This window comes from Halichoeres trimaculatus, unplaced genomic scaffold (assembly GCF_033239565.1).
Source record: "Halichoeres trimaculatus isolate MK-OKI-2021-1 unplaced genomic scaffold, fHalTri1.1 fHalTri1_scaffold_34, whole genome shotgun sequence".
Taxonomy (NCBI): domain Eukaryota; kingdom Metazoa; phylum Chordata; class Actinopteri; order Labriformes; family Labridae; genus Halichoeres; species Halichoeres trimaculatus.
This window is the reverse complement of record NW_027437212.1, coordinates 59015-121679: the sequence shown is the minus strand read 5'-3', so window position 1 is coordinate 121679 and position 62665 is coordinate 59015. Positions and strand designations below refer to the sequence as shown.

Sequence of the window (62665 nt, the reverse complement as noted above, 5' to 3'; positions counted from 1 at the left end):
GCTGATGGCAGAGCCCAGACTTTCGGAAATCCACAATCATTTCCTTTGTTTTTGAGGTGTTCAGTAGGAGACAATTTCTATGACTCCAGTCACAGAAAGCTTTTATCAGATCCCTGTATTCAGATTCCTGTCCATTTTGGATACACGCCACAATAGCAGTGTCATCTGAGTATTTTTGGATGTGGCAGGACTCAGAATTTGAAGTCTGCAGTATAAAGTGTGAATAGGAATGGAGCCAGAACAGTTCCTTGTGGAGCCCCCGTGCTGCTCATGACCGTCCCAGAGACGCAGTTTCCCAACCTGACAAACTGTGGCCTCTCTGTGAGATAGTCTGTGATCCAGGAGACAAAGGATGGGTTCACTCCTATGTCTTTGAGCTTATCTCTCAATAACATGGGCTTGATGGTGTTAAATGCACTTGAAAAATCAAAGAACATAATTCTTACATAGGTGCCAGGTTCTTCTAGATAGCACAGGGCACGGTGGAGCATGTATATAACTGCATCATCCACTCCAATATGATTTCTATATGCAAACTGCAGAGGTTCTAGTGTGTCTTTGACCTCAAGTCTCAACAGACGTAAAAGCAGCCTCTCAAAGGTTTTCATAACATGTGAGGTGAGGGCAACTGGTCTGTAGTCGTTAAGTTCAGCTGGGCATTTGAGTTTTGGTACCGGCACAATACAAGATGTTTTCCACAGAGCCGGGACCTGACCCAACTGTAGACTCAGGTTGAAGTTCCTCTGAAGGGGTTCACACAATTGGGCAGCACAGTCCTTAAGCAGTCTTGGACACACACCATCTGGACCAGCAGCCTTCCCTGAGCACAGTCTTCCTAACTCTAACCTCACTCCTAAAGCTGTGACAGACGGTGACGGTGGAAGAGGCACAGGTGTAAGAGGGGATGTAGCAGGAGTGGTGGAGAGACACAGATGTGTAGAAGGAGCAGCAGTAGAAGAGGAAGTGGTCGCTGTGTCAAACTTGTTGAAGAACTGGTTGAATTCATTAGCACGTTCAACATCACCCACAATTGGCTGCCTTGTCTTTGTGTTATAGCCAGAGATGTTGTTGATTCCTCTCCACACCTCCCGCATGTTATTATTTTGTAGTTTTCTCTCAATGTTCTTTTTATATTTCACCTTAGCCTCCCTTAATCTCCTCTTCAGCACTTTTTGCACCAGTTTGAGCCGTTCTTTGTCGCCATCTCTAAAGGCTTCCTTTTTCTGATTGAGGATATCCTTGATGTCACTTGTGATCCAGGGTTTGTTATTGGGGAAACGGAGTACAGTCTTTGATGGTATGATATTGTCTTTACAGAAGTTGATGTATTCAGTAAAACAGTCAACCTGTTTATCAATATCTATACTATTTTCATCTGTTTCTAACAATACATTCCAGTCTGTGCACTCAAAGCAGTCTCTCAGAGCCTCACTGGCCTCAGGTGTCCATTTTGTTACAGTAGTTGCATGCTGCCTCAATAAGCAGGGTCTGTAACAAGACTGAAGTAAAACCAGATTGTGATCCGACCTGCCCAGTGGTGGTAATGCAGTGGCACTGTATGCATCTTTGACGTTGGCATATAGAAGATCAAGTGTTCTGTTCACTCTGGTTGGGCAATTAACAAACTGTTTAAATCCAGTGAGATAAGAGGAGAGGCTAACATGGTTAAAGTCTCCAGATATTATTATGAGAGCCTCAGGATGTTGAGTCTGTAGCCTGGCAACAGTTTCTTGGATAACATCACATGGAACTTCAGCAGTTGCTTTGGGTGGAATGTACACGAGGATTGTTATTATATGACTGAATTCTCTGGGAAGGTAATATGGCCTCATCCCAACTGCCAACAGTTCAATGTCCGGACAACACATCTTCACCTTGACTGTAGTATGATCAGGATTACACCATCTCTGATTGATGTATAAAACCAGTCCTCCACCTTTTGACTTGCCACTAGCTTTGGTGTCTCTGTCCAGACGTATCAGCGTGAAGCCAGGGATATCCACACAAGAATCAGAGATGTTTTGACTCAACCTCAGTAAAGCACATGAGGCTGCACTCACGGTATACATTTTGTGTCTTCACCAGTATCTCTAGTTCATCCTTTTTGTTGGGCAGAGAGTTGACATTCCCAATGATGACTGAAGGAAGAAAGGGCTTGTATCTCCATCTCCTGGCCTTTAACTTTGCACCACCACACACAATCTAGAATCCATATTCATCTCTTTAGATGCAGAAAAAGCATTTGACAGAGTCAACTGGAAGTTCTTATTTGCAACATTGAACAAATTTGGATTCGGCCCATCCTTTACTGATTGGTTGAAGATTTTATATAATGACCCAAATGCATGCGTCAGGACAAACGATCAAACTTCCCCAAGCTTCAATCTGCAAAGGGGTACTAGACAGGGCTGCCCACTCTCTCCCTCACTTTTTGCTATCTTTATTGAACCTTTAGCAGCTAGTATCAGACAAAACAAAGACATTAAAGGTATTCACGGTAAAAGAATAGAACACAAGACAAGTCTTTATGCTGATGATGTATTACTTTTCCTCCAGAACTCACAAACGTCTCTTGCTCATACAATCACACTCATTAAGAAATTTTCATCAATTTCTGATTACTCCATAAATTGGTCAAAAACTACTGTTCTCCCCATCAACTGTACTTTCCAGAATAATCAGGATATTGATCTAAATTTGGGGAATATTAAATACTTAGGAATAAACATTTCCCCCTGTCTTTCTGAACTAATAAAACTAAATCATGTCCAGCTTCTTAAAACAATAGAGGATGACCTCATACGGTGGACATCCTTACCCATATCACTCATGGGGAGAGTTGCCACCATAAAAATGATGGTTCTACCTAGAGTCAACTATCTGTTCTCAATGATCCCCATCAAACCCCTTTCCGCCTGGTTTAAATCGTTAGACTCAGTCATCAATAAGTTCCTCTGGAAAGCCAAACCTCCACGTATCAGCTTAAGAACTCTACAAAAGACTAAAAACAACGGTGGCTTGGATTTGCCCGATTTTCATCTCTATTTCCTAGCAAACAGATTGCAATATATCTCAAAATGGCTGAATCCCAGCCAACTAGATGAACCATGGCTTGATGTAGAGCAAGCACTATGTGATGACCTAATAATTTCTAATCTGCCATTTATCAGCTCAACCGTTAGACATCATAAATGTTACAAAAAAATCAACATTAATTCCACTCTTACAGCCTGGTGGGAGTTCCTTAAATTAACCAAGTCTTCAATCATTCCGTGTAAGTTTACACCCATCTGGAACAACCCTGACATCCTACAAAATAAGAAAATGATCAACTTTACCCAGTGGAATATTAAAGGTATTAAACATTTTGAACATATCATTCAAAACAGAAACTTCATATCATTTGACATACTCACTAAACAATATGAAATCAGTAGCGCCAAATTCCTAGAGTACCAACAAATGAAATCCATAATTAGCAAGAAATATAATTCTGACCAGCTGGATTTACAACTTCCTGTTGGGGTTGCTGAATTTATTAATCTTAGTGCCCCAAAACTGTTATCAAAGATATACAGACAACTAGTCAAGATAGAGGATTCCATCTCACTCCCAACAATAAGGTGGGAAACAGATTTATCTGCTAGTCTCAGTAATGACAGCTGGTCGCAAATATGTTCAAACACATTTAAAATGACTAAAAACTCAAGTTTACAACTTATACAATACAAAATTATCCACAGAATCCATTACACAGGACACAGGATGTTCAAGATGGGTCTAACAAAATCAAACATTTGCTCACACTGCACCAGTAACGCACCTGATGATTATTTACATGCTGTATGGTCCTGTACACCTGTTCAGAACTTTTGGCTCCGGGTGTGTGAAGACCTTTCCACATGGTTTAAGTGTAATATCCCTGTATGCCCCAGACTATGCCTTCTTGGGGACCTGGATGACACCTTTCTGAACTATAACTCTGCATATTTGGTCCTCACTGCCCTATGCATCGCAAAGAAAACAATCCTCTTGAATTGGAAAAGCAAAAAAAATCTGTCCACCAATCAGTTTAAGAACCTTCTATTAGACTACATCAGCAATGAAATAATGTCTGCCTCCTCCTCTAACCACAAATCGGAAGATGTTTACACTCTCTGGTCCCCTGTGATTAGCTCCATCACTTAGGCAGGTGATAGGCAGGGATTCCGCGTCTACTGGTGGTTGGACAGGTGCTGGGAGGGCTGGGATTCCCCGGGCTTCTGGTGGTCCCATGGGGTGCCGGGCTGGGCTGTCTGTCGTGGGGGCAGCGGTGGGTCTGGCTGGGGGGGGGTGGTGGGTGGGGGTGGCCGGGGGGGTTGGGAGGGTTGGGGCTGTCCTGGCAGCGGTGAGTGGGGGCTGACGGTGGGCCTTGGACGCGGGCTGCCGGCACCAGGCTGGACAGCTGGGTTACCCCTGACGTGTGCTGGGAGGTGGGCTGTGGGCCCTGGTGCCTGAGGGCTGCTCTCTGTCCTGGGGAGGGGGGCGGCCCGGGCCAGGGGGGCATGGGCCTGCCCGGGCTCGCCTCCATGGGGACGGGTCGGGGCTTGCCTCTGGCGTCCGGTCCCTGCTCTAGAGACCATGGAGGCCTAAGTGGGAGGGGTGAGGGGGTTAACAGGCCAGAGGGTTAACCAGCCCCCACTGTGTGTGTGTGTGTGTATGTGTGTGTGTGTGTGTGTGTGTACTGTGTGTGTGTGTGTGTGTGTGTGTGTGTGTGTGTGTGTGTGTGTTGTGTGTGCTTGTGGGCAGATGGGGGTACGTTCAGATGTGTGTGTGTGCAGGTCTGTGTTTATGTACGTGTGTGAATTTTTCTAAACAATGGAATAATATTATTATTATTATTGTTATTATTATTGTTATTATTATTACCATAATTATTTCTATTATTATTATTTCTATTATTATTTATATATTACTATATAATAGTATATATCTCTCTAATATACAATGGGCCAGGGTGGTCCGGGGTGTCCTTGACCCTCTGGCTGCCGCGGCCCGGTGCTCTGAGTCTGGCGGATCCTGGGACCTCCCTGCCCCGGTGGGCCCCGGGGAACAGGGGTGCCTATTGCTGCCAATAGGGCGGCTCACCCTCCAGAGGGGAGCTTTCTCCTCTCTGGTCTTACTTTGCCCCACAGCCCTCACTCCCCCGCTCATCTAGAGCATCCACACACTTAGGACCTTGAGGTGCACGTTCGTCAGGTGCGGTGGTAGAGGTCCTTAGGGACCACTTCTGCTACACCCTGATAAGACTTGCGCCTCAGTTTTACTTACACTTAGACATCCCTACATGATACCAACTACTCTACACAACACACACAGAGACCCTTGGGGTGGGCCAAGTGGTATATGGTAGGCAGGGCACTTTGAGCTAACCACCTGAAGGGCACTGCCCCATGAGCTACGAGGCCGTCCACTCCCCAATTTTAACTTTTCTTTTTAACTGCATTAGGATCACAAACATCCACACACTACAGAGCGGGGGAGGTAGGGCAGGGGGCTCTTCTCACACCCCTGTTTCTACCATGCCCCCTGGGGCATGGGGTAAAAAGGGGATCCGCTGCCTTGGGTTCTGGGCGAGTGGCACAGCAGGGGTCCCGCGGCGCCCCGGAGGATGCCCATGGCTTTATATCTACTTATTTACTTATTTACTTATTTATTTATTTATTTAATCCTCTTTTTAAAATTATTTATATATGTATGAATATATATATGTATGTGTATGTGTGTGTGTATATGTATGTGTGTATGTATGTATATGTGTGTGTGTATATATATATATATGTGTGTATGTATATGTATATATATATATATATATATATATATATATATATATATATATATATATATATATATATATATATATATATATATATATATATGCCGTGTTGTGATATTGTTGTGTGGTCGTCTTGTGGTGCTGTGGTGTTGTTGTGCTGTTGTGTGAACGTATGGGTATGGATGGACAGAATGTTTATGTGCGGGTGTCAGGGTCCACGGTGGAGGGCTGGTGAGCTGTGATAAAGATGAGAGGGGGATAGGGGTGGGTTGGGACAGTAGGCTGTGTACGGGGGATACTGGGTTTCTGGGGAGAGGACTTCTGTGGTCTCTGGTGTCTGACCGGGTGCGCTGGGGGCCGGCACCGACTCGTGATAGGTGGTGGCCTGGGCTGGGTCCGTCCTCCCGGGTGCCTGGCCGAACCCCCCATCCTCGGGGGTGAGTGGCCCTTGGGCACAGGTGACCCCTGGTCTTACCCCCTGCACTCGATCGGGGGCCCTGCGTCTAGCGGGGCCTGCAGACCTCAGTCCCTGGCCCCTGGGGTCCTCCCTCTGCAGTGTCGGGGGCCTGCCTCTAGCCTTCCCGGGACGCTCCCCCCTTGCCTCCTCCTGGATTGGCGTGCTGCTGTCTCCATGGTGGTCTGTCTGGGACCTGTGCTCTGTTGTGGCTGCGGGACGCCCGGGGATGAGGGCTATCTCAGTGCATGTCTGGCCTCTGGGAGCAGCGGGGCCACATCTGCATGATCACTCCTTGGCATGATCACCTGACCCAAATCAAACCCAATTTTCCATACTGCCACCTGTAGCCCTATATGTGTAGGTGAGTATATGCGTCTGTGTATAGATCTATATACGTATATGTACCTCTTTGCAATTGTCATTGTTGTGCTCACTGCTACTCATGATTTCTCCAGTTCATCTCTCCAGGTTCTTCTTGTGATTATGACTTCAAAGACCCCAGGATACTGTCTCCTTTCAGGCTCAGTAGCTGGTTATTTGTTTCTCCTGTCTGTAGTCATCTGTTCAGTTGTTGTGGTTGTTCTCTACTGTTGTTTTGTTGTCTCTCTCTCCCCCCCCTGTCTAGTCTCTTCTCTACAATCTTTTCCTTTTTCACTGTTTCTTTCCTGATATCACCTTGTTCTGGTTAAGCAGTAATCTTCAAACTTGGCAATATACGGGAGGGAAACTGTATGGATACATGTATGCGTATGTATATATATGTGCATACATACGTATGTGTGTGTGTATGTATATATATGTATGTGTATTTATGTATAAAATATAAATATATAATTTAAAAAAAAAAAAAACAACAAACACTAATAAAGAGTACCATTTTAACACTCAAGGGCAGCTCTATACATTAACGGCTCCCTTTGGAAAAGCAAATGTGTTCTGCACAATACGGCAGCCAGACCATAATTCTGTTGTCGTGACGCTGAACAGGACAAGGGAAAAAAGAAAAAAAAAAAAAAAAAAAAAAAGAACTTTGCACCAGCACGACATCCTCGGAAAGGCTTCTTTATCTCTGCATGCATCTCTTCTTTACTGCATGTTTGTTGCAATTGTAGGTGTTTGAGGTTTGTTTTAGTGTCTGAGGAAAAGAAAAAGCATTAAAACCAATGCCTGTTCACTATAGTATTCAGTATTTGTTGAAGATTTTGTCATAGTTGTTTACCAACCATCCCAGGGCAGAGTTGGCTACTTGTTTTAAAATACTCTTGAGTCCACAAATCCTTTAGAAAAGTGATGGAATTTGTATTGCAGTAGTAACATTTGTACTGTAATTGCTCAGTTCACCAGAGTGAACATGTTTTCATGTTTGCATGTTTCACCGCTCCAAAATGTTTCAAAACAATGGAACAATAATTACATTTGTTGTAAAATAATTTTGACAGTATTCTTTATTTTTTCAAAATATGTTTTAAGCATTTTTAAAATTTCATTTCTGCATATGCTATACTGTAAAAAAGTTTATATTTATTAATTTAGGGCAATTTAATATAATTGATTTGCTTTAATGTTTATTTACATTCAAATGTAACCATTTTAGGTTACCCTGAACAGAATATTTACATTGAATCAATGAAGACATTCGTTTTTAATTTAGGTCAACTCAACATAATTAGTTTGCCTCACTGTCAGAAAACAGTTTGCTTGGATTAAAAGAAATTGGATTAAACTGAACACATTATTTTACATTGAGTCAACCAAAGAATATTGGATGTGAATGATTACCTCAATTTTTTTTACGTTCAACCAATGGTTTTTTTTCAGTGAGGTTAGAATATTCTGGGAAAAGTTAATTATTGTAAAGTTATGATGTCACACCAGAATCAGCTTAAGGTAGGATTTCAAGATGGCGGCAGGCAGGACAGGTGTTCTTGCACCTCTTCTTTTATACGTATTTTTAACAGGTATGCTAAAGCATCATGACACCAGACAGGTTTTTAAGAGATCAATTTTGTTTGGAGATGCTCTGAACCCAAACTGTGCAGCTGAGGAGCAAACCCTCCTCACAAACCAAATAAACAAACATTTCGGCTTCGGGAGACACGTCTTTGTTGTCTCATTCATCTATCCGTCTCTCTACAACCGGGCGTCAAAACGCACCAAAGCCATGTACAAACTGCAACGAAGCCACACTTTGATTATCATCATCTGCCTCTTGCTATCCGGAGATATTCATCAGTGTCCTGGCCCGGAAAACAACCCAGCACAGGATGAATCCCGCACTGTGTACACAGCCCGGTGGAGCAATACTACCTTCTCTCAGGTACACACGATGTATGCCGACATGCCAAATTACACCGAGGAACCGCACTCTGACCTGGCTGATCGTGTCGCCTCTCCGAGCGGCACCATAGACACGGGGTTCGTGGGAGATGTGCCGGTCAGCACGTTGGGTGGGATTGGCATGCTTCCATGGCCTGGACCGGGTGTGCTTCCCTCGGTGCGGGAGGACGAGTCACCATCGCGGGGATGTCCGGATTGTCTGGATGGCGGTCCCCTGCCAAGGAGCGCCGCGAGGACACCACACCAACAGAGACACACGGCCGCAGCAAACATCAAAGGTGACATTCCACACGCACGATCATCATTAAAAACTGTTATCCGGAATGAAGGTCACGTTAATCTACATGCGGGTGTAACTAATCCAACCCGGGAAAAAATAATCAATAAAGCGATCGCAAAAAACAGGAAGTGGAGAGTTTTTCAAACTGTCAATCACTCCAGAATGATATGGGACTCAAGAGTAAAACCTAAGGGACTATTCGGTGGACATTTAAACATAAGAAGTCTGGTATCTAAAAGTGAGGAAATTCATCATCTACTTCTTGATTCGAATTTAGATTTCCTCTGTTTGTCAGAGACTTGGCTGCAAAAATATTCACCATCTTCATCAATCGAAGTGCCAGGCTATCAAATCTTTAGAAGAGACAGAGTGACATCAAAGGGGGGCGGAGTTATGGTTTACGTAAAAGACTGTATACAATGTCACGAATTGACTTGGGTAAACCGTGAACTTGAATGTATTGGTTTGAATATCACTCTATCACCACAAATGTCTTTTATTCTCATTGTTATTTACCGTCCACCCTCCGCTAACAATGATTTTTATGAAAAACTCCAAAACATGCTTAAAGAATGCAATTTTAAAAAAGAGGTGATAGTAATGGGAGATCTAAATGTTAACTGGGAAGACAAGTTAAAAAGAAAAAACCTCAAAAAAATAACTGATGGTTATGACCTCTCACAGCTGATTATGGGTCCAACAAGAATAACTCAATCGACCAGAACTCAGATTGACCTGGTATTCAGTAACAGGCCTGAGAGAATCACAAAATCTCTCAATATGATTACTGGACTCTCTGATCATTATCTTGTACTGGTGGCCAGAAAATTAACAAATAGGAGATTCAGCCCCTCTCATGTCCCAGAACATGAATCTGTCAGGATCCCCAGGTGCAAAGAGGACCATTTTAAAAGAGCAGTTCAGGATTTTAACTGGACTGAGCTACTTTCTGAAAAGGACTTAAAAGAGGGCAGTTTTGTATTTATGAACAAAATGCAGCTGATCATCAAAGAATTTTCCCGAAAGATTAAGTGTAGAGGTAAAAAAAACAGCCTTCCTTGGATAAACTCTGACATTTTGAAATTAATGAAAGAACGGGATCTTGCTTTGAAAAAAGCTATCAGAACCAAACTGTTTCATGATAAATACCAATTTTCCAAGTTAAGAAATAAAGTAACTAGGGGAATGAGGAAAGCCAGGGCGGATTTTTTCATTTCTGTCATTAGTGAGGCAAAGGGTAATCCTAAGATAATATGGAACCAGCTAAAAAAGCTCCTCGGACAACATCACAATACAGGCAAATCAATCGAACTTAATCTTAATGGAAACTTGGTAAAGGACCCAGCCCAGGTAGCTGGAGCTCTTAATCAGTACTTTGTTGATTCAGTGACATCTATTGCAGATGGATTCTCTACAAACCCTGAAGGTGGGCATACAGTAAACACAATGGAGCCACCTTTCAGTTTTAAAAATGCTGATAATTTAAAAATCTCAGAAATCATTACATCTCTAAAACCATCAAGAGCAAAAGATGTTTTTGGAATGGACACCACCATGTTAAAAAATCTTTGTCCAACACTTGTCAAACATGTCACAAGTATTGTTAACCTCTCAATATCTGAAAGAGAATTTCCAACAGTATGGAAATCAGCAGTTGTCACACCAATTTACAAATCCGGTGATCCCCATTCCCCCTGTAATTATAGACCTATCAGTATTTTACCAGTAATTTCCAAAGTTGCAGAGAAATGGGCAGCTGAGCAAATTATACACTACTTGAACAACAGTTCTTTTCATCTGCATCCAATGCAGTTTGGCTTCAGATCTAACCACTCAACCGAGACTGCAAATTGCTTCCTTATCGAAAAAATCAAGTCACTACTAGATGGTCGGGGCTTTGTAGGTGCTGTTTTTCTGGACCTCAGGAAAGCCTTTGACACTGTCAATCATGGGGTTCTTTTATCTAAGTTATCCACATTTAATTTTTCTTCTGATGCCCTTAAATGGGTAGAGTCATATCTTCATAATCGATATCAAACTGTGCGAATATATAACCATCAATCTGAAGCCCTTTACTTGTCAACTGGTGTTCCGCAGGGATCCATATTGGGCCCACTCCTATTCTGTTTGTATGTCAATGACTTGCCATCTGTGTGTCCTGAGGTTTATATCCAAATGTATGCTGATGACACTGTTTTGTATGTACATGGCTTGACCAAAGCAGAAGTAGCTCTAAAACTGACCAATGCAATGGCTAAAATCACAGCATGGCTCAATCAGTGCTGTCTCCAACTAAATTTATCTAAAACAGTTGGAATGTTCTTCTCTAAAACAGGTGACTCTGAAGACCCTGATATTATTGTATCAGGTGAAAAGCTACAGATTGTAAAAGAATTTAAATACCTGGGTGTTATTCTTGATTCTAATCTAAAATTCAGGGAACATGTAAAAAAAGTCTGTAAACAGGTGAAGTTTAACCTTGCAAATTTCAGAGTTATCAGGAACTCCATGTCCACCGAAGCAGCCAAGATGTACATGCATTCAATGATATTTTGTCACATGACCTACTGTCTAACTAGCTGGTCCCAGGCTGGTCAAACAACCTTGAAACCACTTCAGTCTTTGTATAAGCAAACACTTAAAGTCTTTGACAAACAACAAAAACAATTTCATCATTGTGAGATTCTGAAAAAGCATAAGCTTCTAAGCTGGGAAAACTTGGTAAAACACATAAATGCATGTCTCGTCTATAAAATCACACGCGATATGGCTCCCCCACCGCTTTCTGATTTTGTCAGTCTTAGAACAAATTCCCATCACACAAGAGGAGTCACAAGAGGAGACTGCATTATCCCTCTTCGAAAAAGCACTTTTAGTCATTTTCATTTCATTTCATTTTCCTTTATTTGTTTCGGAGGGACACTGCACATTAATAAACATTTCATTAAAAAAAAAAAATGTAAATGCACCCGAGTTAGCCAAAAGGCTAGTTTACATCGGCTGTCCCCCCTGCCAGAGCAGTATAGGCTAATACCTGGTAAGGAATAAATTATATTTAGTCAGTCAGTTTTCTCTGTCCAAGCCTCTCGAGAATGGAATAACATACCATCTACTGTCAGAGAGCTCAACACATATCAGTCATTCAGGTCTTACTTAAAACAGTGGCTTATAAAAAGTCAAAACTGCCAGCACTAAAACCATTACCCCTGTCCCTGCTACCTCATGTCTGCCTTCTGCAAAATTGTCTTGTGCATGCAAGAGCCAACTGTATATGTTTTTTTCTGTGCTATGTTGCATTTTTGGTTTTGTTTCTCTTTCCTCTGCTGCTCAACCCAGTCATGCATGCTTTATTTTAATAATCATATGCTTTTATATAGATCTGTCCTGTGTTAACAGTACCTTGGTATACCTTATGTCTTACTTGCATGGCCTTGTATTTTGTGTTCTCTGTTGATTCTTTATATGCTTTGCATGATTTGGAAACCTACCTTATGCAGCTGCCTCTCTTTTTCATATATGTGGTTATTTACCCTTATGTATTATAATTATTATTTTATTTCTCTTTCTCTCTTTCTGTCTCTCTCTTCTTCTCTCTCAGATCCTAGTACTGTTTAACTTTAGGGTGTGATTTTATTGATTTATTTTCTTTTCTTTTTTTTTTTTTTTTTTTTTTTTTTTTTTCAATAACGAACTCTGCATTCTCTCATTCTGCTCTGTTTTATTTCATCTTGTGCTTTTTAGGTTGACCATTTTAACATCTGGCCAGGGACTACAGATGAAAATTAGCCTTTTGGCTAACTCTGGCATATTTACTGTAAATGTCTATTAATATGCATTGTCCCTGTAAATCAAATAAATTAAAAAAAAAATTAAAAAATTAATAAACTCCAAACTCCTGCAAAAGTTTGCTGAGCCTGTAAATGGTCTTTCAGTTGGGCCACTGTGGTACACCTAAATATGTGTAACCACATTTAGTATGGTTATTGTTTTTGTTGATGCATGGATCAACCTTTGTTTGTTGCCTCACTCTTTATAAATATGCTTCGTCAATAAGAAGAGTTTTACTTAGAATTTTGAGATGCATCACTGTGAACATATGTATCAATAAGGGATAGAAACAGAAAGCGGAACCTTGTCACTGTAGTCGCGCACCCCGGTTGCCTACTGTGGACGAACACCCCGCCTTCCCCTCAGGGGGTGGATCCGAATAGTCCTTCCTAAGGCCTTTCCTATCCACTTTACCTTAACCCCGATAAAAAACGTCACAGGGTCAAGGGAAGGAGGGGAAAAGATGAGAGGAAAGGAGAACTGCGGCCAAAGAGGAATTCGACTACACTTTCACTTTGATGTCATATTTATGTGACGACAATTACTTGTGACGAAGTCACGACGAACTACAATGTTTGAAAAATGAACTACAAGAAGCGCATTTGTCCTGTGCCTTATCTCACATTGTTTCTTGTCTTCACCGGCTAACATCAATAATCCATGATCAGCGGAGATGTGATGGTGTTTTGTCTTTGGTCATACAGTGTGTGTTTCCTGCTCACAGCTGTGAGGTTCGTGAGAGCATCTATAAATGTTGACAATCTGCCTAATAACACAAGAGGACTGTCTTGGATAATACAGCAGACTGTCAGAAACACTACACCCCCTGTTTCATTCACATATATCATTATGAACATTGTTTGAATTTATTATATTTGGAGTATTGTAATATTCCTCATTTGTCCTTCTTTTATTTATTTTAATAAACATTATTACTTCTATCACTAGTGATCCATTGCTTCAGTTCGGAATTGCAACCAAACGTTTCGGGTTATAAATCTTTTTGAGGTTCATACATCGTGAACACAATAAACACATTCAGGCAGACACATGATGGTAAATGTTAGAAAAGCAACAGTCTCGCACATAATTTCTGTCCCTTCTCCATCATAAGTTTCCATAAACTTTCGGCAGGAGCCGTATTTATACACGTCACTTGCCGCAAGGCATTATGGGGCGTTTTCTTCTCCTTTCCTTTTGAAAAGGATGGTCCGGTGTTTCCTAAGCTAAAGGAGATATTAAAGGAAGCAACGACCCTCCTTTCCTTAACTTTTGGAGAATTCGAACGGCACTTATCATGGCCGACGCGTAAATGCTTCCGGGTCATTTCTTCAGTTAGGAAGGTTCCTTATCAAAAAAGGACTATTCGGATGCACCCAGGGCCTTTTTCAAACCGCCCCCTACACACTCTCCCTACCAGCTTACCCCTCCGTTTGCGCGTTCTCGCGGAGTGTCCGCCACATTAAGGGCCATTTCCAAACTGATCCGTGGGGAGGGGTAGTGGGCTATAAAACCCTCCACGTCTCTCACTTCCACACTTCCACACACTTCTACCTCGAATGCTCGAATGGTTTTTATATTTTCACTGCAATTACATCGCCGCTCTCACCACGCTGTGTTGAAAGTGTTCAGTTCTTGAATTGAAATTTAATATGTGGTAATTCTAAAGTAGTGTGACATTTTAAATGTTATTAAGCCTCATTTCCCTCGGAGACCGATGGTGGCGCATGAAACGCACTCGATGACAAATCAGCAGGATTACACAGAAGAAGAAGAGATGCTGCAGGAACCAATCACATGGGCTGGGGGCGTGGATTTCCCGATTTCATCCTAGGGAAAAAAATCTCACTCCCCTCAGACGCAATCTGGAGAAAGATCCGAGTGCTCCTGTTGTCCTGACTCTGAGCCTCTACCTTTATTCTGCAGGTCAGTAGATGGTTAAGGTTTTGTATTGTATTGTCTCATTAACATCTGTGTAGGGTTTTGTACTCACATAATGCTCCCACTCATGTGAAACGGTTCCTGATGTGACTCTTAGTGTTTTAACATTTCCTAGTTGTGTATTTGTTTTGTAATTCAGAGAAAGTCATGTTCAGTTAGAAATGTACAGTTTAAGTGCAATGTCTATATATGAAAAAGCTGTAGCACTTACATAAGAGTGTGGATGAGTAATCTTAAATGTGTTTTGTCACTTTGTTATTAAAGATGTTTAGTAAAACTTAAGTCACTTTAAAGTGTTTGAAAGCACAGAAATATGCAGTTTATAGCTGTTGTGAATAGAACTGTTACACATAAACCAGATTTGGTTGTTTTTAGGAGGATATTTTTCCTTAGGACAAAGAAAATGCACTATGTCTTTTGTACACAAGTTAGTCAGAATTAAAGAGACGCAATCTGGAGAAAGATACGAGTGCTCCTGTCGTTCTGACTCTGAGACTCTACCTTTATTCTGCAGATTGATTTCTTTTTGTTATTGTGGTCACCGTGCCCGGGACCTGTAACACCACAACATTCTGTACATACAGAATGGCACCCTCCATTCTGTATGTACATTTTGTGCATACAGAAAAAATTGCATACCTAACAATGGACTCCCTGTTGGAGATAGATAGTATAAACAGTATATCCACAGTTTAGGATTTCATCCGCTAGATCAGGCAGTTCAAAGCTCAACCTGAAAATAAAATGACCACGGCAAAAAAAAAAAAAAAAAAAAAAAAAAAAAAAAAATATATATATATATATATATATATATATATATATATATATATATATATATATATATATATATATATATTTTAACAGTATTTCTTGACACAATATGCTCTATATCCTCTTATAGCTCATCATTTCCAGCACATCAAGGTTATACCTGGTCAATTAACCCTCGAAACTGGTCATCTGCTACTGCATCACTGTTGAGAATTATTGGATTTATATGGCCACTACCGAGGTAACTGTAGGTCCCAGGGCTGAAAAAGGCTGGGGTCGGGGCACCTTGAGCCAAACTTGCAGCTAAAATCTCTCCTACGGTCCTTTTCACAAAATGATTGCACAGTTGTATCACTTAAGTTAGAATACCTTACAAAATGATCAGCATAAAAATATAAACACACCTGTAGAGACCACAATCAAAATCAGTCAGAGAATATTGTGGGCTTTTGTGATGTCGAGGTCCCTCAAAGAATCGACCTTCAATTCCAGTCACCATTTCAACATAAAAACAAAACAAAACAAAGCATTTACTGTGGTGCTCAAACAAAATAATTTGCACGTTTTTTATATTTCTTCTAATTTGTAACAGCAGTAGATAAGACTTTAGACAGGAAAAGACAGAAGAGAACAGAAACAAAGTTTGCAGCGTAACATACTTCTCAAGAATAGAAATCCTTAAGTAAGTGCATATCTTTTTTAATAGATGAAAGTTTAACATAGGATGTCCTTTTCTTTATTTTTATTTTTTAAACTCTCATTCAGTAGCTTAAAGGTCATAAAATTGAACCCCTTTAAGACGCGTGGTTCTTAGGAGAATCATGGAATTCTCCTAAGAACCATAAATCAGGGACACAGTTTTGTTAGAAAAGCCAAAACAATATGACTAAATAGTTGAATCAACATCTAAGTCTCGATCTAATTTTCTGCTTGCTCTGTAAGAGTCTGTGTAAGACTGAAAAAGTGAGACTTTTTTGTCGGAGGGCACCTGTGTCCACCCCTGTGTCTCCAAAGAAGGTGACTGCCAGTGTAGCAGTGGGAGAATTTTTCTGCTGGCGTTACCACTACAGAAGGCCTCTCTCAAGGATGTTTGTTGAGATCTGGATACGGAACTGCTTTTCAACATCAACTCTTCGACAAATGGTTTCCAAGATATCATCAACACTGTCAAACAGTAAGCATAATCAGTAGAAGTAAACCACTTGTGTTGAAAACAAATGCACAAGGATAACTTCATGTATTTAAACACTAGATTTACTTTTTGATGACTTCTTCTCTATTATCCTGGCTCAAGGCATTTGCCTTACCCGTCTCAAGATCGTCTATTCATCTACAAAAGTACAATAAGAATCTTGGTTGAAAAGAATAGCAAAAACGGGTAATGTAAGTTGCATCTTCATGTAAAATAACCCCATATTATATGTAATATCTTCAGATATTTATGAAGAGAAGCACGCATTTACTTATTATTCGACTTGACTTTGAATTTGGGGGGAACTTACAACAGGTTTTCTATCATAGCAACTCACACTCTTCTTCTGGTTATACCCCTGTATAAACAACTCACTAGCAACCTCTATTGGTAGTAGGTCGTAATAGCATCTCACTATATAATGTTATCTATTTTACCTTTCCCCACACGTGCTTGCATGAAGTTGTAAGAACTCTGGGGTGAATTTGATGAAACAGATATGGCATCAAAACTTCTGATGGAGATTAATAAATGAGTAACCCTGAAGATCTCAGGCCGACTGGCATGTACAAACAGTTTGTCCTATTCATAAGCTGTAAAAAGTGGCGTTATCCTCAGATTCTCAAGTTTCCGAGGGTACCTTGATGTATTACACGCGATGTCAGCAACATGCCGAGGAAATGCCGGAAAGAACGATGGTTTTGTGAAACTGCCATCGACATCGTTTGCAGTGTTTATTCACACGCCCTTTTTGTAAATCTGCAGAAAATGAACCATTTGCCCTAGCTCAATTCTGCACAAAAACAAGTAATTCTACACTCTGTACAAGCCCTCGATATATGTCCTGTATTTACATCTAAATAATTCTTGAGAACTGCCTTCCATCTGCTTTGTGTCATGTTTCAGCTTGGGGCTGCTCTGCACCAATCAGCAACAGTTTGTGTGTTCAGAGCTTTTAGATACTTAACAACTTGTTTTTTCTTTGATCCAAGACTTGAATTAAGTGTTCTGTACATAGGTATTCACAGTTTTCATTGATTTAAAGTAAATATTCAGAAAACTTCAATGTCCGCTTTTCTTTATTGAACACTTTCTTGTATTCTGGTTATGCTATATTAATGAGAGGTTGTTGAGTTACATCTGGCTTCAGCCCTGGTTCGTCTGACCTCATAGAAGTGTATAAATTATTATTGCAGTGAAAAATAAGTCCACAGTGAGTAAAAATGTGACAGAAGCAAAAATGGCCTAAAAATTCCAATCAACTTATCTTAGGTCTCAGAATTTGTAGATTCTGTAAGGGTAGGGCCACACCACTTTTTCCTGTGTTCTTGATGCTTGAGGGAACCTAAAAGTGTGTTGTGTATACTCCCAACTTATTTCCAGATTTTTTTTAAATCAGAAAAATTCAATTTTTGTTCCTTGCTTGGGATCCTAAGGGTTAAATACTGCCCCTCATCCTTTACATTGCAGGCATCTCAAAAGGTCATATAGTAATTAACTATAAGTACTGCAACTATTCAATTAAATGTCTCTGTGTCATGCCACAGAGGAGAGGCTGTCATCTGCAGGAACCATCTGGACCTCACTTTGACATGTCTATAATATGACCCACAAATATCTGTGTTACAACAAAACTGAAGAACAGTTAGAATATAAAATTAGTGTCACATTCACAAAGCAAAATCAAGTATACCAGAGCTACATTTACCACATTATCTTCTGCTGCAGATTGAGACTCCATGCACTCCTGAACATGAAGAGCCAAAATCTGCAAAGGAAGACTTACTTTGCACAATGGGCATTCCGCTATTGGCATGCTTCGAAATTCAATTGCATCTGGTGGTAGTGGAGGTCAAACTCACGTTGGATGCACAATAAAGAGAGTGTTCTTCCCTGACACCGTGACACTTTAGATTAGGTCCCAGTACATCCACTTGTCAAATAATGGATCAGAGACTCAAATGCAGGACAACAGGGAGACACAGCAGACCAGAAAATTTGCAGTAAAGAGTTTATTTATATAACCAAAGTCAAGTCAAGTCAAGTCAAACTTTATTTATATAGCACATTTTAAAACAACCCCAGTTGGCCAAAGTGCTGTACAGGCTTAAAATCAGGATCAATAAAAACACATTGGATAAAAACACAATCAATTAAAACACTCGTTAATAAGAATAATTCAAAACAGCGGAAAGGTAAAAGACACCATATATAGTAGAGGAAAAAAAAGAACACATGGTAAACAAACACTGGCTGGAGAAGAATACTAACTAAAGAAGTCAGGCAAAATAAGGAGCTACACAGGAGGCTACAAAACGAAGGCTATGCTGAAATTAACTCAAGGAAGATAAACAGAAAACACTATCTCAGACTAAATGAGCCTGAGCTAGGAAACACACAACCTTCATGACAAAGGACACAACTAAACGGACTAAAACCAAACAGACCCAACCACACTACAGAGCTCGCACTAGAGAGTTAGCTGACCCAGAGAGAGAGGGGAAACCTTAGACAGCCAAAGAGAGGGGAGAGCTTTAAGGAAGGCAGGCTGAGGAGGTGTGCAAGCGAGCCGGGGGAGGCTTCAGAGTTGGATAATCAAGAAAATACAGGTGAGTCAGGCAGAGTGGGTCCAGGATCTGAGGAAACAGGGTGTTAAAATCCAGAGCATTATGAAAGAAAAGACTGAGTTTAAGCTTACTACTGACAGTGGTATGCAAAGATCCAGCTCACAGTAGCGGCTGCAGTCTGGTTTTATGGCAGAGGAAGGTGACTGCTGGTGAACCAGTCTGGTGATTACCAATCGCCTGCACCTGCCTGCACTCCGCGCACCTGCCTGCACTCCGCACACCTTACTCATGCCCACCTGGGAAAAGGAAAAGAGGGAAGGAGGGGGGAAGGGAGAGGCTGCTACGAAGCAGAGCTGGAGGCCCTGGGTGCATCTCAAAGCGATAAAGATGCGAAGAAATAAAGAGAGGAGAGAGGATGGAGGAGATTCCTTTTTAGAGCAATGGGACATCCTCTCCTCCAGAGCGTCACATGAAGTGACGTGTTTCACTGATGACGGCATCAGCTGATCACCTCTGGATCATCTGTCAGTCAGCTCTAACAGCTGTTTGTGTGTCGGCACATAACATAAACAGTAAACAGAGCTTTGTTCCTTGAACCAGTTTAAGAAACACATTGCCATGAAAAAAACCTGCACTCAGTTTATTCTGTGTGCAGTTAAGAAGCTCGAGGATCACTTTACCGGTAAAATGCGTAATTGTTAGATTTATGAATACTTTAGCCTTTATCTACATCGTGAACTCTGAAACTTATTAATTTAACCTAGTTTGTTGAGTTTCAGAAAGATACTATTTATTAGATTTCAGTAAAAATCCTCCATTATATTGATTTGATGATGGTTGTGTTCAGTGTTTTGCGCTTTAAACTCACAGCAAACACTTAATAATCGATTTATGATCAGTTTCTGCACAATCCTCTGTACCTGTCCTCAGCTCGCCTTTTCTCTCTCATCAGACTCTGTTGTGTCTGTGAAGTTTCATGTAGAGAAGTCTGAGCCGCTGCAGCGTCCAATCAGAGAGTGATATTCCATATGGGGAGCGTGTCAGTCAGTGAAAAGACCTCTGCAAAGCCAGCTCTCGTGTTTCCTCGATCATAGCTCCTCCGATCAGTCTCCTACATGCTCTCTCCTCTCTCCCCTAAGTACAGTTACTGCTTAGGGACAGTCTTCAAAATGGCGACTAAAAGTATTGCCGGTGCTGCGGAGGAGATAGAGTGGGTAGGGGCACAAAATTAGCGCATTGAGACGCACCCCTTGACACCACTAGAATCAGGTGGAATCGTGATTGGTCTTCTTTCGCACTGACCACCTGGAAATATGACATATATTGTATAATTAAAGTAACGGTTGTTTCCAACATTTTAATCCAATTGGTGTTGCATTACCTGCAGACTTGCAGGGTAGCCATCCATGTTAGCCCCTTTATCTTGTGATGTTTGGTAAAACATGCACTTTTATTTTGAAATGCCTGCCAGTGGTAACTGGAAGTGCAGAATGGATGTTTGAAACTTGGCACAAGTGGGTGTAGGTGAATCTGAGAGTGGCCAGCTAACTGTATTATTATACAGTTAGCTGGTGGCTTCCAACTCCTGAATCACTGCGTGGGCCTGGATTCATTCATTAGACAAGCAGTCACAACACATCTTAGGATAGTCATCTTGCAGTAGCACACATAACTGACAAAAAGTTCTAGATTGACCATATTTTTATGCCTAAAGAAGCTCAGGTTTGGTTAAATGGCATTAGGGATACACAGTTATATTGGATGATATCAATATTGGATGCTTATGTCAGTATTTACAACTGATATGTTGTCGAGAAAAATCTGCATCGATGAGCTGCATATTTTGGTCATATAAGCAAAAAAGTTAATATAGTTGTAGGGTGGGGCAACAGACCTATGATGTAATTCTTTGCACATTAGGTCTGTTTTAAGAACAGAAATTTGCATATTCCTTCATCAAAAAATCTTAAACAAATTGAAACTCCCGGTAACAAGAAGTACCAAAATAAAAGCTCACAGAGGTACCATTGTGGTGTTCAACATGTTATCATGCAGTGTCAGAAATAAACGGCTGCTATCACAGCTGATAGAGAGAATCCGATTTATTTAATTGTGGTGTTTTAGCTGAATTAATTAAAAAGACATATATCGCACAAAATGTGGAGGGAGACTGGTATGGCTGAGAGCATAGGAAGAGCTATTCTGGCAGCCATAAGACAATTTGTTTCGGCATCAGCTACATCGCCTGCTGCAGAGCAACTGCAGCTGTTCCTGTTGGGCGTTCCCACCTGGAACTCAGAAATTCTGACTTCCGAATACAAATGGAATGCAGCATGAAATTGAAATGACGAGAATAAAATTGAAATTTCAAGATCAAAGTGGAAATGACCAGAATAAAGTTGAAAAACAAATTTAAGATTAAAGTCGAAATGACGGGAATAAAGTTGAAATGTCAAGAATACAGTCAAAAAATAATTTGAGATCAAAGTCGAAAGGACGAGAAAAAAAAGTCAAAATAACCTGCTCTGATGTTTACCGGCAGTACGCCGGGTGCAGTCAGCTCCTCAAAAGTCACAGACATGACTGACAGTAGTAACAGCTGCCATACAGGAGCCTAAACGACAATCTTCAGAATCTGTGTATGTGTGACAGGGTTGGTCTTTCACATTTTTATTGCATGCTGTGTTTTATGAAGTGTGTGGGTAGGTAATGACTTTTCTGACTGGCCCTGAAGTATCCCCCCTAAAACCAGCTCATTGGGGACCGTTGGGCAAGACTTCAGTACAGACACCTAAAAAGAGCAACAGATAGCAGAGAGGGACGACAGCAGGGCCGCAGCAAAGCACGAGAAGCAACCCTGAAAAGACCCGATTGCTCAGGAAGAAGAAGCAGCAGCAGGTTGTGGGCCTTTACGGTTGGGTGGAGGCTGATGTTGGGTAGTCACCGTGGAGTTGCCAAGGGGACCGTTGCTGTGAGGCACTGGCATTGGCTTTGAGGGGAAGCAACGTTGGATGCACCCCTCTCTGAGTTAAGTACCCTCACAGGACCTTTTTATATTGAACCTCGGTTTTAATTGGGTCAAGGAGCTTTTTAAACACTAAACACCAGTGTTATTTTTCTCTCTCTGTGGGTTTTAAGTGTTTTAAGGGGTTTTAAGGATCTTTAGGGAGAGTGGGAAAGAAAGAAGAAAGATCTTGGGAAAGTGAGGGAATTGATTTTTCACGAATGACGGATCTAAAAAATAAGTGAGATTAAAGTAGAGATTTTTTTTTGATAGTTCTGCAAATGAAGGGAAAACACCCAGGATATAAAAGTCATCAAGAATTTGCAGACCTTTATTTGACCAGGATTCAAAAGCTAAGTTGGAGCAGGATGGAAGAAAAAAAAGGCTTCGATAAACTGGAGCAAGTTTCGATGAGGAATGTAGGCCAAATTGTTTCCTTAATTGACTCCAAATTTTCAAGGTCTCAGAAATAATGGCGTTCTGTGCTATTCGCTTGATTGGTGAACTTAACTGTGAACAAATCACTGACCATAACGCAACGGGTGAGGAGGCTGGTTCCATGCAGGCCCATAGAGGGTGATTATTAGGAGCGACCTTAACATTCCAATAAAGGATTTGCTGATATTGCTAGCCCAGTAGTATGGCAAAAATCAGGTGAGGCCAGACCCCAGAGAGATTTAGGAATTTGGAGAGTTGATCTTTATTCTAGCTTATTTATTGCACCTTAAAAAAAGGAATTACTCAGCTGGCCAAGTGAAGAAAAAAAGATTTTCAGATGAGCACTGGAACATGTTGAAAGATATAAAGAAAGCAGGGAAGTACCATCATTTTGATCAGGTTGATACAACCTGGTAATGATAAAGGGATAGTGGACCACCTAGTCGGATCGTTAGTTACGTATTGTAACTCCAGATTCTATGAGTATAGGCGCAGCACTTTAAGGCTATCGCTAGTGGGTTTACCCTCGCGCGTCAGCGCAGCACTGAAAAAACTTAGTCCACGCCCACACGTGATGGGCCGCCCGCGCTACCTGCCTATAAATAGCCATGGGTTCATACAATCTGCTCCCGATAACAGCCTTTTTCTTCAGCTGATAAGGGAACCAGTGAGGCACATGGCTTAAAGGGCTGCACCTATACCCATAGAATCTGGAGTTACAATACGTAACTAACGTTATATTTCGTATAGGCTTCGCTCTTTAAGGCTTTCGCTTGTGGGTTAAAGGCAAAGCAGGATGTAGTCAATGCCTCACTGGGTCCTCATCCGAAAGAGCCCAGCATCAAAGCTTCCAAGAATTAACTCAGGCCCGCACACACACCCATTCACATAATTCTGCATCATGTGAACTCCTGTGCCCTGAATGCGCATACGTGCGCAAAACCAACTGCCTGATGATGTGTTTCCTAATCAGCTTCCAGATAATGAATACTCACGATCCATAAGGGCTGACTCTGCGACTCTGTTGCTGAAAAGCAGAGAAGACGACCGTTACGCATTGTAACAGTCAAACAATGAACAGAACAGACTCAATAACACATCTGTCTCATCCAAAAAACAAAATGAATTCATTCATGTCCTAACTATCACTCTGATAGGATTCCTTACACAGAGTGGGACATAGAGAAGAGAGAGACATCCCTCAAATAAAACCGAACAAAAGAACATGGGGAAGACCAAGATGCTGCAGCGCAAATATCTTCCACTGACATCCCACCGTGCAAAGCCACAGAGGAAGAAATTCCTCTCGTAGAATGTGCTCTGATGTGCTCCGGAGGAACACAACCAGCTGACACATAAGCCTGTGAAATAGCCTCACACAGCCAATGTGACAGGCGCTGAGCAGAGAGAGGGCGCCCCTGCGAGTGCTCTCTATGATGCACAAATAAGCGCTGAGGGTGATGCAGTGTGGCCGTGCGCTCCACATAACATGACAGAGCGCGCACAGGCCAAAGGTGTGATGTAGTCTCCTCCCCAGAGACATGTGGAGGAGGGAAAAATCCCTCCAACTTGATAACTCTTCATTTAAAAGAGCTATTAATATTCTTAGGCATGTAGGAAGGATTAGGGCGTAGAACAGCCGAGCTGCAATCTCCCTGAATGCGCAGGCAAGATGGAGCAACCGAGAGAGCTGACATATCTCTCACTCTCTTAGCTGACGTAAGAGCTAAAAGTAGAGCTGTCTTTAGTGATAAGAACTTTTGTGAGATTTGAGACAGGGGTTCAAACGGAGCCTTGCTCAACGCCCGTAAAACCAGCAATAAATCCCACCGAGGAGCAAAAGAACGAGAAATCAGTCTGTCTCTCCTCACGCCTTTGAGCAAGCGTTTCATCAGCGGGTGACTAAACACAGTTCTGTCACCAAACCCTTCATGACAAGCTGAAATCGCAGCTGCATAAGTTTTAACCGTTCTAAAACCAATCCTCTGTCCATTAGGAGCTGGAGGAAAGACAGCACGCGAGGCAGGGGACAAGTCACTGGGTCCCAGCCTGACTCCATGCACCAGCGCTGAAAAGCTGCTCTCGTGGATGCAGCTTTTGCGCTCTGGATTGTGCGCACAACCCCGGGCGAGAGTCCGAGCCTCTCTAAGCGCTCCCTTTCAGCAGCCAGGCCCACAGACGCTGACCTATCACTGGGAAACTCCTGATCATTCCCCTGCTTGGGAGAGAGCATCCCCCCGCCACTGGATCATCCATTGCAGACCCACTAGCAGGCGCTGTAACCATGGAAACCATGACGCTCCCGTGCGTTCCGGAGCTATGAGGACAGCTGACAGCTGCTCCTCCTGAATCCTCCTCAGAAACCGAGCAATCCGAGGGACGGGCGGAAAAGCATAAAGAAGCTTTTGGGGCCAGGGGCGGTGTGAGAACGCATCCACCCCCAGAGGGGGGTTGTCTCGTGCGCTCAGAGAGAACCACAGGGCACACTGAGTGTTTTCTCGCGCTGCGAACACGTCCACCTCTGCCTTACCGAACATAGACCAAATCTGAAACACCAGCTCGGAGTGCAGGCTCCAGTCTCTCGCCTGAGGACCTCCCCTCGACATGATGTCCGCCCCCCTGTTTAGCACACCAGGAATGTTCACCGCTCTGATCGAGAGGAGATGTCTGTGCGCCCAACATAACAACTTTCTGGCTATGTCTAGCAGCTGCGCCGAGCGCACACCGCCCTGACGGTTTATATAAGCCGCTGTTACTTGGTTGTCTGTGTGGATCAGAACATGCTGCTTCTGTAAAACAGGAGCGAAATGCTGGACCACTTTCCACACTGTTAGAAGCTCCAACGCATTTATGTGGAGAGACATGTGAGCTGGCCACTGCCCCCCCTCTACCTGAGAGAGACACGTGCTCCCCCACCCCAAGAGAGAAGCATCCGTGAACACAGAAACGTGACATGATGCCTTCCCTAACGGGACTGGGTCCCTGGCTGACGCACCGGGTCGATGCACAGACGGATGAACCACCTCTGTAGCCGCCTCATGTGAAGCAGTCCCAACGGTACTATCACGTGAGCTGCTGACATTGTGCCATGCAGCCGCATAATAGAGACTGCTGTCACCACTCTGCCGGGGACAACTCGTCTGAGGAGGGCTGTCAGAGTCTGCGACCTCTCCTGAGATAGCCGCGCGCTCATTGTGGCTGAATTCAGCTCCACTTCCAGATAAACTATCTGCTGAGACGGAAAAAGTGAGCTCTTAATAGCGAAGCCCAGCTTTGACAGGTGAGACACCAACACCGGGTCTGTGCTGCAGCCTCCTCCCTGGATCGAGCCAGCAAAAGCAGGTCGTCCAGGTAAAAGAGAACTCTCATCCCTCTCCTGTGTAGTGGCTGCAGAGCTGCCTCCACACACTTGGAGAACATGCGGGGAGCAAGAGAATAACCGAAGGGGAGACAATTATACTGGTATTGGACCCATTGAAATGAGAAACGAAGGAATTTCCCGTGTTTCTGAATAATAGAGACGTGGAAGTATGCGTCTTTCAGGTCCCCCGAAGTGAAATAATCGTTTTCGTGGATACATTCCAGTACTTCTTTTGTCATCAGCATGTGAAACAGACGCTGCATTATCACTTTGTTGAACAGTGACAGGTACAGAATGGGTCTCATCCCTCCCGTTTTCTTGGGAACCAGGAAATAGCGGGAGTAAAACCCCTGATTCTCCTCTCCCCGTGGGACTCTGGAGATTACATTTTTAGCAGAAGCTCCTGCACCTCCTTCTGGAGGAACACACACTGGTCCTGTGAGGACAGGTGTGTCTCCAGAATCCCGCTGAACGGTGGAGGAGTCGAAGCAAACTGCCCCTAGCAATCAGCCTGTCCATCCACCTGTCCAGCGAACATACGCGCCGGCACTTTGAGCAACGCTCTGAGAGTGGGCGCACATGTTGCTGTGGCTACTCCTCCGAGAGAGAGGTGAGCCAGCTTAGAGCCCCTGCCGCCGCTGCTTGCGTCAGAGAAAGCTGCGCTGCAGCCCATAGGGGGGCTCGGACCGAAAGGGCTGATCAGGCTCGTTTTCCACTGTCTGTGAAGAGAGGGAAAAAGGTGTAGCCAACCTGTCCACACGGGGCAGAGAATCTCTGTCCGTGGGCTCATGAAAATTTAATTTGGCATCAGCCGGAGCAAACTGGGAGCGTTTCGTGTGTGAAGGAGCGGTGTGCTGCTTTGATGACTCGCGGCTGCGCTGCTCGTTAACCGAAGAGTTACACACATGTACACACATTTATCACAGTTACATGTAAAAAGTTCACTCTGGGAATACTGTAAACAAACCAAATCATTCTTAATAAATGAAACTTATGCCCCAGTGTGACTTATAGCCTATCTGCTGTTTTCGTCTTCATGACGTTTTTTTTCTTCTTTTGTTTGATACGACTTTAAAAAATGTATAATTATACTACTAAGTGACATAGCCCAGAAAGTATGGTACTTAGTTTATTACTGAAAAATTACTGTTGTAAATAAATATCTAAGCAAACATTTTTTCTTGCTAGTTTTTCAGTTTATTTTTTATCTTTTCAATTAACCTTCAAGTATAACAAATTTCAGTCAATGCAATAATAAACTCCTCCTTTAATTACTTTGTCTTAATTGTCTGCAAATTTTCATATGAAAGGAGCACAACCATTTTAGAACTAAATTCCTGATAATGGGGTTAAACATTTATGTAGTCTTGATTTAAGTGTAAACAGAGGTCATTCACATTTAAAAAGGTTTTAGATCTAGTTCAAGTAAACTTTAGCATGTTTTTGTCTGCTTTCATCATATTAGACTTAATTATCCAACAACAAAATTGTGGCTAGTGAAAATGATGAGTGGCTAGTAACTCTGAAAAACCACTAGCCACAGTGGCTGGTGGGCAAAAATGTTAATGTCAAGCCCTGGTTGCGTGGTATCGAAAATCGTATCGAAAATTTATATTTTTCAAAATATTGTATCGAAGTTAGAAATCCAGTATCGTGACAAGCCTACTGCTACCGAAGTTCTCCTAGTGATGCTCATGACTGCTGAAGAAAAAGAGGAAGCAGATTGTATGAACCTGTGGCTATTTATAGGCAGGTAGCGCGGGAGGCCCATCACGTGGGTGGGCGTGGACCAAGTTTTTTCAGTGCTGCGCTGACGCACTAGGGTAAACCAACTAGCGATAGCCTTAAAGGGTGAAGCCTATACGAAATAGAACTGATCTCCAGTGCTCAAGTAAAGGTTGAAAGTTTTTTGCAAAAAATTCAGAGAATGGTTTTGTTACAAGAACACCAAGATATTTTAATCCTTGGGTCGCTTTCCTAAAAGGGAAGAGTTGCTAGAGGGACGTTCTCTGCAGTGGAGTTAATTGGAAAGCACTGGCTTTTATGTAGGTTAATTTTATAGCCAGATAATTTCCTAAATTGTTCTAGAATATCCAAGATAACAGGAAGTGATGAAGTTGGATTGGTGATGTAAAGCAGAAGGTCATCTGCATAAAGAGATAAGCCAAATCGAGAAAATCCCTTCAAATTTATCTTCATAACGAAGCCATACGGCTTAGGGCTTGACCGCTAGAGCAAACAGAGATGGGGAATAGATAGAATATGGAACAAGTAGCTCCACTCCACCCGATCAAAAGCCTTTTCGGCGTCTAGAGATAGGATGATTTCAGCCGGGATGGAGTCTGAGGGCTCTAATTTCGTGGCGCAGTGCAGGGGGCGCGAGCCTGCGCAGTGCTAATTTCGTGCAGCGCACCGCCGTGCGCTGCCAATTTGACAATTTGGTAGACCACTGCGCAGAGATGGGTGTGACGGCGCGCCAGGGGGAGTTGACGGCGCACCAGGGGGAGGTGTCAGCAGATTCATGTTGGCGCAGTGACAATTCTGTGCCAAAAAAGTGCGCTGAAAGCTCGCCAGCTCCAACCTGGTCTATCCTCGGCACAAGGCGGAGCGCACCCCACGCAGCTGTAATCAGCTGTAGATCAGTCAGACCAATCAGACGCTGCGCCTCGCAGGGCATTTAAAGGTGAGGAGAGGCGCTCATTTAATTGGTGAATACAGCGCTCGGCTGTGTTAAACCCACTCACGGCTTTTCTCCTCCCTCACTGCCATTTGCGCGGAGGGAGGCGTGGACGCGCAGCTCTGCGCTCATCTGTGCCTGGACTGCGCCATTCTTGGCACTGCAGGAAACTTGCAAAGTGCGCCGGTCACGCCCTGTGCGCACAGCGAAGGCCGGCGCAGGGCAGGTGCACCTGCACCTGCGCCTGGTGTACGAATTTAGAGCCCTGAATGTTTATTAACCTTCTAGTATTACTGAAAGTAGAGGTGTCCCAGTTTGATATTGATATCGGATATCGGTCCGATATCAGCAAAAAAAAAAAAAAAGTATCGGTATCATATCGGAATCCAATTAAAATCTCTGATATAAGCACTCCGACATAAGCAGTTTCTGTTACCCATTGGTTAATAATAAATGGGTCAGTTTTTCCTCATACCTTCTGTTACTTACTATTGTTCTTTGATTAAATAATATCACATAATCAAGCCTTTTCTAAATTCACCTGAGCTGCTGCACATGGCTCTTTAATATTCACGTGAGTACTCGTCTATGATTGGCTGATCAGGGAAGGCGTTTTAATATTAATGAGTAAAAGTGGTCTGTGATTCGTCCTTTGCGATCATGTGCATATCATGTGGACGTGATTTCTCACGGTGAGCCAATCAGAAAATGAATATCAAAGAGCCGTAGCCACAGGAGCTTGTGTCTGAATTGTTCATCATGACTGCTGACCAAAATAGGTGTTCTGAGCGTTTTCATCCAACACGGAAAAATTGTTAACGGTGATCAACAACACATTTTCTGCTTTCTTTATCCTCCCTAGCTGTTTTCTGCAAACCCTATCATATTTGACACAAAATACATGAGTTACATCAAATTTGCTTAGGAAACATTCCAAATGTGTTTATCAAAGCTTAAAAGCACGGTTTTGAATAATTCTTCATGATTAGTTTCTTTTTCGCTCTACAAGGTTTTTTTTCGTTTACTAAACACGAATCTGTAATGCAGGTTCATCTGAATTGCCATCCTCACTACTTTGTGACTTAATCACTGCTATGTGTCTTTGTCATACAAATTCCATCTTAATCACTGCTGTGCGTTTTTAGTTATGTTTTGGCATCCGGCATAGTATTGTTGTGGTTACTGTCATCATTTCAAATTTCTGCTATCTCTGCCCTCCCAAGGCTTTTTCTTGTGTTGCATTCAAATCCAGGAGAAAACAATCGAAAAAGATGTGTTTAAGTGTGATTTTGGAATGATTTTTCATTTTTTGCAAAGCGTTTTTGGCACAAACACGACGTACAAGACGCTGCAGGTTCATGTGGAACTCTGCCATCCTTGGTATTATGTGACAAAAAAATCACTGTTCATGCTGTGGTTAGTGTTACTGTTTATGACACATTTTGGCTTTCTCTGTCGTCCATATGAAGGTATATTTGGTGCAAAACGACTTCAAAGTCACAGAGAAAGATGACCATAAATTTGAGTATGTGTAACTATAAATCTGCATTCACAAATAAAAGTGCTTTAGGAGTTGTGTAGTTGAATTGTATTGTAGTTGTATTTTTTTGCATACCTGAAGATATTTTTGTTTTGCAAATACGTTTCAACAGTTACAGGTCTTCAGATTTATTTTTTGCAAGTGCACAAATCCACTGTTGCGAGTGCTCAAATCGCAATTTCTGCACTCTCACTTTTGCTCCTGTTTTTCTGAGATCTTTGGTGCAAAACAAATCTGAAGTCTCAGTAAAAGATACCCAGAAATTTGCGTATGTGTAACAAAAAAAATTGCATTCACAAATAAAAGTGCTTTAAGAGTTGTGTAGTTGAAGAATTTTTTTTTGCATACCTGAAGATATTTTTTTTCTGCAAATACATTTCAACAATTACAGGTCTTCAGATTTATTTTTTTGCAAGTGCACAAATCCACTGTTGCGAGTGCTCATACAGCAATTTCTGCACTCTCACTTTTGCTCCGGTTTGTCTGAGATCTTTGATGCAAAAGTAATTTGAGCACTTGCAGGATACAGAGGCGGGGTCTGTTGGAGAATGGCTGCTACTATGACCAATCAGAGCACGGCCCACCTTGGCCAATCAGAGCGGGGCCACCCTGGCAGGTCAGAGCGCTTGCGCGTGGACATGGAGTGAATCTACCAACAAGACCCTTCGCCGCCAGCATCAAGTGATTTAAGGTATTGCAAACCATAGTACTTTTAACTTACAGGATAAGTATGCACACTGGTCGCTCAGTGAGCAATGTAAATAGCTAAACATGACCGCCTTGAAAGGATTAGCTTCTTGTGTTTGCTATAAACTTAGCAAGCTAACAAACAAGTTCATATAAATTAGCCTCCCGTTCCCGTTAAAAACACCCCTGGACATATTGAGCCTCTTTGCTAGCATGAACCATGCCTCACATTTTTTTTTCTATTTTACCATGTAGAAAATGACAGCAGGGTGGGTCCTCTCAGGTGAGTACATTATCATGGCCAATGTTCTGAGACGATAATAGCTAAAGGTTTTGTTAGCCAGTCATATCGAAGTATCTCAGGACTTATCTGGGCATAATCAACAGATTTTTAAGACCAACTGACCTGTCACTAAAAATAAAAATGCCATACCATAATTAAAGCTCATAAGAAACCCACAACCACGAGAAAACTCAAAACCCAAACAACCACATTATGAGTTATGCAAGTTAAATGTACTGTACATTGTAATATTAAGTATCAAATAATATACAAAACCCTTATCTTTCTAGAGTACCACTGAAATTGAGGCTGCAGTACGTGCACTTCTGAGCACAATTAACAGTGCACAAGCTCAGCCCTTCACCTCTGGGCTTGTCACTCCCAGGACTGGAAGACCAACCAGTGTCCATCAGGAGATGTAACGGCAAGTGTCCACTATATTTAAATCATGTTATTGTTGTTTTATCTTAAGCTGTGAAGAAATTCTCAGATACACACTTTTATTAGGGGAGATTGGGGACAGTTGCAACAAGGGACGGTTGCAACAAGCCTTATTTCTCTAATCAGAAACATGCTAGAGTGATGACACTCACACTGCACATGCTCAGTTAGACCCTCTACCCACCAAGAAGAGAGAGGCCATATTGAGCATCTGGTCCTGCTTTTCTCAAGTAAAGTTGTTTTGGAGGTATGAAAATAGCTTTTTTCATGAGCTGTTTAGTCATACTGTCCTGACCTTATGTATGAATGAATCCAAACCTATCTAGTTTGAATCACTGTTTGTTGACTATTAAATGACATGGTGAGCATGTGTCAATGTCAATGTGGCTAGCTAGCACATGGTGTTTTGTCATGACTGGTACCATGGGGACAGTTGCAACTGTTGCAACTGTCCCCATGCTATTAGGTTAGTCATATTAGAAAAGACCACACAACCATATTTTTTTTAACATTTTTAGTTCAAAATAGGCAAAATTAATATATTTTATTGCTCATGATGAACAGAACAGGCGATCATATGAAGAAAGTAACACTAATGATAAACATAATAATTTCCCAAATAACTTGTAAAGCAAAAATTAGCACTTAGTTATTGTTGTATGTTGTATGTGTCATATAAACTTGTCATAGAGTGAATGAATCATCTAAATAGAGAAATTGTATTCTGTTTATTTTCAGTATGCAAAGAGTGAGGAAGAGAGTCACTAACAGAGGGGTTCCCCTCAGTATTTTGGAACAAGCCTTAGATATTATTACAGTTGAGGGCAAATCAGTGAGGGCAGTGACCAAGGCCTTTGACATATGCCACACCACATTGTTCAGGTTCCACAAGAAAAAAAAGAATCTTGCAAGCACGGCATCAAAACATAATATTGCAAGTTATTCCATTCTTTTTGTCCCAAAAATGCAATATTGAGTTTTTATAGCTTCAGTAATATCTGCACATTGACTCAAGGTAGGCCCATGTTTTAAACAAAACAAAACAAATTAAATACCTTAAAGCTGTACAAAAAAGAAAATTGAATTTGAGCCCACATTAGTATTTGTCCTATTTAGACAAAACCCTGAGGATAATTAGTGAAAAGTTAATGTTTTTTTATATGTTGCAACCGTCCCTGATCTGTGTTGCAACTGTCCCCAGGTTTGGGGTCAGTTGCAACGTCTGAATTCCTCTATTCAAATAAATATTCTGATTAATATGTTATAAGTAGCCATCTTTAAATGGTATGGCCATTTGGCAGACAGATGTAGGTTTAATATGTAAAGATTTGGTGAGACTAGTCCAAATATTCTCTGAGTAACTGAGAGTAATGTAAAAAGTGTTGCAACTGTCCCCAGTCTCCCCTATTAGATCAAAATTGCTGTGATGAATAAGTTTACATAATTAACTCCTTATAACTGTGTCTGTGAAATAAATTGGGGGAAAAAGTCCACAGGTTGAATGTATCCATGCCTCAAGTTTTTGCCTACTAGTGTTCAAGGCTAAGTGCTATTGAACATCTGTATGTCAGTGGAGGATGCTTATTAATTACTTCCTATGGAGATAATATGGTTATTAAGAGCTGGACAGGGCATAACAAAGCCTTAACACAGAATTTTACAAATACAACAATATGGTGCAATGCATCTTAAAATTACATTTATTGAAGAAATCAATCATTTTATTTTTCAAATTTCACTTATTGATTATTGTCAAACTTTTACTCAAGATGTTTCCCAGCAATGTATTCAAGGGGACAAAAACGCAAAAAAAGACCAGCAGATGTGCAGACGAGGGTGGTGAATGGAGCTGCAGTTCTACCTGCAGCCTGCCAACACAGACAGAACACCCCATGACGAAACAGTGCTTCTCCAGGCAGGTCTTGGAAGAAGGACTATAAATATTGCAGATGATGCAGATCACACAGAGGTGAGCCTCAAAGACTGACAAATAACAAGATCATACGGCACTGAAAAGATGGTTGTGCAGATATTTCATGAGGAGAGACAAAGATGGGCTGATTGTATTCTGATGTACAAACATATTCCTACTGTAAATTTTTTAATCATGCGTTATCCACTTTTTATATAGTGCATAGGGGCATAAACAGCCAGGCTGAATTTCCTATCAGCCAAGTTACTTTACTTTATATGTTCAGCCACAATATCTTATTCCAGATATGCAGGGTGCTGCTAGAAGAATATCCCAAAATGTGAGATTTGCGTGTTGGCTGGCTGCTTGAAAAAGCTCTTAGTGAGTTTCTCCTGTCACTTATGTAGAGTTTTAGTTTATATTATGTGACTAGTACTCATAATAACAATAATATTGATAATGCATTGTATTTTTGTAAAACCTTTCTCTTTTACTGAATACATTATTCATTCACTCTCACATTATCACAGTGGTGTTGGTAAGCTATACATTTGTTGCTACAGCTGCTCTGAGGCTGCCATACTGGGTCTATGGTCTCTCCAATCACTGCCAGACATTCAGTCACATTTGTACACAGGCAACATGGGTGAAGTGTCTTGCAACTTATACTTGTCTTGTCTTGTCTTGTCTTGTCTTGTCTAATCTAATCTATAGGAGGTAGTGGTCAAAGAAAAAAACACTCCATTGCCTCAGGGGTCTGAGGGGTATACTGCTAAAATTCTGAAGAGCTCATCAAACAATGGAAAGAACATCCTTTACATTGTCCCACTGCAAGACAAACTAACAACCAGTCTACTGCCATTCGATGCAGCTGAGTTTCAGAGGATGCCAAAAAATACTCGTATCACCTGTGGAATGTTGATTCCCCTTCCACTTATTCCAGTTCACATTCAGTCCTGTCAGGAACATGTAAGTTGGATTATGAATGATTTATATAGGGTTCCCGCGGATCCTTGAAAAGTCTTAAAAGGCATTAAACTCATTATTTTAAAAGTAAAGCCTTAATTGGCATTAAAATGTCTTAAATCCAATTTTCAAAAGTCTTAAAATTTTGAACACATCAGTAAGATTTATGTTGGATTGAACTAAAAAATATTTACTAACATTTATCTATTTTTCAAAAATAATTCACCGGTTTACTCTCACAGCAACATCGCATGATCACAATAGCAGAACTAACAAAACGGTGATGTGGTTGCACCAGGATCTTTTAGAGCAGACGCATGTATTGGTTCTACCTACAGTGCCAGGAGATAGAAATAAATGGGGAAAAATTGACAAAAAAAATCCAAAAGTGGCCTGAGAAAATTGACTGTGGCAGCAGTATTGGGAATTAAATTTTTTTAATTAAATTTCAAAAACCATGTAAAAATTGCAAAAATGGCTCTGACAGTGGCCAAAAAAGATGAATTGCTGCAAAATAGGCATAAAGTTCTAAAATTGGGTTTAAAAAATGTAAAACAATGGTCCAAAAGTGGGAAAAAAGTGTTTATATTGAGGTTAATAGGCATGAAATTGTAAAAAATGGGTAAAAATGGTATGAAAGTAGAAAAAGGTTAATAAATAGATGCAAAGTAGGTATAAAATCGCAAAAAATGGCAAAATTGGTCCAAAAGTGGCTTAGGAAAAATGATTATGGCAGCAAAATTGGGAATTAAATTTGATATTAAATTTCAAAAGACATGTGAAAATAGGCATACATTTGTAAACATGGGGTTAAAAAGAAGGTAAAAAGTGATGTTTTATTAAAAAACAAACATTGGGTTAAAATTGCCAGGTAATTCATGTGATGTTTTTATTTGTTTTCTTTGTTTCAATTGTTGTTCGTTGTTGACTTGGTCTTAAATTTTATTTCAAACAACCTTAAAAAAGTCTTACGAAGTCTTGAATTTAACCTGGGTTGAGCTGTAGGAACCCTGTTATAACTAAATTAGCTAATCTACCCTGGCACATTTGTTAATTTTTTAACCATCACAGGATTGAATACTGTACCTTGGTTGACAATGTAACTGCCGGAAAAGTATTTTTTTTTCATATTTTTTATATTCTACTAACAAGAGGAGTGATGCCACTGAGGACCAAACACCAGAGCAGGATGCTGGTTTGGTAAGATGCCACTCATATGCCACTTTAAGGCAAAATCAGTGACAAATTACCAAAACTGATATTAAAAACAAAGTTTTATTTCATTCTTTGTAAGTTCTTTGTAGTTCAATAACCACTGTGTGTGTATCCCCGTATAAGGATGTGCCCTTAGGACTCCTGTCCAATATGAGTAATTCCCAGCTGAGAGCCTGGCATTCCATGCAAGTTCATGTGGGGAAAGGCATAGACATATATACATAGACACTTCATTACGTACTGAACCGCGTAGCGTGTCGCCGCCATATTGGATGGGTCTCCTCACTACATTCCAGCAGCAGACACAAATGGATTGAGCGCAAAGTGATTAATTATGCCGGTATTTTGTGCCACCTACGGTTGCTATAACCAGCGCAATTTTGAGAGTAGATCATGTGGGATTACCATTCACAAGTAAGACTTCACAATAATTTTGTTTTATTGACCATTTATCGTTTTATGTCAGTATAACTAACGTTTTCATGTGAAAATCGGGTAAAAATTCGCTGAGTTATGCTCATAATAGTTGTGCATTCTACACCTTTCTCAGTATAATGAACGTGCTGGGGCAGTGTGTGAGACCCATCCAAGATGGCGGCCAGCAGCTATGTCAGCTCCAATAGGCATCGCCAGTCAATGAGGCGTCTATGTGTATAATGTCTATGGGGAAAGGTATAGCAGACATAAATTGGATACCTATGAGTGTGCAGTTGCCATGGGGGTCCTGCAAAAACTTATTGGTAGTAGGAATACTTGTTGTTTCAAATATCAAAATGAGGTGTATATTTTTGCTTGTCCTTGTGTGTTTTCGTTTATTTATTTGAATTTTTTTAATGTTTAGATTTCCTGGGATTATCTGCAATTCTTCACAAGCGGATAACCCACTGGAGCCCACTCCCATGGAATGTAATGTTCAAGGTAGTTGGAATTATAGTATAATGAAATGAAAGATTTGCATTGTTAGGAATGTTCTCTTAAATCATAGATCTGCACCTTAAAAATTGCTATAAAGACTCTAATATTTGGTTTGTTCAGTATTTACTACAGTGCATAGAGTATGCAAGGTATACTGCCCACTTTGTTTCAGGTACCTTGTAAACTACTTTTGAATTTTCAGCATGGGAAGCGATTGCTGATCCAGAACTAGCAGCGGACCATTACAAAAGGACATTAATTCAGAGCAGTGAAGATGAGCCCACCCTCAAGATCAAGATAGACATAGGGGAAGACCTAGAGGAGCAAGAAGGGAGAATTTTGAGCTTTTACAAAGCTCCCAGGATTGACTGGGCAAGACCCTTTCAAGCAAAGCTACAAGGTACTGATACCTGACCAAAAAAGATGTACTGTGTTGTTTTAAAAGTCTGTAAGCATGTTGGTTTTTCACTTTCTTTCTCTCTTCTATCTTAAGACCAGAGAAGCATACTTTCGGGTTAATTTGGAGCTTGAAATGTATATAAACAATGCTTTTTATTTAAATATCATTTGCATATGAAACAGCTTCTGGATGTACGTTATGCCCAATACTGAATCACAAACTGCCCTTCACTTTTCCATTAATCCTTTGATGAGAAAGTTCTGATTTGTTGAAGGTGGTTGGATGAGATATTCATCCTGTCCTTATCCATTATTGTTGGCTGTTGGCACACCCCCAGTTTAGAAAAGAAGCACACAGAAATTCCAGTACAGCAGCTGACATATTATTGTAATAGTGTTTTCATCCATCATCTTACTCACTTATCTCTGATGGGGAAGTGAGAGGCCAGGGCTGATCCCAGCTGACTTTTGATGAGTGACCTTGACAGGTCTCCATTTTGTCATAGAGGGCAAACTCAGAGACGAACAACCACTCACTCTCACACCCACTCTCAGGACAGTAGATCCATTGATTCTTTGGTGGGACTTCTATTTACTTCTCAAAACCTTGATTTGAACACCTCTATCCACTGCATGTGGTACACTGACTATGCATTGGTACCTCACACAATAAAGTGGATAGAAAAAGAACAGTCAAGTTTGGTACAATACAGGAGGTCACTCTTTGCATTTATGTACTATTACTTGTGTCTCCAGGAGATGTGGCTATTGGAGATGGTGTAAATCGTCACTTCTTCAGTATGGTAATGCACAAATTGCATCATGGTTTCCAAGTTGATCTAGGTAAGTCCTCAAGACAAATGTGTTGTACAAAGTGATATAAGAAAAAGAACACGTTTGCTTAATGCAACTCCTGGACCATGGATTTTTACACAAGTTGAGACAACATTCTTAATGTTTTTCAAAGCTCTTAAAGAAATGGTTTTTTTCCCAATCTAAACATTAATAGTTCTGGGAAAAAAACTTTTTATTTTAAGAGATGAGAATAATTCAAATGAATTATTCAAATGAATTATTCTCAAACAAATATTTTTTTTTCAGTCTGTAGAATGTGATGTAGGCCTGTACAATTTGGCAGCACCAATGTAGTTTCCTCTTTTTTACAGTGGTATGTGAATCTATTATGGGCGTTGACATAAAATTTGTAAATTGCTGTAGGCCACATTTTGACTTTGCATGACTTGTTGAGTTTTCTCTCAACCTAGACTCATAGTATATCCTCAAGAAATAAACCAACAAAACCAAATCCTGTGTAAATGCACAATACACGTGAACTTTTTATGTAGTATTTTGTGTATTTCGGATGGCGCAACAGTTAGTGCTGCAGCCTCACAGCAAGAAGGTTGCGGGTTTGATTTCCAGCTTGGCAGGTGGGCCTTTCTGTGTGGTTTGCATGTTCTTCCTGTGCATGCGTAGGTTCTCTCTGGGCACTGCTGCTTCCTCCCACAGTCCAAATACATGCTCATCAGGGTTAATTGAACACTAAATTGTAGAGAAAAACTTGTAGGTGCGAGTGTGTGTGTGTGAAAGGCTGTGTACCTGTCTGTGTCAGTCCTGTGATTGACTGGCGAACAGTCCAGGGTGTACCCTGCTTGCCCAATGAAAGCTGGGATAGACTCCAGCCTCCTGAGACCCTGAACAGGATAAGCGGTTCAGAAAATGAATGAATTTTGTGTATTTCTTTATTATCTGCTGAACTGTCTGACAGATGTAATAACTGAAATGTCATTTTTGTAACACCCTTAATGCTCAATATTTACCTTCATAGGAAATGCAACTGGGGCTCTGCTGTTTGAGGGCCAAGCTGACCATCTAATCCCATCAACCTCTCAAGTGCTGGTTTAGAGTGAAATGTTTGTTGTGGCAGGAAGGATGATTGGTCATTCTCTTCTACACGGTGGCTCTCGTCTGCCTGGGTTCAGTCCAGCAGTGCTTCATGTGCTGTTAGGTGATGATCCACAGACGGCTACAATTACCCTTGAAGATGTGGCAGACATGGATGTCAGGGAGACTCTAAAACCTGTAAGTCTATACAGGAGAAATTCATACTTTTGGTGGTACAGTTTTCTTTGTTCTTACCACTTTTTGATTAATGTTAAATGTTAAAGTTCTTTTTCACATCCTGATAGACAACAGAGTTGTGTTTAAGCTTAGTGTTATGTTGAAAAATGTTTACAAGGTAATTTAGCACAAGTATGTAAATGTCCCCAAATCAAAGTATATACCACATTGCTCTGATTTTTGAAATCAAAATTATATTAAGTGTGATGCTTCCAATACACAAGCTAACATTTGCATTTTTGATAATACTTGACTACACTATAGTTCTATCTAATACATCTTAACTTACTATTTGAGAGTGATCTTGCTTTTTCTTGTCTTTCTTCAAAAGCTCTATGAGGATCAAGGCTCAGACAAGAAAGGAGGAGAATGCAGCAAACACAGTACACTCACAGAGGATCAGAGAGCAGCCATAATTGACTTAGCACTGGCATGGGATCTTCCTGTGTTGACAGAAACCAACAAGCACACTAACATTAACAAGAATGGCTGCAAGTGATGACACACCTTTTGTAAAGTTACCACGATCGCTCTGTTTTCTTCCTTAGATCTTTCTTGACCATATCAGATGGCCAGAGGATGCAGAGTTGGGGGATGACACAGATGATGGGTAGCCACTTGATTGCAAACATAGAACAATTGGGTACCTGCATTAATTTGTGAGAACAGGTATGCTGCATTCAAAACCCATCTGCTTTGAAGTGTGCCTTTTAAATAGTTTTTTTTTATTGATTTTAAGGACAGAGTTGAGCTCTTCTGATGAGATGTAAATAAGGGACTTCAGCTTGCCCACTGTTTAGTGAAATAGTGCAAAGTGTATGCAGGGTGGAGCATAGTGCTGCATTGAATAGTTGCACGTCTTACAAATACAAAGACCACCTTTCTCCCTCCTTCTCCAGGTGCAAGGCACAAGCACCTTATACAACTGACATCAGAAGAGCCATACTATCCCCTAAAGCTGTAGCTTAATTTTTATTGTTCTATTGATTGTCTCAGTTTCCGATCTTATCTGACATATCTGTGTTGTGCTTTGCTTCTGTGTACTTTCAGCATCCCAAGAAAAAATGAAGCAGATTTTTAAGTTCTAGGTTGGATGGGAAATACCCATGATTGACATGAAGGTGGAGGTTGTCCGAGGACAGCATCCAACTTCATCCACATGCTTCCGCACCCTCAGGTTGCCTGGTCATATCTGCTCTTATGGAGATCTTTTTTTTCAGTTGGAGAGCTGCATCTCAACAAATGACAGTGGTTTTGGACTTTTGTAGGCAAGCTGTGTTAAAGGGTTCATTTGACTCAACAACGACAGGATTCTGAGGTCATTATTAAAAAGTCACGATTTCAGTTGACCTCTTCTGGAGTGTCGTCTCTTCTTTCTAATTTCAAAATTAATGATGATTAATTTTTTTTACAGTTAAAGAACAATGTGATCCTGTGTTATGTTATGTCAACACTAATCACTTTCACTTGAAATGCTAGGGTTAAATAGCTGCCTGTTACCATTTTCACTGAAATTAACATTCTAGTTATTACAATCAAGACAACCCTAAACAAGGCAGACAAAATCATATCCTCAGTGAAACAAACAAGAACTTTGAAACCTTGTTTTGGCGGAAAAGCACCATTTTCTTTGTTTGACCCTTGTGGACTGTTGGGGTTGAAAACAGCCACTTTGAGTAAAATTTTCTGTTATTTGGGGTGCTGGTTTGGCTGAGTGGTGTAGCGTGAATTGGTGTCAAATAATGACCAGTGGAGGCCCGGGGAATAGAATAGAAGAAAGAATAGAAATAGAAAAATACTTTATTTATCCCCGAGGGGAAATTCAGGAGTCACCGCAGCATTTAAGAAAACATAAGTAAGAAAGAGTATAGAAAGTGCAAAAATGTCCATAAGAAATTAGATGACGACATCCCGTCCACCACTCGTCCACCACTCGTCCACCACTCTCCAGCCCAGCCAGTCTCCACCTCCACAGGGTCCAGGACTGAGCCTCCCCAGCAGTCTGTTCAGTCTCTGTCTCCTGGATCCTGTCTGCTCACAGCAGGCGAAGCTCCTCCGATGTGTCGCGGTGTCCGATGTCTGCTCCGTCAGCCACGTCCGTGAACAGCATGATGCCGCTGGATTGGCACAGCTAGCTCATCCACCCCCCGGAGCGAGATTCCACGTTCCCAACAACGATGGATGGAAGGACAGGTCCACGTCGTCACCTCCCAGCTCACATCCGAGAACCAGCATTTCGTCCTCACCGCCTCCTCCTCAGCTCGAGGGAAATCATCAAGCCCTACACTAGTTAGCATTGACATGCTACAGGCTGCTAACCAGTGGCAGTTTTTCACGGAGGCCAAGGGAAGCCTGGCTTCCCCAAAAAATATAACAAGAAAGAAAAAAAATAGCCTATAAACAAGCTTAACCACAATGTATTTTATATTGTCATTTCCTTGTCAAAACACTACATTGGCGCACCTCTGCTTTGGCTTAGCGTGAGAAGCAAAACAGCGCCCTCCTGTCAAGCTCTCATTGTGTATTACACTACGTGTCTCATGCCCTCTGCCCTGTCAGTCAGCACGGAGGCCCGCTTCACTTTGCCTCCCTTAGAAAAAAAAACAGCCTGTATTAGCCAATCAGGTTGAAGCAAGGCTCATCGCTTACTGGTTGATGCATCATTAAAAAAGATATGAGGGAGGCCAGATCGAATCTGGCTTCCAGCCAATAACACACCGTTACGAAAAAATAAACACACTGATTCAACTGTGCCGGCGCCAGTGTGAGTGTCAGTGTTAGCCCACACAGAAAGTTCAGCTATGGATGGTGACAAAGATCTTGATTTTTTTGTAAAAAATGACTTCAAAAAACTTCCTTTTGAGGTTCAACTAAAGGTCAAGCGGGACGGTAGGCCGACTCCAATGCTCCACTTAACGAAGGGCAGAGCCAATGGAAAAGTCCGCTCTTTTTGTGAAGCTAACTATGCTAGAAACGAGTGGCTAACAGGGAGTGCCAGGCTTAACCGGCTTTTCTGCTGGCCATGTCTGCTGTTTGACAGATCAGGCTCCTTGAACAACCCCTGGAGCACCACAGGATTCGTGGATCTGGCCAACCTCGCGAGGGCCATGGAGAGGCATTTAAAGTCCAGAGGCCATATAACATCTGAGCTCAAACTTAAACTTTTCGGACGAGTACGGATTGATGAAGCACTGGATCAAGCGGCTGCAATAAGCGTAACGAGGCACAACCAACAGGTGGAGAAAAACCGTGCCATTTTGAAGAGGTTGATTGCTGCTGTATTATATCTCGGAGGCCAGGAGCAGGCATTCCGGGGCCACAGTGAATCGACCAGCAGCTCCGGCAACAGGGGAAACTTCATGGAGCTTGTGCAGACTTTTGCTGAATTTGACACCACCATGGCAGAGCATTTATCATCAGCAACCGCATTTACCGGCACATCAAAGACAATTCAGAATGACATCATCAAAAGCACTGCTCATGTCATCCAGGAAGAAATTGATAAAGAAATAAATGCTGCTCCATTCATAGCCATTGAGGTGGATGATACCACTGACATATCGTGCAGGTGCCACCTGACAGTCATAGTCCGCTATGTAAACGAGAGCGGCATCATATGTGAGAGGTTTCTTGGTTTCCATGATATTAGTCTGGAGAGAGATGCTGAAACCATTGCTGCAGTGGTGATGAAAACAATTGGCAGCTACAATCCCGAGACAAAGCTGATTTGTCAAACTTATGATGGCGCCAGCTGTATGAGTGGCCAGAGAGGAGGCGTTCAGGCGCTCGTAAAAGTAAAATGTCGGCACGCATTGTTTGTTCATTGCTATGCACACAAACTTAATTTAGTTTTGGCTCAGGGGACAAGCAATATTCGGGAATCAAGACTGTTTTTTGCTTCTCTCGACTCCTTCCACAACTTCTTCAGCCGCTCACCTAAGCGCACAGCACTGCTCAAAGAAGTGGACAGCATCCGCGTGCCCGGCGGCAGCACCACTCGGTGGAACTTTAAAAGCCGCGCAGTGCACGCAGTGCATGAGGGCCGAGGATCACTGATCACTGCATTGGATCGGATCACAGCTGAACCTGGTTGGGACAAGGATGCAATAGCACAGAGCTCGGCATTGAGACAGAAGCTGGATGACTTTGATTTCATGTTCATGCTTGGGGTTTTCAAGACGATTTTTGGTCTGACTGAGCCCCTTTTCCAGGTGCTTCAGAGCAGAGCGTTGGACATTAGAAAATGTGAGGAAAGAGTCAATGGCACTTTGACTGCTTTAAAAGCAACCCGGAGCACCGAAACCTTCAATCAGCTGTACGAGGAGACAGTACAGGCTGTTGGGATGCCAAACCAGCTGCGACGCAAGCAGCGCTGCCGGGCCTGGGCAGATTTTGAGCTGGGAGTCACTCCGGATGGGGAACATGAGGACACAGGGCCTGTGGATGCCTACCGACGCCTCTTTTTCCAGCTGCTTGATGGTATTGTGCAGCACATGACACACAGGTTTGAGGACATGAAGTGTCTAAGTTTTTTTTGTGTCCTGGATAATGCGTCATTTAAGACGTATTCCCAGCCTGCAGGATTCCCGGGGGTTGAGATCTCTCAGTTGGTTAAAACCTACCCAGTTTTTGATGAACTGAGACTGAGAAATGAGCTGCAAGTCATCTATGCAGATACCCTCTTTCACAAGCCACCAGCTGAGCTCCTGAAGATGCTCATTAAAGATGAACTGACCTCTGCCTTGCCCGAAGTTTGCAAACTACTGAGGCTGATGCTCACCATACCTGTGTCAAGCACGTCTGCAGAGAGGTCCTTTTCCTGCTTGAAAAGGATCAAAACCTACTTGAGAAACAGCTGTGGACAAGACAGACTGGGACATTTGGCCAAGATCTCCATGGAGTCTTCTGTCACACAAGACCTCAAGTCCCGCGGGGAGCTATATGACAGAATCACTACTCGGTTTGCCACGATGAAGGATAGAAGAATGCCATTGCTCTTCAAGTAGCGGTGAGTTACATTAAAAAAATGTATGCATCTTGTGACAAATGGGCTGCCATGCCCCTGTACCTGTCCAGCTTCAGCACCGTGGACAGCACCATGGCCCGCCGTGGCCTTTTTGATGACAGAGTTGTCACATTTTTTCTTATGCATAATGTACCGTATTTTCCGCACTACAAGGCGCTTCGGAAATAGGGCGCACCTTCGATGACTGGCCTATTTGACAACTGTTTTCATATATTGGGCGCACCGCATTATAGGGCGCATAGATTAGAAGCTATAGTAGTGGCTGGGGTTGCGTTATGCATACACTAGATGGAGCTGCGCTAAAGGGAATGTCAACAAAACAGTCAATAAGTCAGTCAAACTCAGGCTACATCCACACGAAGCCGCACATTTTCCTGTCCAACTATTTTCTGTGCCGTTTTCAAGAAAAGTGCGCTGTAAAGACGAAGTCGTTTCTGCCGCCAACAAAAGCCGTTTCCAGAGATCAGTTCGGTTCAGGTATTCTCCAGAACGTCCGCCCCCGCAGGCTTACTGTCTCTCACACATGCTGTCCTCTTTTTTTTCACTGGAATGAATGAGAAGTGGGTAGAATAAAAGTACTGTAACAGTAGGCTACATTATTTGCATGGAAATAACAGGTGAATACTGAATTAAATTCGTTGTCCAAGCTGGCTTCCTCAGTAATTTTTATCACGGGCCGCCACTGCTGCTAACAGCTAATTGCGCATGTAAACAATGCAGCCATGGTTACATGTAGGATCTCCAGACAAACACAGGAGAAAAGTAGTAAAAAATACCGCCGAAGCCACAAAAAGTTTGGTGTCCGTGACCGACAATGAACCATACAAAGTGATGATCCACTCCAAATACAAAGATGACGAAAAAGAGACGAAAAAATTACAAGAAACGGACAAAGACGAGAGAGCTGCTGCAACAGGCAGCTACTCGGGTAGCGCCTAGCAACCGTAAAAGCCATGGGAAGCCATGCTTCATCACTTTTTTCAGACTGTAGCTGTGTTTTAATGAAAATACTCCTTTATAACAGTTTCGATAATTCTTCTGTGTTTCGTCACTGTCATCTCCTCCTTATTTCTCTCCTCTACTTATTGAGCATTTTACAATGTGTAAAACAGCCCCCTCCTAAATGTTATGCTGTGAATAAGTGGTGAAAATATGATACTGCACACTGTTGCCTGCAAGGAAGCCAAGCAGAGTTGGCGTCCCTTGGTGAAAAAAATAAAATAAATAACCAATCAGATGAGGCTGCGGTCATGACACTACTCACCTGTGATTGGCCAAGACCGTGTCAAGGGAAGCCACCCTGTCTTTGGCCTCAAACCAATCAAATGACAGAATCATCATCATCATCATCAAGCCACTGAATGAAATCAGCGAGGTTAGCACATTAGCAGTGTGCATGAAGCGGCCGGTTGTGCGTTTGAGTGGGCGGTTGAGTAAATTAATAATACATTTAAGCTAAGTCAAGAGGACAATGTACGCGTGTGAATGAGTGACTGAGGGTGGGGGAGTGAAAGATGTGTGTCGGTGTTCAAAGTAAGTAAAATGAGCGCTCTCTGGGCGCTCTAACAGGTCATTCCATTACATGAAAAAGCGATATACAAGCTGCAACAAAGTATTTTATGTACCCCACTCCCTAAAAATCATACATATTAGAGGCTTTGTCTCACTTGGCTTCCTCAAAAAAAAAAAATCCCCACACCACGCCACTGATAATGACTAATTAATTATTAACAGCATTCCACTGGAGCGAAAGTATAGCTAACTTTCAAAAGACATCTAAACTTACAATATGTGAGTTTAAATTTAAGTCGGGGCACCACCCAGTTTTGGAGAAAACAGGGAAACTCTAGAAAGGTTTACTGTAAGAATTTGTCATTTAATAATTCATAGAATTATTAATTATCAAGTCTCAATAACAAAAGGACGCTACATCAATTGTGAATTCTTTTGAACGGTGTACAGACGTCGTTAATTTCAACCACACAAAGACAGAAACCAATTTCTTTATATATGAAAAGTTTATTTATTAACTAAAAGAAGAAATATGTGCATGAATAAATGAACAGGTAAAAGATATAAAAGGATAAATACATTGATGAATGGAAAGTGAAACTGATCATAAATAATGGAATAAATGGAATAAAAGGACATAAACCAACCCACATAAATCTCACTAACCCACCCAAGATCTCTGGGGCATTGACCACGATATACCAATAAATGCAAGATAGTCTTACGCAAGTTCTGAGGCCGATTGTGAGAGCGGAGGCGGCGACAGAGGTGACTGGGTCCCGCTGCAGATGTCTGCGGATGTCCGTTGAGGGGTGATGGACAGGCTAGAGGCCTACTGCAGGTCATCTGAGCGTCACGGAGGTGATGTCCAATGAGTTGAGTCCGTAGAGTCGATTCTAACAACGACAGTAGTGGCTGGAACAGTGGCGATGATGCCGGGCGTCGGGTTGAAACTTTGGCAGAGAACCACTGCAGGGAAAGCAGTGAGCAGCGCTCGTCTCCTGACGTCAGCACATGAGGGAGAGACCCAGGCACCAATAGATGACGCAGTCGGGCTGAGGTGACTCAGTCTCAGCCTGGAGAGTCTGGAGCAGGTGCTGAGTTGTGTACGTGTGAAGATTCAGGTGCAGAAGGAGAAGAGCCTTCTGGATGAAGGATGAAGAAAGAGCCTTCGCGAAGAAGGAGGAAGGAAGAGAGCCTTCGTGTAGAAGGATGAAGAGAGAGAGCCTTCGTGTAGAAGGATGAAGAGAGAGAGCCTTCAGGAGGAAGGATTAAAAGAGAGAGCCGAGCCTTCGCGAAGAAGGATGAAGAGAAAGAGCCAATGTTCTTGTCCTGGAGTGGAGTTTTACTCAGCTTTTCCCGCCGAGTCAGTAAGGTCACTTAATGCTGACGCCCCTCCACGTCTCATCTTTCTGCACGTGGATCAGATTGTCCCAGAGATTATTAACTAACTATAACTTTAAACTGTAAAGAGATTCCCACATGTAATAGTCAAAATCACATTTCTTATGATTTAAGCTTCACATCAAGACTAAACATGACAGGTTTTCCTCTTTAAGAACCCAATAAAATAAAAATCAAGATGTTACAATGGGATATGTTTCCAAGACAGCAGTTTTCACACACACACATTATCAATGATTTTCATTACACAGTACATGTTTGCAAAGGTGAAGATGTACATGTAAGTCTTTGTGTAAAAACATTATTTTTGTGCTGTTTTCAACTGTGTTAATCAAAGAGTCTTTGTTTTTAGGAGAAGGAGGGAAGCAGATCTTCCCCTTGGCATTCCTTCTCTCTTGTTCCCAGAGAGAAAGGTCGAGGGTCACAAAATACGAGATGGAGGCTGGGAGGTCTCTCCAAGAGCAGGATGTCTGTACAGTTTCACATGTCCGTCAGGTGTCAACGAAAAGTCTTTGAATTGACAGCGATGTCTTAATGTTTTACAGTCTTGCAAACATCAGAGAAGGGATGAGGCAGACTTCGGGAGAAAACCACTTTAGCGCAGAGGTCTGTTTTTTCAAAACTTGCTGTATTACCTCTCCTTCCTTAGGGGGGGGGGGGGGGGGGGGGGGGGGTTAATTTGGAGACCAGGTCAGAGCTGCGAAACCAGGTCCCAGCCTGACCTACGTTACAGTGGTTAGCAACCAGGCACTTACAAACTTCTGCTGGTCCAGGTTCAAATCCTGCCTGTGACCAGTTTGCAGAGTGTCTTCCCCTACTCTCTCACCCCCTTTAACAAGCCTATCCACTGTCTCTCTCCTATCAATAAAGGCACAGAATGCCCAAAAAATACATTAAAAATAATCTCAGTTATTTGACCATAACTTTTCTTGTATTGCAGCAACTTGAATACATTTTGGGCAGAAAGCTTAATTTACATAATTTATGCAAATACGATTTCAAATTCTTCAAAATGTAAAAAGATCACTGTGGACAAATTTACCGTATACTCGTACTGTTATGGATGTTTTCAGCCACTATACTTTTAACTGCTCTAAAACATATCAAATCGATTTTTTTCTTTACTTTATCTTCACTTATATATCTAAATTCTCTTCTGCCCTGCTCAGAACTACCAAGCATTGGAAAATGAATAATAAATTTAACCTTTTAATGGCCATTTGAAGAAATATTGCACAGATTATGGGAAGGGTAGCATCGAATGACCTATTTTTCAATTAAAAAAAAACATGACCAGAGACAATTTTTTTTTTTACGTGGCATTATAGTCTTAGATATGTCAAAGGTTAGAAGTATCATTGATTTTTAATCATCTTTCATTTAATTTGTAATATCATTTTTTTTTTCAAGAAGTTAGGCATGTACTGTGATGGCTGTTTTCAAGTCACTATACTTTTAATTGCTCTAAAAACATATCAGATCAATTTTTTTTCTACTTTTTTTTTTTCTTTCTCTGATCTCTTAATCCATTTCTGCTTTTTTCAAAATCACCAAGCATTGAAAAAAAAAAAAAAAAAAAAACAAAAAAAAAACATTTAACCTGTTAATGGCCATTAAAAGAAATATTGGATGGATTATGGGAAGGGTGCAGCATCAAATGACATATTTTTCAATATGAAATATGATCAGAGACAGATTTTTTTTTACATGGCATTATAGTCTTCAATATGTCAAAGATTAGTAGCGTCATTGATTTTTAACCCTCTATTACATCAATTATTTCTTAAAAATGGTAGAAAATGTTTTGAATGCTTTTATTACTTAAAATGGCCTAAATATAGATAAATGAAAAAAATACTACTATACTTTTGACTACTCTAAAAACACATCAGATCAATATTTTTTCTACTGTTTTGCTTAAATTTCCATTCCAATACTGCCCTGCAAGCATTTAACAAAAAAAAAAAAAAGTAACCCTTTGAGGGCAGTTTCAAGAAATAAGATCTCTTATCATGGATAAAACATGAATCAACTGATCTTCAAATGATTTAAAGCATATATAAGTAGGTTTTACATTCTGGATTTGACAAGTACATAAGGAAAAATGAGGCTTTTGTCATTCAATAGTCAATGTCTTTCTTGAGAATCCATCAATCCCTCCAAAAAGTACTATATTGTACTTTAAATAAGAGGGGACAAAAAGGCATTATCATCTATTACTGTTTTTCACATTGTTGGAAAATCTATCAAGAGGTGAGGAGTTAAAAATCATGATTACCTTATGAGTTTGTGGTTTGTGTCAATGTGCATCAATGATCTGGGGCCTGGGACAGAGTATGCTCTCTGCACAGCACACCGCAACTCTGACATTCTCAATACTACATTCTGCAGTGTCAACCCTGTGCATTGTTGCACGGACCCTCTGCCACTGCACTCTGTGCCCCTGTGCCCGCAGCAGTCCCAGCATCATGCTATATCCTGCATGTGGGTTAGTAGAGTGGAGGGCTGACACCAGGTTGTCAAGTTCAACGTCAGTAAGCTCACTATACAGAGCCCTTACAGACAACCCCCAATCATTCATACGCCTGCGCAGAGTCCGCTGAGAAACCCTGACAAGCTTTGCAATGCACTGAACTGACAGGCCCATGTTGAGAAGCTGAGTTACATACCGGTCGTCGTCATTGAGCACAACTCTGGGGCACCCCCCAGTTTGCCTCTCCAGGACAACAGTTGCACAGGTCTCCTTGTTATTCTGACCAGTCACTAGGTGATGCAAAGCTGTAAGTGCATGATTAACAGCTCGTGCGGTGTCAAGCTGGCTTGACAATGCACTGAATAAAATTAACTCTTGATAGTCTAGGGCCCTCCTCACAGGAGGGCGGCCCCGTATCATCTTGGAGTCGGCATCAAAACATGTATCACTGTTTACACATCGTATTGTGCATAGGCTTGTGCATTTACATAACGCAAAACTGTCGTCGGGTTGCCCGTCTGGTTCTGCTCCGAGGTGGATTCCACGTCAACAAGTGCTCATGCACGCGTAACATGCTGCGTCTCTGCATGAGCACTTGTTGTTGTTGCCATAGCTGGTGTTGTTCATGCTCTCTGAGAAAATGTTGATATAATAGTGGAAGCAATATTTGTAGCTGCTGGAACAATATCAGGGGCCTGTACTACGAAGCTGGATTAAGTCATCCAGGATAACTCTGTGACAACTCGCTGAACTTCACCGGATCTCCGTTATCCAGATCTGCTGTACTACAAAGCTCGTTATCAACTCAATAAGTAAATCTGGCTGGGAGCTGTGCGCGCACACATTAAATGGGCGTGGTTAGCGGCCCCAGAGCATTTTCCCCCATTCGAGAAGAGAGCAGCCTACTTTAAGGCTGAGGAGCAGCTAATAATCCTGCAAAAAATACGAGGAGTACTGCAGTATTATCCAGGCTGGAGGGATTGCTGCAAAAAATCACCGACTCTGTGAATGCGTAAATTTCCAAAATGCTGATATTAATAGACCTATCTCATCACGTGACGACACGGGCAGTTAGGTCCTTATTCATTAATGTTGTCAGTCAGTGTGTGTGTGATCAGCATCATATCCGACCTCATAATTAGAAAGAGTCAACTTTCCTACAAATTCCAAGGAAAACGCTCATTATAGGCAATTTGTATTGCAGATGCAATAGCAGTGGGGGAAAAAATGACGTGGGAGCCCATAAAAAATAGATATAAAAGCATCCTTCCAAGTGGTCAGTATGAATTTCCTGAATTTCTCTTTGGTATTTTTCATTTAGTTTCATGTCATGAAAGATTCCATTTGCACACACTTCTACTTTTCCCTGACAATGTCAAGATATCGTTTGCTCACAGCCCATAAGAAAAAATGGTGGGCCAAAAAGACAGGGGGCGGTCCCGCACCGGAGGACTTCACTCCGGCTGAGCAAATTGGTGACTGAGTGGTCTTTCATGCCCGCCCGAGAGAACCAATTGGTCAGCGGGCGGTCTGTCACACCCTGTGAGCTCTTATCCTGGAACTTAACCTGCTCTGGACCAGGGCTGTTTCCCAAAGCCCAGGTACCTTGCCTTGCCTTGCCTTGGTAGGCGGTGCCTCCGAAGCCACTTCCTTCCAATCCAAGGCAAGTGTCCTGCCTGTGCTCAAAAGGAGATGCTAATGGAACAGCCTACAAAGGCATATTGTGGGAGGAGCTCAGACGGCTTCAAATATTGTCATAACTTGCCACTTTTCTACACTTTCTGCTTTTTTATTGTCACATCATTGACACTCTGCAGGTGCAGCTTCTCAGTAATTATAGTTATGTGAGTGACACACAAAAGAGTTAAGTGGTGGACATGGTATAAGTTGTTATTTTCAGAGGTGTGTTTTGTTACTTACATTTAATTTGGAATTTACCACGCGCCTCCGCTGGTGCGTCTTTTCCTTCCTTTTTTTTTTTCCTTTTTTGTAGATTCACGCGTTGCATGTTGGGTATTTATAGCCATGGCAAGGCAGCGAAGGATAAACCTGTGTATCCTTGGTCAATTAGCCACATGCTAACCAAACGGAGGACATATGCCTCCGGAGGACATGAACATTGGAACAGCACTTGGGCAGCGACTGATGATGTGGATGCCTGCCCACGCCCACCCCACGCCCACATCAGACCAAGGCAAGGCAAGGTACCTTGGCTTTGGGAAACAGCCCAGGTTTGGCGTTCAGCATCAGTTACCGGGGCAACGTGTCTGGATAATCCACAGTCGTAGTACGGAAAACCCGAAACTTATCCTGGAAGTTGTCTCTCTAAGAGCTATTCCAGCTTCGTAGTACAGGCTCCAGAATCAGTCCGCCTGTCGCCATTGTTGTTGTTGTTGTGTGTGACATCGTGGGTTGGGGGGCGGGGAGTAGGAGGGGTACTATGAGGTCACCGTCTTTTCCGGACTTATCGGTTTATACCAAGTACAGCATGAAGACGAATACACAGATATGCACCTGTAGACCCGTTTTCAAAAAAGATGCGGAGTCATGGACAAATACGGGTCTCTGTGTGTCAATATCACTGGATCGATACTTTATTTTACCGGAGTCATAGAAATTCGTACTCATGTAAGACCCACATAGGTCCAGTGGGGCTCGGTCAAGGAGACTTGAAAGTATTATGGACAGCCTGTCCAGTAAGTGATTCAAGAGCATGTCCTGAAAGAGAAAGAGACAGGGAAGGGGTTGCAATAGTACATACAATAGTACGATAGTACAATAGTACATAAATAGTATGTACAATATGTGAGGAAACCATGAAACAAAACATTTTATAGTATTTTGTTTTAATATTACTGTTGCATAGATGTGTATGTTGCCTTTTACTGCTGTTTTTATTCAGGGCTATGCTCACTTAAGTGTTAAGAACTTGAGCACAGAAATACAAACACAAATGCAAGACACAAAACAGTGGGCAAAAAAGAGTATAATCAGAGTCCAGGCAGAGTTCGCTACACAAAGAGCCTTCTTTACGCCTCCTCACCTGCACCCGCTCCCGTGACCACATCACCCCCGTCCTCCAACATCTCCATTGGCTTCCTGTCACCTTCCGCATACAGTTTAAAATTCTCCTCCTCGCCCATAAAGCCCTCCACCACAGGTCCCCTCCTACCTCACTGACCTCCTCCACCACCACATTCCCTCCCATAACCTCCGTTCCTCACACACCAACCTCATGTCTCCCCCTCACAGAACCAAGCCCCGAACCTGGGGAGACGGAGCATTTTCCATAGCTGCCCCCACTCCCTTGAACTCTCTCCCCACGCAAATCCAAAACTGCTCCGACTTCTCTTTATTTTAAATCTCTGTTAAAAAAATCACCATTTTAGATTAGCTTTTAACTTGTGATTGTACTGTTTTTTTGTTTTGTTTTGTTTTGTTCTGTTTGACTTCTGTTTGACTTATGTTCATTGCTTGTATTGATTTTAACAGTTGTTAAGTGTCTTTGAGTTCCTGAAGAGCGCTACATAAATAAAATTTATTATTATTATTATTATTATTATTATTATTACAAAAGGCGGTCCAAAACAGGCAGAAGAAACAGGCAGACATGGGGCTAAAAGTAAGGTCAAAAAAGGCAGGCAAGGATCAGAACACTGCAAAACTCGAGGTGCGTTTCAAAGCAATAAAGTTCCATCCTTCCTTCCTCCATTTGCGTCGTTCAATTGCATCTTAGTCCCTCCCACCAGAGATGCACTGAGAGAGGCGAGGATATGAAGAGAGGAGCGAGGATGGAGGAGATTCGTTTTTAGAGCAATGGGACATCCTCTCCTCCAGAGCGTCACATGAAGCAACGTGTTTCATTGATGATGGCATCAGCTGATCACCTCTGGATCATCCGTCGTTCAGCTCTAACAGCTGTTTGTGTGTCTGCACATGTGTGCTGTAACAACTCTGATAAAACATAAACAGTAACAGAGCTTTGTCTGTTCCTGAAACCAGTTTAAGAAACACATTGCCATGAAAAAAACCTGCTCTCTGTTTATTCTGTGTGCAGTTAAGAAGCTCGAGGATCACTTTACCGGTAAAATGTGTAATTGTTAGATTTGTGAATTATTTATCCTTTACCTAGATCACATCTGATCGTGAACTCTGAAACGTATTAATAAAACCAAGTTTATTGTGTCGCAGGAAGATGTTATTTACTAAATTTTAGTATTCAGTATTAATCATCCGTCATGTTGATTCAATGATGGTTGTGTTCAGTATTTTGTGCTTTAAACTTACAACATTTTATTACCAGCTTTATGATCAGTTTCGGAACGATCCTCAGTGCCTGTTTTCAGCTCTTTTTTTTTCCTCATCAAACTCTGTTGTGTTTGTGAAGTTTCATGTAGAGAAGTCTGAACTGCTGCAGCGTTCAATCAGAGAGTGATATTCCATATGGGGGCATGTTTGTCACTGAAAAGACTTCCGCAAAGCCAGCTCTCCTGTTTTCTCGATGATGGCTCCTCCAATAAGTCTCCTCCCTCCTCTCCCCTCCGCTTTGGGGCAGCCTTAAAAATGGCGACTCAAAGTACTTCCGGTGCCTCAGAGGAGAGAAGAGAGAGGCGGCATGAAATTATCGCTGAGACGCACCCTGACTGCGACTGTGAGTGAAGGCTGGGATAAAGACTGTAAAGTACAACAAACTGGCAACAAGACAGTGAGACGCATAAGACACACAAGAGGTAATGAGGGTGATGCATACCCAGCCATCAATATGTCTTAGGACGTCTTAAGATGTCTTGATAACGAGATCAAGACGTCTCAAGACATGTTTGTATGTCAAGACGTCTTAAGGCATCTTAAGACAAAACTTTGAAGACGTCTTAAGACATGTCAGAGCAGAACATGAGATGCACCTGGACCAATTTGTGTCTTGAAGACACTGAGTGTCTCAAGATGTCTTAAGACATGAGACATTGAGTGTCTTAAGACATCTTGAGACACTCAGTGTCTTCAAGACATTGAATGTCTTAAGATGTCTGAAGACACTCAGTGTCTTCAAGACATTGAATGTCTTAAGACATGCTTCCTTTGTCTTGAAGGCATTCACATCTTAAGATTGCTTAAGACATGGTATGTAGTGTGGACCAATTATAGACACTTTTAAAGTGTTGGTTTTAACTCCCTAGGAGTTGAATCAACACTTCTGAATTTGCTGTGCAGGATCTTCAGACATTTCCGCAGTTGATGAACGTCTCTGCTGCATATTTTACTTCAACAAAAACACAAATAAATGGACTCCCACCGAAAAAATCTGATATCGGTCTGCATTCACGCTTTATTTAGAGAATTTTCAGCGTGTTACTGTCACGCAAAAACACAGCTAAATAGGGCTCTAGTTGTCACCGTGTCTCTTCATCCTGGCAGACTACCTGCATTTGTTTATTTCTGGCACGCTGCACGCGGACTGATACACTAAGCGGCGAGCATCTCGTAGCCAGCTGTGGCTCTGCAGCTGAGGTAGCGCCGTTTTACAACATGATGAGAACTAGTGCCTTATTTAGCGGTGTTTTTGTGTGAAAGTAATGCGCTGAAAATTCCCTGAATAAAGCGTGAATGCAGACCGAGAGATTTTTTCGGTGTGAGTCTGTTTATTTGTGTTTTTGTTGAAGTAAAATATGGCCCCGTTTGAATGCATAGGAAACCGGCTGACGAGCAGGGAGGGGGTGTTTGGTGCGAGTGCTCTGGGCTTCTGCTGCACAAAAACACTGCTGTAGGGGTAATTTCTGCCCTAAACCTTGTGATAGGACCCAACTTGTTCCATTCCAGAGTATCACTCTAAATGTGTTTTATGATTCATTATGCGACTGATCACTGTCGGCCTGTCTTCAAAAATGTATTCATTCATTCAATTCATTCAACACAGTGCTTTTTTATCAGTGCATCCAGCACACTGATATGCTCTGTGTTGTGATCAATGCCACATTTGTGCTCTCTACTTGCTCCAAAAAGCTTTCAAAATTAAACATCAAACTCCTGAGGTACCCACAAAAAGCTGACAGAAGCGATAAAGATATCTTCAGTATCTTAAATCATAAATTGAATCATGTCGTGGTGTTTTTTTTTTTGCTCTACAAAGACTTCTATGCATTAAACTGTAATGTTCTCTTTGTTGTGCTAAGTATTTAACACATTATCCCTTTTAAGCTCATATCACATAGCTTTAAGTAATACTTTTTGAATGAGTTGTTGCTGTTGAGTTGATGTGCTAGTTCACTCTGTAGAGTAGAAACTCAGCTATGGCTTCTAAAAACATAAAGGGGTTGTTGCTTTTTAGTGAGAAACTTACTAATCAACGCTCACAATATTTTCATTTGCTTCATAATACAATATCAGCAAGTTGTACTGTCTTTAAGGTACTTGGAACTAAAACGTGAATAGAAAACAAACCTTTACATTGTGACCACAAGATGGCAGCATGTGACTACAAGAGAAATCACTGCAAAAAATGTCATCCTCGTATTCAGGCTGAACAATATTGAATTAAAGATACAACACCCACCAAACCCAATTTATGAAATTAACGGTACAGGTGTGATTTTGGTATGTCTTGTTTGATGTGCGCGCTGCACAGGATCTCATGTGTTCACCTCTACTTTATTGTTTGAACGGTGGCACAGCAGCAGCGTTTGGTTTTCTCTTCAAGCCCCTCAAACCTTTTCTGTGCATTTTCTGATTGATGGGAGTTCCCAACTAGATCATCAATTTTTCCCTGCCTTGCATTTTTGTTAATCTAATCTCTAACGCTGTGATAACTTAAATCACTGACAGTATTACACACAGGAATTTACGAAAAGTGACGATTAATTCATTTCAAAATACAAACAGAAAACTAAACTATACCAAAAAGTATTGGGTGTATGAAATCAGTAATGTCAGTGGTGTACATGTGGGTGTGTGTGAAGGCATTAGAGTGTATGCGGTGTTGAAGAGTGCGTTAACAAAATCCAAACTAAAACAACGGGTAACTCCAGCTCCTGGCCTAGGCAGAACAGAAGAGAAAAAGGAAGGGGGGAAGAGCAAGAAATGCCCCCTTTTATGCTGGGTAGAGCAATGAGCCCAGGTGCTCCAAATCACCCCAGCACCTTGAAAGACACAGTAACAACTGTTAGTCAAAGACGACCAGTAGGGGTCATCACAGTTATCTTATCTTATCTTATCTTATCTTATCTTATCTTATCTTATCTTATCTTATCTTATCTTATCTTATCTTATCTTATCTTATCTTATCTTCAGGGACCATGAGTATTTTTCTTGAAAAAAGTGTGGGTTTTTTATTTGACCCAAAAGGATAATGATAATCGCTGAAATTAACCTAGTGTGGCAGATTGCACTGCCAATCACTTATTTTAGACAACACAAGGCATAATCACCCAGAGAATTACTTTCAGATGATCTGCAGCATGAAAAGGAGACACACATTCCTCAGCTTAATAAACGGAACACTATTGACAATTGCCCTCATCTTGGTCCATCATAAAGGAGCACTTTTTTTTTTTTTTTGAATGATCATTGCTGCTTTTGCCAGATTCTTCCATTTACATTTTGAGTCCAGAAAAGAAGCAACAAATCCAATATAAAAGTCAGTTAAGTTCGGGGGTAGTGTTTTACTCTGTGCTCCACTAGAGGGCAACGATACTTCAGTGTTCAATGTCTATTGCTCTGTCATCTCTGTCAGTCTACTCTGTGTTGGAATAAATATCACTCTTCTTTTAAGGATTATTTATCCCCTAAAATGCCCCAGCTTTTAAATCTCACCCCTACAGAAAGCTTTATCATTTATTTTGTTATGCATAAGCTAACCAGGAGGAGCCTACATCAAGTCCCATCTGATGCTTACGATAAAGTGCTTGGTTAGTTGCATTAGGTGTGCTTGGGACAACACCTGACTTTCCTATGTGTCCTCTTAGATGCAGTTCTATTCATGGAGTTGAATTATTAGAAAAGAGAACAGCTATTACAAATTGAATTTGGTTTTGCAATTGGGTATTTAATTATTAGTTATGTTGAATTATAATATATATATATGTAATGTAAATAGAAACATTAAGTATTACTTACGTATCTAGTTCAAACTATTTATAGATGTGGGCAGCTATGAGCCAGAGCAAATGTGCCCAAACTTACTTTTGAAAAAGGACAAGGTCAGGCAGCTTTTGCTGATGTATTGTTTCACCCTGAAAGTATAATCTGAATGCTTTGTGTGAACTCTTTCTTTGAGTGATTTCTGTAAAATCAGTCCCTCAGTGAACTCAAACCTCCTTGTTCCATCTCACAGACTAATGACATCAAAGCTCACCTGTCCCTCAGGTGTCTCTGATCCCAGATGATCAGTGGTCAGTTTTCTGCAGTATTACGTGATTGCTTATACATCGGTAAACTCTGCTTCTGAACCAGGAACACATTTTCCATTAGGGGGCAATATGAGCAATACAAATCAGGATGTTTTTATGTCATGATCAGGATCTGGATTTGATCAGGATTGATTTTCATGTTCATACTATTCCGACCTCAAACAAGACTTCTAGACCAAAATACAGGTACATCTCAAAAAATTAGAATATCTTGAAAAAGTTAAATACATTTCATCACTCATTTCAGAATGTGTAACCCATACAGTATACAGATTTATTACAGATAGCGTGAAACATTTCAAACATTTATTGCTTGAAATTTTGGTAATTGTGGCTTATAGATAATGAAAACTTAAAGTCAATCAATCAATCAATCTTTATTTATATAGCGCCAAATCATAACAAATGTTATTTCAAGACACTTAACAAAAGTGTCTCAGGATATTAGAATATTACTTAAGATTAATAAAAAAAGATATTTTAAACAAAATGTCAGGCTACTGAAAAGTATGTTCATTTCCATGCACTCAGTACTTGGTTGGGCCTCCTTTTGCATGAATTACCGCATCAGTGCGGCGTGGGAGCAATTAGTGTGTGGCACTGCTCAGGTGTAATGGAAGCCCAAGTTGCTTTGATAGCAGCCTTCAGGTCATCTGCATTGTTGAGTCTGGTGTCTCTCATCTTCCTCTTGACAATAATTGAGTTTGCTGGCCAATCAAGCACAGTAACACCATGGTCCAACCAGCTTTTGGTACCTTTGGCAGAGTGGGCAGGTGCCAAATCCTGCTGGAAAATGAAATCGGCATCTCCATAAAGCTGGTCAGCAAAAGGAAGCATGAAGTGCTCTAAAATTTCCTGGTAGATGGCTGTGCTGACTGTGCACTTCAGAAAACACAGTGGACCAACACCAGCAGATGACATGGCTCTGCAAATCATCTCTAACTGTGGAAACTTCACACTGGACTTCACAACATGGATTCTGTGCATCTCCACTCCTTCTCCAGACCCTGGGACCTTGATTTCCAAATGAAATGGGAAATTTGCTTACATCTGAAAAGAGGGCTTTGGACCACTGAGCAACAGTCCAGCCCTTTTTCTCCTAAGCCCAGGTAAGATGCTTCAGACGTCTCTGATTCTGTCCACTAAAAACAGCCTTGAGACCTACTTATGGGCCTCCATCAACAGGTTCAGAACCACCGCACTTGTAGATTGAATTTGAAGCTCGATCCTTCAAACATTGCTCTTTTATCATGAAGAATATGAGACCCGGGTAACCTCAGGATGAAGTAATCATTTTGAAAACAGTCAGTCAGTGAAACAGAGGATCAGAGCTGGGAGTGGCTTGACACGAAGAATACAACATTTGAAGCCCATTTCTAAAATTTGTCTGTGTGAAGTGGCTCTTGATGCACTCAGGATACCTTTGCATGTGTTTTGAGTTAATTAGTTGATTAGGGTGTGACACCATGACTTTACAGGAGAACTTTTTCACAATATTCTAATGTTCTAAGACACTGCAATTTTAGTTTTCATTATCTATAAGACACAACTATCAAAATTTCAAGGAATAAATGTTTGAAATTTTTTACTGTATCTGTAATGAATCTATGTAATATATGGGCTTCACATTCTGAAATAAGTGATAGAAAATATTGAACTTTTTCATGATATTTTATTTTTTTGAGATGTACCTGTATTTCTGATTTCTTCATTCTGAACATTTTTTTTCTGCCCCATTTCTAACTTTAATCTGCTTGTGTTTTCTGATGTGTTTTTTTGAAGTCTCACATTTTCACATCCCGATGAATCCAAATTTTTAAAGACATCAGCTGAAGAGTTGTTGAGTTCTGCTGAATGTACAGAGCTTTAGCTTCAGACCAGCAGCCTTTGCACATTCCAGATGGAGTTTAGTGAGATCTTACAGATAGACTTTGGTTTGGTTTGTGACTCTGACATAAAATGTAAATGTAAACATGATTTAAAACATGATTGGTAGCAGTGACATAATTAATACATTGCAAGATGAAATGGAATTTCAAGCCTGACTTTGGACATGCCTGAGTAGAGGGCAAAAAAAGACACTTCATCCAACAAAAGCATTCCTTTAACAGAGTTATTCTAAAACATCAAGAAATGAGTGCTGTGCATAGATGTTACTTTGATTACTTTTGAGTTGGTAATTGTAAACTCGTTTCATACAGAGATAATCAAAGGAATCCCACACATGCAGCAGATGGTCTTGGGTCTGTCACCACAGGGCACTGCAATGTGTAATTTGATTTAACCCCTATACTTTAGCATGAGAACACGTGCTCGCTGTTAAACCACAGCTCTCCTGTTGGTGACATTTCACCCATGATGCCTTTATTAAATACTAGATAATAGCAACATAAATATTGCAGTCTAACATGGAATTGCTGTGTCTCTATATGCCAAAACATGACCAAAAGAACTCAAACCAGACCAAAACAAAAGAAAAACGTTTAAAACTCTCCCGATGTACATGCTTCAGTCTACTACCAAATGGACTGCAGGTGTTAGATAAAACCCGAAATTACAGGCACTCATAAAAACAAGCAATGAAGTATGTGCATGTGTGCTGTTCATACTTTTATGTGTGTGTGTGTGTGTGTGTGTGTGTGTGTGTGTGTGTGTGTGTGAGTGAGTGAGTGTGTGTGTGTGTGTGTGTGTGTGAGTGAGTGAGTGAGTGAGTGAGTGTGTGTCTCCACTCAGTCACTCAGTGTCCTATTCTGTGGTGAAGCTATAGCCACAATTTGTGCGGGCTTCCTGACACTCCCACCACTCCTTCTGCCAACCAGAGGGAGGACTGTCACCACCAAGTTAGGGCTTCACTCTATCCACTCTCTCCTCACTGTGGCATTCATCACGACATACTGAAAGAGAAAGGTAAGCCCTGTCATGTCTTTTCTGTTGTGTAACTTGTCTTAGCAGCTTTTTAAAGAGGATTCCTCTCATTGTAAACAGATATTGAGAATACCAGTGTCTTAAGACATGGAAATGAACTTATGAAGTGAAAGTGATGTTTGTCTCCAAAAGAAAGCATTCCATCAATACTTGTGATTAGTAAGTGGCCCCTTTTGTTTAATCTGCTTTTTTTGGTTAATAGGATGGTTGTTTTTCATTTAGCAACTATGTATAAATGCATGTTTGTTTCTTGCTGTTACTTTTTAGCTTCTCCTTAACTTCATGTCACTGTTGCATGAGTTTGGTTTAACCACAAGTGACCAGCTATCAGGACAGAGAAGACAAGCTAAATATACAGTATAACTGCATACATGCACCTCTGTGATTATAGGTCAGCGAGGTCTCCTCTGCCTGAGCAGATGGCACAACTTCCCCTCTGTCTTTCGAGCTCAGTTGGCATTTCAAGTTGCATTTTTAGCATAGCCTAAAATAATTTGTTGTTCCAACCAAATTACCGAATATAACTTCTCTAATGTAATTGGAAGAAATGGAGAAGGTGAGTGGGATTGTATGCAAGACAGTCAATGGATGACTCTTAGTTTTGGATGTGTTCCCACACATGCAGCATTAAAGAGCTCACTTATCATGTATTACCACAAGTTTTTTTAAGGCAGGAAAGAAATCCTTTTTGTAGCTTTTCACTTTGAATGGAGTTGTACAAAGATTATTTATAGATTTTACACTACATTGTTTCTTCTTCTCTAAGCAGAAAGTATATGTCTACAAGCAATGAAACATGCACCAGCCCATGTTCAGATTAGACATGACTTATCTTGATTGAAAACAGCCTGCAGAAGCTAGCTGAAGGGAATGTCAATCAGTGTTAACAAGCATAAGACTTGACCTGCATGTGTCACCCTTTGATTTGGTCACATACTCTGTAAACATACTGTGATTAAATATAAATTCAGATAACAAAGCTAACTATGAAAATAGACTAAAGTGGCAAGTGGCACAAATACATTTGATAATATCAAAATTTTTTCTGTGACTGTTTAGATCCTGAATAAGTGTGTCAGGTGAGCAGCAGCTAATTTTTACCCTTATATATACGTAGAGTTGGGTGTAGACCTCTGGTGGTTGTGGTTATAATGAATGGTTCAATCTCAAGCCCTCTTACAGTGGGGGGGGGGGGGGGGGGGGGGGGCTGACACACTTAACCAGGAGCCACATGAGACACCTAAATTGTGTCAGAGAGCCATCAACTTTCTTTCATTGTAAAATGAATTATTTTGAATAGCTGATACTGATAATCAGAAGAATAAAGCACTCTGTAAATATTTATATTGGGTTAAGTGAAATTGTGGTTTATAGGTCAAATAAGAAAACAAAAACAATTATTGAATCCTTAAATGATAGAGAAAATGTCTTTTCGTCTTTGTCAATCTGCATCATACATGAACTCACTTTTACCAATCGAGAGTGCTGGCAGGCTGCCAACACTCCTGAATATGGAGGCACTCTCCTATTTTTTTTTTTTTTTAACCCTTTTCCCCGCTGGTCTGCTGGCTTGTGGTTTCTCCTGATTGTCCCCCAACTTTAAGTATATTTCAGTGAGCTCTAATATTTTTCCAAGTCAATCAAGACCCGTACTTGGGCGTTATATTGAAAACTGAAAAAAACATCCACCACTCTCTCTCTTAGTTGGTTTGATCCAAAGACGCTGCAGGACACCTCAGAGACAGAGACAGATAACTATGCCGCACTTGTTGATGC

At 41.4% G+C, this 62665-nt stretch overlaps 1 protein-coding gene and 1 long non-coding RNA gene across 2 annotated transcripts; both read left to right on the top strand.

The window, feature by feature from the left end:
• The first annotated feature begins 30818 nt into the window (after positions 1 to 30818).
• On the top strand, positions 30819 to 33511 carry LOC141786488 (uncharacterized). The gene is made up of 4 exons (XR_012597791.1): positions 30819 to 30899; positions 31151 to 31178; positions 31469 to 31602; positions 33389 to 33511. It is a non-coding gene; the product is annotated as an uncharacterized LOC141786488 (long non-coding RNA).
• Positions 33512 to 42050: 8539 nt separating this feature from the next.
• LOC141786481 (zinc finger MYM-type protein 1-like) lies at positions 42051 to 44153 on the top strand. Its single transcript, XM_074665104.1, has one exon. The coding sequence runs from the start codon at positions 42051 to 42053 to the stop codon at positions 44151 to 44153; it is 2103 nt and encodes a 700-aa protein (XP_074521205.1).
• The last annotated feature ends 18512 nt before the right edge of the window (positions 44154 to 62665 follow it).

Bases quoted from the DNA above. Each gene is read 5' to 3' on its own strand.
- LOC141786481 (XM_074665104.1), top strand. From the start codon at position 42,051: ATGCTCCACTTAACGAAGGGCAGAGCCAATGGAAAAGTCCGCTCTTTT.